Raw genomic sequence first — 72089 nt, 5'->3', positions numbered from 1 at the left:
GAAGAAATAACACACACAAAAAAATCTTGAAGTTGTAAAGCTTTGAGATGAATCCTAATTTGAAGATAAAAATACAAACGTGTTCTATATATATATATATTGTTATCCAGCTCTTTTATTTATTTAGGAAATATCTTCCTGGAAATGGTCTGTTCTGGCATTGATTCACCAAAATTCACCTTTCATATAGACACAACTGGAGTTGTGTATAGTTTATAATCCCATGTTGCTTTGTCTAATGTAAAATAAATCATGTCAAATATTTTGAGTTCTTCTGTGTGAATGTGTGTGTTTTTTTTTGAACATTGTTTACAAGACTATGGAAGTTAATCTCGGAAACGATCTGCTAACCACATAAAAGCACAAGTTAGTAACACTATTCAGCTTTACCACAGAGTGATGCTGCATTTGTGTCAAGATGGACCCCAACTCCTTTCTGCACGTATCGACTCATTTTGAAAGTGTTCTGTGGCCACATACGTTTTATTACCAGAACATGTTAGATTAAGAAAACATATGTGTGGGGAAAAAATACAGGGTTTGTGGGTTTTGTGTAGCCTAGAAATCTAGACGCACCCTAGCGGCAGCAAAATGTATTTTGCAGCCAGGCCAGTCTAGCAACTCTCCATTGACTTTCGAGCTGCAAAAACCTAAATTGGGTCAGGCCAATCACGTCGCGTATAGAGCAGGCGGGCGGGCTTAACATATGACGACAGAGTTGCGACGGTTACCTGGCTGCCACTTGAAAACAAAGAATGACGGCTGCCACTGGAGAACAGTCTTTCGAAACGGCTTTGACCGCGACTCTGGAGGACTTGGAGTTAAGTTTTTCCTTGAGAAAAGAGCAAAGAACGGCACTTAAGTCATTCTTAAAAAAAAGGAAGATGTGTTCGTCGTTTTGCCGGTCAGATATGGCAAAAGTTGAATCTATCAACTAGCTCAGCTGTTGGGAAAACGCTCTGGTTGGTTGAAGCGCTGTCCTATTGCGTGCAGAGGGAATTTGAAAGACAGCCGTTTATCCCGCCCCTCGGAGTGAGCCGTGTCTATGGTGAGTTTCCAGACCTAACATCTTGATGTAGGTCTGGCTTGCCAGGCTAGGTTTTGTGTGCATTATGGCCTACATAGTTGAGCAGAGATCTGTTTAAACTTAAGGAAATACAACAAAATATGATAACTTTCCTGTAAGTAATGTGGCAGCAAATGCACGTTCTGAAGCAACCTGTCTAATGCACCAACACCATTTTTGTAACCATCTAAGAAACAGCCAAATGAGACTGAATGACCTCTGACACCACCCTGCACAACAATAAAATTCAGTTTCAAAGATATCAGGCACCTCCCTTGATCACCTTCTTGATCCAGACTGTGTATTTTGAAATTTGAGTGTAAATATTGGGAATATTTGGGCTGTCACAGCGATCCAAAGAGACGATGCCCACCGCTTTCCCACTGCACACTAGCGGTCCACCCAAATCGCCCTGCAATAATATGTTTGATATTGATTACAATCACATTGTTGAGTTCAGAAGAATAGACGTACAAATTATGAACTTTCACCAAAATAGAGTTACCTGGCAAGCGCCACTTTTAGTCTTGGAGCCCCCAGCGCACAGGACGTTGTCTGGGAGCTTTTGCAGTTTTTTCCACAATGTCTGGCAGGTTGTGAAGTTGATAGTCGACACGTCTGTGACCAGCAGATCGTTCACATCATTATGCTGTTCGGTTTTACCCCATCCAGCAACCTAGCACTTGGATTTCGGCTTCAGTGGTTTGTCCTTGCTCTGGATTTTGATGGTTTTCACACCTTTGCTGGTTTTCAGCTTTTTGGACAGCTAGAATTCCACACAAGAAATGTGAGGTCTTCATGATGACCATTAATTGTGTGTGTATTAAAAGTATTTAATTTATAAATGTATCCATTATTATTATTATTATTATTAATAATGTTTTTGTTTATGAAATATTGTACTTTCAGAAGCATGATGTCATTGCCAGTTTTCACGTTTTTGAAAGATGGGTACTTATGTTTATTTTGCACTGTATATCTTCTCAGATTCGCCCCTTGTGGACTGATGTTGTGGGTGCCCAGGACCACAGTCATGTTGCCACTTTAACATGAACACAATTGCAGATTAGTGAACAGTTTTGTTGAACCCCAAACATATCCCAGTTTAACAGTAGACTAACTATCATATTACCTTTTATCGCAGTGTGCGGCCGTGAGCACGTAGCTCGGGTCGATCAGGAATCCTCCACATCTGTGTTTTTCATCAATCTGAACTGATGCCATGTAAAGCATGGAGCTCTTCTTGGCTTTTTTGCCATTGATGATATCTGCTCCAAATGTACCTAAACCAATCAAGATGCAAGTTTGAGTTATTATAGTTATCATTGTATTATCAGTAAAGCATGATTTTACTTACCAGTCAGTGTCAAGCTTGTCAAAGCCACTGAGAGCAACAGGCTGTACGCTGTAGTCATCTTGATAAGACGCTGCTGATGAGATCACCAGTTTCCAGACCACCATTTATATAGGTCTCCACCACATGACACAACACGCGCACGACACATCCTGACAGACAGAGATGATGCAAAATGCTGAATATGCCACCTATTGCATAGTGTGCTACAAAATAGTTTAGCTTTCTTTGAGTACAAGATCTTATCCAGCATATTTTGGTAAAACTATGGGAAAACTCAATTTATGGGTTCCTGTGATCTTCTGGTTTGATTTAAACCTGTTTTCTTTTTTAAACCCCAAGTCATGGTTTATAGTGAATGTGGAGTAGATAAATGGATAGTATCCAGTGAATTTGCCAGATTGTACACAGCAGAGAACATGCGATTTCATGTGGAATTTTTAATAGGGTACAAACTAGTGTCCCACTACTTTATTCAATGCATTAGATGTACACATCCTAGGTTGTTTTTTTGTGTGCAAATATTAGATAAGTTCGAGTTATTTCATCTAGTATAAAATATTAGCTAGTTTTAAACACATTGAATGTCTGATTTATAACCCAGCCATTAGGGAGGCACAAGCCAGTGCACTCTTAGTGCCGGTCCCAAGCCCGGATAAATGGGGAGGGTTGCGTTAGGAAGGGCATCCAGCGTAAAACATGTGCCAAATCAAATATGCGGGTCACGAATAAGAACTTCATACCGGATCGATCGAGGCCCGGGTTAACAACGACCGCCTCAGGTATCGTTAGCCAACAGGGTACCGGTGGAAATTGGGCTACTGTCGGCCGAAGGAGGAGGAGGAGAGGAGGAAGACGTCTACAGAGGCGACAGGGAAAGGAGTTGTGTAGGAGAGTGGAGGTTCGGGTTGGCACTTTAAATGTTGGCACTATGACTGGTAAAGGGAGAGAGTTAGCTGATATGATGGAGAGGAGAAGGGTAGATATGTTGTGTGTTAAGGAGACCAAGTGGAAAGGGAGCAAGGCCAGAAACATTGGAGGTGGGTTTAAACTGTTCTATCATGGTGTGGATGGAAAGAGAAATGGTGTAGGGGTGATTCTGAAGGAAGAGTATAGTAAGAGTGTAGTGGAGGTGAAGAGAGTTTCTGATAGGGTGATGATCGTGAAGGTGGAAGTTGAAGGGATGATGATAAATGTCATCAGTGCCTATGCTCCACAAGTCGGCTGTGAGATGGAGGAGAAGGAAAGATTCTGGAGTGAATTAGATGAAGTGGTAGATGGTGTACCTATAAATGAACGATTGGTGATTGGGGCAGACTTTAATGGACATGTAGGTGAGGGGAACAGAGGTGATGAGAAGGTTATGGGTAGGTATGGCCTAAAGGAGAGAAATGTGGAAGGGCAGATGGTGGTAGATTTTGCTAAAAGGATGGAAATGGCAGTGGTGAATACGTATTTTAAGAAGAAGGAGGATCATAGGGTGACCTATAAGAGTGGAGGAAGGTGCACACAGGTGGACTATGTTCTATGTAGGAGATGCAACCTGAAGGAGATTGGAGACTGTAAGGTGTTGGCAGGGGACAGTGTAGCTAGACAGCATCGGATGGTGGTCTGTAGGATGGTTTTGGAGACGAAGAAGAAGAGGAGGAGTGTAAGGACTGAAAGAAGAATAAGATGGTGGAAACTGAAGGAGGAAGACTGTAGTGTGAGGTTCAGGGAAGAGGTCAGACAGAGGCTTGGTGGTGGTGAAGAGGTGCTGGATGATTGGGAAACTACCGCAGGAGTGATGAGGGAGGCAGCTAGAAAGGTACTTGGTGTGACATCTGGAAATAGAAAGGAAGACAAGGAGACGTGGTGGTGGAATGAGGAAGTGCAGGGGAGCATAAGGGGAAAGAGGTTAGCAAAACAGAAGTGGGATCGACAGGGTGATGAGAAAAGTAGGCAGGAGTACAAGGAGATGCGGCATCAGGTAAAGAGGGATGTGGCGAAAGCCAAGGAAAAGGCATACGAGGAGCTGTATGAGAGGTTGAACACTAAGGAAGGAGAAAAGGATTTGTACCGATTGGCCAGGCAGAGAGATCGAGCTGGGAAGGATGTGTTGCAAGTTAGAGCAATAAAGGATGGAGATGGAAATGTGTTGACTAGTGAGGAGAGTTTGTTGAGAAGATGGAGGGAGTATTTTGAGCAGCTGATGAACGAGGAAAATGAGAGAAGGTTGGATGATGTGGTGTTAGTAAAGCAGGAAGTGGATAGGATTAGTAAGGAGGAAGTGAGAGCAGCGATTAAGAGGATGAAGAGTGGAAAGTCGGTTGGACCAGATGACATACCGGTAGAAGCATGGAGATGTTTAGGAGAGATGGCAGTGGAGTTTTTAACCAGATTGTTTAACAAGATTTTGGAAGGTGAGAGGATGCCTGAGGAATGGAGAAGGAGTGTGCTGGTACCGATCTTTAAGCATAAGGGAGATGTGCAGAACTGCAGTAACTACAGGGGAATTAAGTTGATCAGTCACACCATGAAGTTATGGGAAAGAGTAGTGGAAGCCAGGCTGAGAGAAGAGGTGACCATCTGTGAGCAACAGTATGGTTTCATGCCGAGGAAGAGCACCACATATGCCATATTTGCTTTGAGAACGTTGATGGAGAAGTATAGAGAAGGACAGAAGGAGCTGCATTGTGTATTTGTGGATCTAGAGAAAGCGTACGACAGAGTGCCTAGAGAGGAGTTGTGGTATTGTATGAGGAAGTCAGGTGTGTCAGAGAAGTATGTGAGGGTGGTGCAGGACATGTATGAGGACAGTGTGACTGCAGTGAAGTGTGCAGTAGGAACGACAGACTGGTTCAAGGTGAAGGTTGGACTGCATCAAGGATCGGCCCTGAGCCCTTTCCTGTTTGCAGTGGTGATGGACAGGTTGACGGACGAGGTCAGACAAGAGTCTCCCTGGACTATGATGTTTGCGGATGATATTGTGATTTGTGGTGAGAGTAGTGAGCAGGTTGAGAAGAGCCTGGAGAGGTGGAGGTACGTGCTGGAGAGGAGGGTAATGAAAGTCAGTAGGAGTAAGACAGAGTACATGTGCGTAAATGAGAGGGAGGGCAGTGGAGTGGTGCGGTTACAGGGTGAAGAGGTGAAGAAGGTGGAGGAGTTCAGGTACCTGGGGTCAAAAGTGCAAAGTAATGGAGAGTGTGTTAGGGAAGTGAAGAAAAGAGTGCAGGCAGGGTGGAGTGGGTGGAGAAGAGTGACAGGAGTGATTTGTGATAGTAGGGTATCTGCAAGAATGAAAGGAAAAGTTTATAGGACTGTGGTGAGACCTGCGATGTTATATGGATTAGAGACAGTGGCATTGAGTAAAAGGCAGGAGGCTGAGCTGGAGGTAGCAGAGCTGAAGATGTTAAGGTTTTCGTTGGGAGTGACGAGGATGGACAAGATTAGAAATGAGTTTATTAGAGGGACAGCGCATGTTGGACGTTTTGGTGATAAGGTGAGGGAGGCGAGATTGAGATGGTTTGGACATGTGCAGAGGAGGGACATGAATTATATTGGTAGGAGAATGCTGAGGATGGAGCCACCAGGAAGGAGGAAAAGAGGAAGACCAAGGAGGAGGTTCATGGATGTGGTGAGGGAAGACATGCAGGTAGTTGGTGTAAAAGAGGCAGATGTAGAGGACAGGGTGGTATGGAGACGGATGATCTGCTGTGGCGACCCCTAATGGGAGCAGCCGAAAGAAAAAGAAGAAGAAGAAGAATGTCTGATTTATGGTAACTTTGGCCTGTTCAAACTTTGAGGTGTATTCTTCCAACCCTATATATATCTTTCTAGAAAAAATCACACAAATTAGAGCTTTAAACTGTATTTATATTCCCAAATATTAGTATTGTCAAAAATGTTGACAATCAACCTTTTCTGAATGATACTGATGTCATCAGGATATTTGCATCCCTTTATGCTGAAGAAGACGATGCCCACCTCCATTGAATTGCACAGCAATGGATCTCCTGAATCTCCTTGCAAGAATTTATGCAAAGATGGGCTTAAAAGAGAAAAGCAATAGAATCCCTAATCTAAAAACCCTACAATATGGCAAATTATGTTCTGTCTGTACTTCTTCTATGCTTCCTTGTAGATGTGGATGTCAACAGTTGATACACTCAAGGCCAGAAGTTCATTAACTACTTTACGAACCCTAACTCTTAACGCCTACTTTACTCTACTCTTCGCCAAGAACAGTCATCTCTTTACTGGAATCAAATACAACACAGGAAGTCAAACACACATTTACTCATTGTAATGTCATTTGACATCCAATGGAATCAACGATCAAACATTCTGAATATTTTGTTTTTCATTAATGGTGAACATGGCTCATAAAAGACAGGACAGTAAAAGTCATTATTCACAGGAAATCTTCCCCTTCAGTGAGCTGTTGACTTGATAACCACTGCAACCAGATCAGTGAGTCAATGGGCCCTATTTTAACAATCTAAGTGCATGGTCTAAAGCGTGCGGTGCAAGTGCACTTAGGACATGATTAAATCCACTTTTGCTAGTTTAACGACGGGAAAAATGGTTGACACGCCCAGCGCATGGTCTAAAATTGTTGTCCCTATTCTCTTAATGAGTAATGGGTGTGTTTTGGGCATAACATGAAATGAACCAATCAGAGTCTCATCTCGCATTACCTTTAAAAGCCAGTTGTGCTCATGGCATGGTGGATTCGCTATTTACATGGTGGAATTTAAAGCGCATATCACTAATGTGCTCTTTAAATAAAAAAATGCTATTTAAAGGAGAACTTGGTAGCTTTTTTAACTTAATAAAACTGTCTAGAAATCATTTGGATGGTTAAACAACCTGTTCTGGTGATATTGGTGACTTTCCCCGCTCCCCCCAGCGTTCCCAGGCGGAAAACCAACCTTGCAACTTGTTCACTACCGTCCCGGCAAGATAGAAATTGGAAGTCTCGTGAGAAGCGAAAGCGAGAACGAGAACGAGCGTGAAACACAAATTGCTTTACGGCAATTCGACATAAACACACACGCATTTATGATGTATTACCAGATTACCCACCTCAGTAGACATAGCTCCACGCGATACAGTTGGCTTGCTCCGATCAAAACAAACGCACATGAGCAGCGGTAGAGAGGGGGAGGAGGCCGCCGCAAGTGAGTTTTTTACGACTGTGTTGTGAAATATACGCCCCACCACAGCTGTAGGGGGAGCTCGTGGGGAAAACATGCGACAACAAAAGGGAAAATCAGCGAAGAAGTGACTAGAGTTCGCTAGAGTTGCCGAGTTCTCCTTTAAGTTGCCTCAAAATAGCAACGTGCCAACAATGCGCCCGAACACACCTCGTTTTCAGACCTGTATGCCCATGGGCGAATAGATAGGCGGAAATGCATTTGCAATTTAAACAACGTGGCACAGGACGTGAAAATGAACTGCGTCGTGCTGAAACTAGCAAAAAACATGTGCGTCGTGCCTAGCGCCACATTGCGCCTGGTGTATATAGGGCCCAATGATTTAAACTTGGACCAGATCAGTTAATAGATGGTTCTTTTGAGCAGAGTTCTTTTTTTAATAACCGCTTGGTGTGATTCACAAATCGGACTGAACAATTTATTCACAAATTGCTTAATGATCCGGTTACAGCAGATTTCTTGAGTAAAGCTCACTGGAGGAAAGATTTTCACTGACTACGGTAATCACTTACATTTTGGCCTGTTGTTCACATAAAGCTATCTTTCCACAGAAGAAAGAAAATCATTTGAGTTTGCAACAAACTAACACATTTTTTGGGTTAATTATTTCTTTAAAAAGCTATGTTGTAAAAATTGTGCATGCAATTTTTATTTACCTTTCACAGTGTGCAGCTGTAGGCACATATTTAGGATATTAGAAACCCCCACAATCATGTTTTTTTCCGACCTGAATAATTTATTGAAGCTTTTTTCCCATCGATTATGTCATCAAAAAATAACTATACACTTAAAAAAAGTCCCTTTAATGGCACTGGTGCAATGTGTAAAGGTCAAGGATTACTAATGAAAGAACCTATCTGTGATGTGCAGTGTGAATCATAGCTGTGGCGAGCAGAATCGCAGTTTAGCGCCTCATTGTGCTTGTGGTATGTGCAAAATGTGTCACTGCCTTTTTACTACTCAAAGTACAAGGTCAGGCATCCCTTCACAACCAGAGTTCTGCATTTCTTGGATGTTTCTTCTGTTATTTATATACATATATATATATATATATATATATATATAATCAAATGTAAATAGTTATGTTAAAAAAAATTTTCCCAGTTAAAAGGGATAATTCACCCAAACTATGATTGAACCCCAACCCCATTAACATTGTTCATTGTGTGGAAAAAAGTGAGAGAGTAAATAATGACATTTTTTGGGTGAACTTTCCCTTTAATACAATAAATAACTAATTTTAGGTTGATTTCCCTGAAAAGTACAAACACTGTGGCTTTGTTAGTCAAAACATTGCTCAATTACTTTGAAAATCCTGACCAGCCTGACATAGCAACAGTTCAACCAATGGCGTGAGTTTGGGGCGGGGCTGTTTGGCCAATGGCAGATGAGGAGAATGTTCTGAGTGTGGAAACAGTTTTATTTTAAAATAATTTCCTCAGTTTTCTCAATGACAATTTAATGCTAGTAGTAGACTCATAATAGGTGTGAGCTGACATGTAATTTTTGTAGGTGCTTCCAGTAAGAATAGGCTTTTTCTAATCTATGGTGATGAGTCTCATTACTTTTGCACAGTCATCAGGTTTTCTATTTAAGATGTCTTTGCAAACTAGAGTGTTTCTCACAGGGTGTCTGACCACATCAGCCCCCCACAGGAAACCTGCTGAGACGGGTCGAGATCTTTCCACTGAAAAGTGTCACATCTGATCAACATGTCAAATCATAAAATCACCAAAAATCCACACATACAATCAACAGAGTGTGTTGTTAGAACATAAAATGTTTATTAATCAAGATTTTGCTTCACACCTCCAACAATACATTTTATCCAAGGCAGAAATTTGGAAATCTTGGTATAGACATTGGGTAATGTAGGTGAGTCACATTTCTTTTTCTGATTGAATGAAACAACACCAACTGCAACTTTGTCGCACACCAAAGGTCCTCCAGAATCACCCTGAGAAGTGGAGAAGGTTACAGCATGTGAATAAAATTGCACTGCAACACTATTTATGATGTCTCCAGAATATACTTTGTACCTGACAAAATCCTCCATGACCACCTGCACACACCATCCTTGAGGGGAAGTACGTTTTCCCCCAGTACTTCTGACATGCTTTTTTATCAATGATTTTGACATCAACCTCCAAAAGTTTAGCACTTGCCGCACCATTGGTGGTTGTTTTCCCCCATCCTGCAACACTGCATTGGGCCTTGGCCTTGATGTCCTTATCTTTCTTTGGTATGGAGATCCAGTTGACTTTTTTGGTCTTGTTGACCTTTATATGCAGCTGCATCAAGTAATTCAATCATTAATGCTGATAATTTTCAAAATGAATATAAATGACAAATTTAACCTAATTATTTAAAAAAAAAGGATAATGGGAATATTAGGTGCTAGTACTTTGTAATTGCTACATATACCAATAAGCCAAAACATTATGACCACCTGCCTAATATGCTGTTAGTCTTTCACGAGCTGCCAAAACAGCACCAAACCGCCAAGGCATGGACTCTACAAGAGTCCTGAAGGGGGTGTTCTGTGGTCTCTCGCACTAAGAAGTTAGCAGCAGATAGTCCTGGGATCGCGTAGAGCCCTTTGAAGCTGCATTGAAACTGCAATTTGGACCTTCAAACCGTTGTACCCCATTGAAGTCCACTATATGGAGAAAAAATCCTGGAATGTACTTTGTCGTCCTCGTGCATTGATGAGCCTTGGGCGCCCATTCTTGGACAACTGTTGGTAAATTCTCACCACTGTTGACCGGGAGCAACACACAAGCCTTGCCGTTTCAGTCGCCTTGCATACAAATTTGACCCTTGTCAAAATGGCTCACATCTTTATTCCAGCCAATTTCTCCTGCATCCAACACGTTGATTACGAGAAATTATTGTTCACTTAATCAACCCAGACCTTGACATGTGACCTTGTTGGCAGATGATTAACATTTTTTGCTTCTCCTGTGAGTGGTGATACTGTTTTGGCTCATCAGTGTATGTTTTTTTTTTAAATTGCATGAGGCTGCAGATTTACACCAGTTCTCCGATTATATCGCTAAGGCTTTTCTTATTTTTATTTTGTAATTTGAAAAAACAAACAAACAAAAAATCAATGTTGTTTACAATCCCAATACAAACCACATCCATATGTGTATGTGGTTTATCCTGTAAATTAGTTTTAAAACCAAATAAAATTTGTGTGCAATGAGACCAAAGCTTAAGGGTTTAGGACATTCAGTAAAGTTTTCTCTTCCTCAGAATTTTGTATAGCATATAGTTAAGGATACAATAGTTTTCTTTCAGTTTGCCCTGAAAAATCTAGCTGAGTCATTTACCTGAAGTAGCATGATGTCATTTAGCAGACCGTTAGACTCATACCCAGGGTGGATGTGGTAAAACTTGACTTTCATGCGGGTACCATGATTGTGATCATGAGCTCCAACCACGACTGTCAGCTTCACTCCTCTGTCAAGACGAGGAAGAAAACATGCGTTTTAGTTGTAAATGAGGACTGCTCAAAATTTAGTTTTGCATTTTAGGCTTGACTTGCAGTATAACAATATGAATTTAGAACCATATTGTAATAGCATACTTTGTTATGATGCTTCCATTGCAAAGCCACAAATATTTAGCTCAACTTTAGTTTGGTAACTTTGGTTTAGGTTTAAGTATAAACACATTTTGGGTTCAAACTATAATTGGCAGACTCCTTTTAAGTCGTGTACCCACTAGGTTGGGTACTATCATAGTATGTTAGTATCTTGGTATCACTATATATATAGAAAGTAGTCAAACCAAGTGAAGACCCTTTTGCAGCGGTCTGGGACTCTTTGACTCACAACGAAATTCTAACTGAACAAAAAAACTTACTCTTCAAAGCAGTGTGCAGCCGTCATGACAAACTGTTCAGACACAAAGAAGCCACCGCATATGTGTTTGTTATTTCTTTGAATGGAGACCATGTAGGGTCTTGAATGAGGTCTGGCCTCTGTGCCGTTCACTATACCTACATCCACAGATGCTGAGAGAGAAATTAGTTTAGGTTGGTTAGATGAGAAATAGATTTGACTAAATGTTCCTTCAGATTGACATAATACAATAGAAATCTCTCTTTTTCTATCAGACTTACCTTGAAGGGTCAGATATGGTAGCAGGGTGACTGGCAAAAGTGCGATCATGATGCTGTTCTGGGAAGGTTTATCTGGAGTGCTGAAGTTCTCTTCAGTGTTGATGATGGTATTTCATCTAAAGTGGTCTGCATGGTTTTGCCCCTTATAGTGCTCATACTTCCTCTTTCACACCTTCATGTGGTTCTCACTTTGCAATGAAGTGGAAAAGATAGGTGTTATGTTTGCGTTCTTGATGGGAGTTGACTAATCTGTCACATGATTCCACATGAATTGTAAATTCTGTTAGATGTGAGAAAACAGGTGTGAGCTTGAAACTAACTCACCATCTGTGGTTAGATAAGACTTACCAAACTTTTGCAGGAAGATATTACAACTCAAATCCTGGAGGCTTTTCACTGTTGTTATTTTATATTTTATTTTGACCTGTCTGAAATATATATATATATATATATATATATATATATATATATATATATATATATATATATATATATATATATATATATATATATAATTTTTTTTTTTTTTTTTTGTACATTTTAGCAACAGTTTTGGGTGTTTCAGTTTTTCCCTATCTATTGAGATATGAATGTATAGGAAAGTGGGGGTGTTGGTGAGGTGAGGTGAAAATAAGAACACTTTGACTATAACTGATTCTTGCCATGTTTAATGGGTTTATAGAAGAATTAAAGAAAAACAAATTCTTGCTTTTTTTTTTCCTGTTATTACCATTTTCCAGCAGTTTTATACAAATCACTTACATATATACAATTTGTATATGTATGAATGTAAACAGAAAAAAAAATAAAAATCCTGCACACACTTGAAGTATTAAGTAAAACTATATCAAATCAGCCATTAGGAGGGCTGTCCAATTTTACTTGTTATAATAATTGATAAAAGGTTGCCAAATTGAGTAAAATGTTTGTTCTTTCTTTCTTAAAGAATATTTAATTTTTTCCAATTGTAAATATTGCATTACGTCTCTAAGAAGGTTTTGATGAGTAGGAGGAATTTTATTTTTCCAGTTTAGTAAAATTAGACGTCTGGCTAGCAACATCACAAAACACAATACATTAATTTGTGAGCTGTTCAAATGTATATCTGTTGGTACAACACCAAATAATGACATTACTGGATCTGCTGGGAGTCTAACATTAAAAATTGCTGACAAAGTCTCAATTATTTTAGACCAATAGAGGGTGATGTGGGGACAGTCCCAATATGTATGTGACAATGAAGCAGGGGCATAGTCACAACGTTCACAAGAGGCGTCCACTCCCGGAAACATCCTGGGCCCGATTCCCCGATAACGCTCACTCTTAGCGCGCTAAGAAGACTCGAAAGATATATCTTACCAAAGTAGTTTATGTTCCTAAGTGTGTTCCCCGAAGTGTCCCTTAGGAAGCTTCTTAACACGCTGCCTCTTACGTTCGAAGTTACAAAGGCACTGTCCCAAGTGAAGCATTAGTTGGCATCGATTGCTCAGGATTCGATTTTCCACTTCACGCAAAGATCCTCAAATTATTCCAGCAACATTTAAGTTATCAGTAAAATATAGACTATTATTTAAATGATCAAATTGTCAGTAATATGTTCACACGATATGTTGTGACGGGTAGACGAACCGGGTATCCCTCGCTAATCATCCACCCTCCTTATCCCGTTGTGCCACTTGTGCGGCTTCTTGACATGGGTTTAACGACTTCTAAAAAATTATGTAATACACTTTTATATTAATGGTAAGGTACTTTACAATCAGAAATGATTGGCAAGCAGCTGCAGTTAATTCTGTTTAATGCGGTATTGATTGCCATTGGTTAATGCTTTCAATAAAAAGAAACCTATCTACAATGAACAGAGAGAGAGAGTTAGATACAGAATATGGTGGGGAAGCAACGTAAAAAAAGGGCACCAAGCTTCTCGTCAGAGGAACTTGAAGTTTTGCTGGACGAGGTGAGCTTGCACAAGGTGACACTGTTTTCCAGCTTTCGGAATAACTTTTCAACAGCAACAAAAAAGAGCTATGGAGCGACATAGCAAGGAAGATGGCTGCCTCCGGATCAGGCACACCAAGGTCCTGGCAGGACGTCAGGAAAAAATGGCATGATTTTTCAAGCCAGGTTAAGGTGAGAGGTTCTGCTGTCCGTAGAGACCGGGCGAGGACAGGTGCGGGGACCAGTTCGGTGCAACCCCTCACAGCACATGAGGAGAAGGCACTGGCGATCATGGGAGACACAGTCTCACATGGAATCCCTGGGGGGATTGACGTTAGAAGAGGTGACGCTGAACAGGCCTCATGTTCCAGGTCATCGCCACCCCCCAATGTGCCATGCTCCCCAGACACCGAGCCACCTGCAGCACTCTCCTCACCAGGCAGCACCGAGCCGGAAGGGTGCACTACGCCACCACCTCCTGTACATACGTCTTTGCCAGGACTTCGCTACACGACATCACGACGTCACTCCACAATCTCACCATGTCGGTGTAGCGAAGAGTTGGTGAACATTGAAAAAGAGAAGTTGGTCGTGTTGCAGGACATTCAGCGCCAGTTGACCGAAGCAAATGAGCTCGCTCGCCAGTCTCTGGAGCTGAAGAGAGCCAAGCTGGAACTGGCCAAGCAGCAGCATGCCCTAGCAGAGGCACAATTCAACAGGCCCTCAATCTCGGTACCAATCTTGCTGCCAGCTGAAGGTGAGCCAGTTGTTCTTGGTTTATAGATGTTCCTTTCCTCACAGTTCCTAATCTGATTTTGGTATGTGTTTGTATTTATAGATGCTGAGCAACAGTCACACCAGTAACTGTGTCTGTGTGTGTTTGTATGCGCATTTTCATTAAAAATACTTGATCATCAACAAGATTGTATGTCATTCTGTCATCCTTAATGAGTCAACAACTGATTCCTATTGCCATTGGAAACCTACTCATACAATCTTGCTCTATCTATGTGATACCTTATTTATCCACAAGGAAATTAACCCTCTGGGGTCTAAGGTGTTTTTGGGGTCCTTGAGATGTTCTGACATGCCCTGACATTTTTGCTTTTTTCAGTTGCTTATAAACAAATTAATGGCAAAAAAAATTACACACTATTTAGCACAAACAGGGCTACCATGAAATGTGAGCAACAAGAATGTACATGTCTGCATTTTTGAGAGAATAATGTTTATGCGTGGTTATTGAAAAAACTAAAAACTAAAGTTCCCTTTCGTTGTCACTCCGAGTTACGTCGGATGACGACGAATGGGGTTTCGCTTAGAAATCCTATCATCTTTGAGTATTAAAACACGAGCCAATGGCAATGAAATGCCATGGGTCTGCGGAATTTGCATAGCGTAACTCCGCCCCATGCAGGGGGTATATAAGTGTCACATGCCTGTCCTGTCTTGTGCTGCACATGGGTGTTTGTTATGTTGGGCCATGTGCTCGTGTCTATTGTCTAGCCCCTCCCAGCTTGTTATTTGATTATTGGTTAATTTATCCCACCTGTTAGTCTCATTACCCTCCTTTGTTTGTTCCCCTATTTAGCTTCCTTGTGTTTGTAGTCCTGTGCTGGTTCGTTGTCCGAGTTACCTGTCTTTGATGTTCCTGTCTGTTGATTTTCTGAGTTCTGAGTTTTCTGTATTTTTGTCTGTGTTTGTTAATTAAATCTTCTCTGCACTTGAATCCTCGTCTCTCGCTCACTCGCCCGTGACAGAACGAACCAGCCAAAATGTGGATTCAGCGGAGCGAGATTTTTTCTTCTTCAGAGGAGAAGGGAAATTCCATTTCCCTAATGGAATATTTCTCCAGATGTGTTCAGAGGACTTTGGAGGAGGAGAGCACCATGTCAGACAGTGATCAGATCGGAGGAGGTGGTCCGGTCGTCCGGAGACGGAGGAGGAGAAGGAGAAGGAAGACCTCCTCTGTGACTATTCCGGTGGTCCCAGTTCCGGTGGTCCCGAGTCCGATGGTCCCAATTCCGGTGGTCTCAAGACAAAGGAGGAGGAGAAGGGTTCCCTCCATAATTGTTCCGGTGGTCCCAGTTCCGATGGTGCCTGCCGAGCCTGTGTCTTCGGACAAGATGGCCGCCGCCGAGCCTGTTCACGTCACGTCTGCCGGGCCTGTGTCTTCAGACAAGATGGCCGCAACAGAGACTGTTCACGTCACGCCTGCCGAGCCTGTGTCTTCGGACAAGATGGCCGCCGCCGAGCCTGTTCACGTCACGCCTGCCGAGCCTGTGTCTTCGGACAAGATGGCCGCCGCCGCGAGTGTTCACGTCACGTCTGCCGAGCCTGTGTCCCCTGACAAGATGGCCGCCACCGAAAGTGTTCACGTCACGCCTGCCGAGCCTGTGTCTTCGGACAAGATGGCCGCCGCCGAGCCTGTTCACGTCCAGTCTGCCCAGTCAGAGACTGCTCACGTCACGTCTGCCGAGCCAGAGACTGTTCACGTCCCGTCTGCCCAGCCAGAGACCGTTCAGGTCACATCTGCCCAGCCAGAGATGGTTCAAGCCACGTCTGCCCAGTCGGAGATAGATCGGGAGCTGCCCATTCTCATGGCCGGGGGGGCACTGATCGGCTATTTAGAGCGTTTAGCTCGGATCCTGGAGACGCCCTTCAAACCTCCAGTGTCTGTTCCTGAGCCGGAGCCAGTGTCTGTTCCTGAGCCGGAGCCAGTGTCTGTTCCTGAGCCGGAGCCAGTGTCTGTTCCTGAGCCGGAGCCAGTGTCTGTTCCTGAGCCGGAGCCAGTGTCTGTTCCTGAGCCGGAGCCAGTGTCTGTTCCTGAGCCGGAGCCAGTGTCTGTTCCTGAGCCGGAGCCAGTGTCTGTTCCTGAGCCGGAGCCAGTGTCTGTTCCTGAGCCGGAGCCAGTGTCTGTGCCAGTGTCTGTTTCTGAGTCTGTGCCTGTGCTTGTGTCTGTTTCTGTGTCTGTTTCTGTTCCTGAGCCGGAGCCAGTGTCTGTTTCTGTGTCTGTTTCTGTTCCTGAGCCGGAGCCAGTGTCTGTTCCTGAGCCGGAGCCAGTGTCTGTTCTTGAGTCTGTGCCTGTGCTTGTGTCTGTTTCTGTGTCTGTTTCTGAGCCGCTGGTGCCTGTTCCTGAACCGGAGGTGTCTGTTCCTGAGCCCTTAGTGACCGCGACACTGGCCATTATGGCCACAGCCATGTGGTGTGTGTGGGCTACGCACACACTTGGACCGGTGGTGTCTGTTCCTGGGCCGGTGGTGTCTGTTCCTGAGCCGGTGGTGCCAGTGCCCGAGCCAGAGGGGCCAGTTCCAGTGCCCGAGCCGGTGGTGCCAGTTCCAGTTCCTGAGCCGGTGGTGCCAGTTCCAGTGCCAGTTCCAGTGGTGCCAGTTCCAGTGCCTGAGCCGGTGGTTCCAGTTCCACTGTCAGTTCCGGTGGTACCGGTTCCAGTTCCTGAGCCGGTGGTGTCGGTGCCAGTTCCTGAGCCAAGGGTGTCGGTGCCAGTTCCTGAGCCGGTGGTGCCAGTTCCAGGGCCAGTTCCAGTGGTGCCAGTTCCTGAGCTGGTGGTGTCGGTGCCAGTTCCTGAGCCGGTGTCGGTTCCTGTTCCTGAGTTGGGGTCGGTTCCTGTGCCATGGTCGCTTGAAGGGTCGTCTACTTCCTGGTCTCCCGAGGGTTCATCTCCGCCGTGGCCGCACGATGAACTGCCGTCTCCGCCCTGGCCGCCCGAGGGAAAGTCTCCGCCCTGGCCGCCCGAGGGAAAGTCTCCGCCCTGGCCGCCTGAAGGAAAGTCTCCACCCTGGCCGTTTGCACAGCCTGCCCCGTCCTGGCCTCCTGAACCCTGTGGACCACTCTGGTGTCCCAGACATTTTTTTTCCCCTGTCCCGCCCTGGTCTGTCCCTCCCGTCCCGCCCTGGTCTGTCCCTCCCGTCCCGCCCTGGTCTGTCCCTCCCGTCCCGCCCTGGTCTTATGGAGCGTCTGGTAGCCGCTGCACTTGAATCCTCGTCTCTCGCTCACTCGCCCGTGACAATAAGGAAGTGCGCGAGCAACATGCAGACTATGTTTTCGCTTCGGAGCCAAGTTCAGTACTTCACTCCACAAGCCTTTTGAGTGTCATCTCAAATCTCTTCGAGACGAGCGGCTCTTCAGTGTGTTGGTGTGACGGCGCTTCCAGCGAGATCGCATTTCCTGCTGCTGATTTGTGCAGTAATCTGCCGACAGTGAGTGTGTTTCTCCCTGGGTGCTTCAGCACTCTGCTGAGCTTTTCCACTCTCTAAAAGAGCTGCACGCGGCACGTCTTTTTCAAGACGGTTCGCCCGTGTATTTTCTGGATGTGTGTGCGTCAGTCATCTGCCTAACGGTCGCGAGCGCTGTTTTGCGTGTTGGGCTTAATCACGCTTGGCAGCGCTCGTTGATGAGTCATGTTTTCATTGCGGGAACATGACCATCGCGATGTTTATAGATCAAGACTCAATGATCTCCATGTGAGTAGAGTCCCCTCTGCCACACCCCAATTTATCTCTTCCTCGAGAAGGGATACTTTGGCTGGTGGCCAGGGTGATCTGAGGGTTTGGTGTGGCACAACAACCGACGAGTCAATTCCTCGGGCCACACCCCCCTCCACATCGCAGACCATGCACTCACAGCATCACAAGGCGGGCTTGATTCCTCTGGAAATGAAGTTTCGACTGCGTTGCCTCCCACGGGAGTGCCATCGTTGCCAGGACCGATCCAGAGCTGTCAGCCATGCTTTCCCGGGCAGCTGAAAGCATCGGCTGGAGTGGCCCCGCCCTCCCCCCGAGCGCTGTAAGCTTCTCCCGGACGTGCATCAGGACACCTGCGCTGCGCGAAACTCCACGTGACTTTCGCGGCCCGCGGGTGTCCTCCGCCTTCGCTGCTTTCGATCGCACGGCGATCATGGTCTGTATGTTCCCTGTCACTATAGTGGCACGGTCATGCAGTGCTGTGTGTCGCCTGCGCCTTCGATGCAGTGCTGTCCCGGGAGTTCTGTCGAACCGGCTGCAGTGGAACGCTAGTCCTTCCCTGGCCAACCCTGGCAGAACGCGGAAATTCTAACCACGCCCCTATGCTGGGACGCTATGCCTCCCATGCCCGGCCTGGTTGTTCCGCCACGCACACTACTGACCTCGCTCTCGGGCGACATCGGTACCTGCGTGATCCTGGGTCAGGTGATGTCCACTATGTGGTCCAGACATGGGCTTAGCCAGGTTGATGTGGCAGGGTCTGAGAATTCATTTTCTCAGCTCCCCCATGTCCCAGGCTGAGCTCTTTGGCGGTGTGGCTTCGACCACCTGAAGCAGACTCGGGTCCGGCACCGATGGTCATCCATCCGTGCGGCCTCCTCAGTCTGCTTCCCGCCAAGCCCCCATCCATGCGGCTGCTCCCCTCTGGCCTGCAAACGGACCTGAGCAGGAGGAAGCCGCAGGAGGGCGGCGCTGCCCGTCTCCGCCCCTTAGACTGCCACGCCAGCCTAAGCAGCACCTTGAGGCGGGCTGCCTGGTCGGCGGGGTGGTTGAGGACTGCGCCCAACAGTCTTCGATCAATCCACAAGCAGACTGAGGCTTCTGCACTGACGGTCATCTGTCGGTGTGGTCTGCTTAGTCTGCTTCCCGCCGACGCCGCCTCCTTGCGGCTCCTCCCCTCGAGCCTTCACTGGCCTGAGCACAAGGGGGTCGCTGGAGGCTGGCACCGCCTGTCTCTGCCCCTTAGCTGGCTAACACCTGGCTGAGCAGCACAAAACCTGAGACAGGCAGCTTGGAGTTAGGGCTCAGTTCTTCAGGAGCTGGTAGCAGGACCACTCCTTCCCCCGCTTGAGGGCTGGGTGAAGATCTCTACAAAAGAACTAATGCTCTTTCTCTGAGCCCCAAGAGGCTGTGGATGACAGCACGCGCCGCCCACGGGCCACGCTCCTCTCATCCCCCTCTGTCGCCAGACCCCTGCCAGAGCACGCCCCCGTGGGACGCTGGTCCTCCCCTGGCCTCCTCTGGCAGGACGCGGTTTATGGCCGTGCCCCCGCACCGGGCCGCTATGTCACCCACGCCTGGGCCGGTCATTCCGCCTCGCTGCACCCCCGATGGTACGTCTGTGGTTCGAATAACCCCGCTGGCGCAGTTTCTGGAGGCCTGGCTAGAGCTTTCCGGACTGTCCCGCCGGGTCGGAGAACCATCAGGCTCGGCTACGTGATTCAGTTCGCGTGGTCTCCTCCCCGCCTCAGGGGAATCCACTCACTATGGCCGGTGGCAATGCCCCTGTCATGAGAGCGGAGGTCGCTACCCTACTGGCGAAGGGTGCGATCGAGACTGTCCCTCCAGCCGAAATGAAGTCTGGGTTTTACAGCCCCTACTTTATTGTACCGAGCAATCCGGTGGGTTACGACCAATCCTGGACCTGCGCGTCTTGAACCGCTCCCTTCAAAAAAGAGGACGCCGTTCAAGTTGCTCACGGCCAAACGCATTTTCGAATGCGTGCGGCCGCAGGATTGGTTTGCAGCGATCGACCTGAAGGACGCCTACTCCCATGTCTCCATTTTTCCTCGACACAGACCGTTTCTACGGTTTGCTTTCGAGGGACAGGCATACAGTACGCGGTTCTCCCTTTCGGGCTAGCCCTGTCTCCTCGCGTCTTCACGAAGGTCGTCGAGGCAGCCCTTGTTCCCCTACGCGAACACGGGGTTCGCATCCTGAGCTATCTCGACGACTGGCTGATCCTAGCTCACTCTCGAGACCAGGTTTGCGAACACAGGGACCTTGTGCTCCGGCACCTAGCTCGTCTGGGCCTTCGGGTCAACTGGGAGAAGAGCAAACTCTGCCAGTGCAGAGGATCTCTTTCCTCGGTATGGAAATCGACTCGGTCGCCATGTGCGCGCAGCTTACGAGCGAGCGCGCGCAGTCACTGCTGACTTGTCTTCGTCAGTTCGAGGGCAAGAGTGCGGTCCCACTGAAACTTTTTCAGAGGCTCCTGGGGCATATGGCATCCACAGCCGCAGTAACGCCGCTCGGTTTGCTTCATATGAGACCGCTTCAGCTTTGGCTTCGCGATCGAGTCCCGAGGTGGGCATGGCAACACGGCAGGCTCCGAGTCCCAGTGACTCCGACCTGCCATCAGACCTTCTCCCCGTGGTCGAACCTCAATTTTCTACGGGCCAGAGTTCCCTTAGAACGAGCTTCCAGGCATGTTGTTGTATCAACAGATGCCTCCGCCACGGGTTGGGGTGCCATGTGCAATGGACATGCTGCCGCGGGCTCCTGGCCAGCGCCTTTGGCATGTCAATTGCCTCGAGTTGCTGGCTGTACGCCTTGCCCTGCACCGCTTTCGGGCGTTGCTCAGGGGTCAACACGTACTGTCCGATCAGACAATACCGCCACAGTAGCGTACATCAACCGTCAAGGTGGTCTACGCTCCCGCTGTATGTCGCAACTCGCCCGCCACCTCCTCATATGGAGTCAGAAGCCTCTGAGGTCGCTTCGAGCCATTTATATCCCGGGAGACCTGAACCAGGCGGCCGACGAGCTGTCTCGGCTTCGGCCTCTCGCTGGAAAATGGCGACTCCATCCCCAGACGGTTCAGCTGTTTTGGGATCAGTTCGGGGACGCACAGGTAGACCTGTTTGCCTCCCACGACTCGTCCCACTGCGACCTGTTTTATTCCCTGACCGAGGGCACGCTCGGCACGGATGCACTGGCGCACAGCTGGCCGCGGGGCCTCCGCAAATATGCGTTTCCCCCAGTGAGCCTTCTTGCGCAGACCTTGCGCAAGATCAGGGAGGACGAGGAGCAGGTAATTTTGGTTGCCCCATACTGGCACAACCGCACCTGGTTCCCAGAACTAGTACTCCTCGCGACAGCACCTCCCTGGCCTATTCCCCTGAGGAAGGACCTGCTTTCTCAGGGACGGGGCACCTTATGGCACCCTCGTCCCGATCTGTGGAACCTCCACGTGTGGCTCCTGGACGGGACGAGGTAGGTTTGAGTACCCTACCACCAGCGGTGGTGGCTACCATCACTTCCGCTAGAGCATCGCGAGACATGTCTATGCGTTGAAGTGGAACCTCTTCGTCAACTGGTGTTCTTCTAAAAATCTTGAACCCACGAAATGCCCCATCAGTGTCGTGCTTTCCTTCCTGCAAGAAGGGTGGAGCGAAGGCTGTCTCCCCCCACCCTGAAAGTGTATGTTGCCGCCATTGCCGCTCATCACGACGCAGTTGATGGTAAGTCCTTGAGGAAGCACGACCTGGTCGTCAGGTTCCTGAGGGGAGAGAGGAGATTGAATCCTCCTCGTCCTCCCCTCGTACCCTCTTGGGACCTCTCAGTGGTTTTAACTGCCCTGCAGAGTGCTCCCTTTGAGCCTCTGCAATCAGTGGAGCTTAAGTTCCTGTCAATGAAGAAGACAGCGCTCCTGGTTGCATTGGCCTCGATCAAGAGGGTAGGGGACCTGCAGGCATTTTCGGTTGACGAAGCGTGCCTGGAATTCGGGCCGGCTAACTCTCACGTGATCCTGAGACCCCGGCCTGGATGTGTGCCCAAGGTTCCCACCACACCTTTTCGAGATCAGGTGGTGAACCTGCAAGCGCTGCCTTTGGAGGAGGCAGACCCAGCCTTGGCACTGCTCTGTCCAGTACGCGCCCTCTGTGCTTACGTAGACAGAACGCAGTGTTTCAGGACCTCAGACCAGCTCTTTGTCTGTTATGGTGGGAAGCTGAAGGGAAAGGCTCTCTCCAAGCAAAGGTTGTCTCACTGGATAGTGGACGCCATTGCTTGGCTTACCAGCAGCAAGGTCGACCATGCCCCCTTGGTGTGACGGCCCACTCCACCCGGAGTGTGGCATCCTCTTGGGCTCTAGCGCATGGCGCCTCGCTAACAGACATCTGCAGAGCTGCAGGATGGGCGACACCTAACACATTCGCGAGATTCTACAATCTCCGAGTGGAGCCAGTTTCTTCTCATGTACTCGCCTCAACTAGCCGGTAATAGATTCTGCTCAGGTGTCTTCGCTTGCTCGCCATTCCTCTCCACGGACGGGATACGTGCGATATTTCCTCAGGTGAGCCTAATAAGCCCTGAGTCTCCTCCAGCACTGACGACGTCAACGCCAGAGTTATGCCACCGGCAGCTTTCGCGTTGGCTAGGTGCCTCCATGTGCATGGTTCCCCTCCGGGCGACCCCCACATGTGTATTCCACTGTAAGCCTCCTTGAGCATGTGTCTTTCCCTTGGCAAGCCACCTTGCCACCCCTGGGGTTGAAATATTCCACCTGCGGCTGGACACCCCAGTGATTCTCCTTATGCAGTTCCTTCGGGTCATATGTGTATTCTTAAGTCCCCCCCTTCGGGCTGGGCATGATTGCATATTTCTACTGGATATGCTTCCCAGTGTACCTTGGTATTCCTGTGTTAAGTAGGAGTCCTTCGTCCGTGCTAGTCTCACGACAGGGAGCTCAGACTTACGCAGGGCACTGGAAGACAGTCGAGAGGTGGCGTGATTACACTGGGAACCCCATTCGTCGTCATCCGACGTAACTCGGAGTGACAACGAAAGGGAACGTCTCGGTTACGTATGTAACCCTCGTTCCCTGAGTAGGGAACGGAGACGTTACGTCTCCCTGCCACTTCCGCTGTACCGCTGGAACGCCTGAGTTCAGTCTCGGCTCCTCAGCGAAGACATAGTCTGCATGTTGCTCGCGCACTTCCTTATATACCCCCTGCATGGGGCGGAGTTACGCTATGCAAATTCCGCAGACCCATGGCATTTCATTGCCATTGGCTCGTGTTTTAATACTCGAAGATGATAGGATTTCTAAGCGAAACCCCATTCGTCGTCATCCGACGTAACGTCTCCGTTCCCTACTCAGGGAACGAGGGTTACATACGTAACCGAGACGTTTCTGAAATAAGGCCATAAAACACATTCTAAATATGTGCCAATAAGACTTTTGACTAAAATATGTCATTGCCTAGTGTTTTTTCTTCAAAATGAAGTGAAAATCACCCTGCCTTATCATTCACATAACACAATACATTGATTTGAATTTTGCAAAGCACTTTCTGTTTGGAAAGGCCATATGCGGAGTGGGCGTCTACGGTCATGCATATGTAGTGTTTCACACCTGAGGAGACAATGGGGCCTGCATACTTAATTAGCCATTCATTCAGGTGAGTCACTGAGCCACAAGAATGCAAGAGCAACAGTTGGAAGCATCTGAATTCTTTTTTATTTTTCCACATATTGTGCTTGCAATTTGGCCTATAATATCCAAGGAAAACATGTCTAGTAATTGTGCAGTTAATTCTCATACTGTATTTTCAGTTTTGGAATATTTATCCTCTCCCCAAATTTGTCAATAATAAAACACAATAAAAGTTATTTAAAGAAAAGGCTTATATTTACCTTTTAATAGTTTGTTTACATCTACCTTGTAAATATATTTTTTTCTTAAAAAGGTTACAATTACAAAGAAAGTGTAATCTTTCTTTGTAAAAACTAAAGTATACATTTTATCATACATATTTCAAAGTTAAGGATTTGATAACTTTATTTTTGACAAAACATATTATATTTAACATAAGCAAATATTGGCAAACTTATTTGAAAGCTTATTTGAGGTGGCAGATATTTTACATTAAAAATGTATAATCTATCCAAAACTAATCAACGAAATGTTGTCTTTCATATGTCTGTAACATAGGTCTTTCATTTTTATTATAAGAAATATAAATGTTAATTTGCAGTTTAATACGTTGCTTATACAAATACATTTTATTTCAACATATTTTAGTCGATATTTACTGAGTGTAGCAATACAGTTTGCTAAAACCGAAACATTCATACACAAACAGAAACGCCTGACTGTAACGTTGTTTTTTATGAAATATTAGGGCATATAAATGTTAATTTTCAGTTTAAAACGTTGCTTATACAAATAGCCTACATTTTATTTCAACATATTTCTGTCGATTTTTACTCAACTCAGTACGGCAATACAGTTTGCTAAAACATCATCATTCATTCACACAGAGACGCAATTTAAATTTAAACTGTCTTTTTGCGAGCTGTGGTAAACAGCGCGCATCTCTGCCGTTCATTCATTCATAAACAGAAACCCGATTCATGTGAGAAGAAAAAAAAACTTACAGTATTCCTCAGCTCGCTCCTCGATATACCCGCACTTCTGAGGTACTTTTTTCATTATTGTTATTCCTCGCAACGCTACGAGACGGTGTTAAAGTAATGATCTGAATAAACTTGTGTTTCTCGAGCTGATATGGGGGCGTTCACAGGATTGCGCGGATTGCCTCATTCATTTGTGTTTGAATAGCACGCGCTCTCCGTAGGCGGAGTCACATTACATTTGAATTAGTTGTAATGAGGTCGACTGGAATCGCTCTCTTTTAATACAGATTTCACAAGATGAGAATATTTGTTTTTTATATAAATTACTTCATTTGAGAGAAGAGAATTCAAGCTTCATGCCTGTATGTCTGTTTGCCTGTTTGACTGAGTATTCGCTGAGTTATTGTTCATTTTCGGACGCGTTTCAGAATGGTCTTCACTGACAGATAGAAGGCAGAACTCGCATCACGTTTATTTTTCTTTATTTGGCAAAAAGCACAACACTTTGTTTTTATTGTGAGAATACACAAAAATAATACACATTTAACAGAATCGATTGATGTATGAAACTTGCTTGTGTAACCCCTCTCACCCGGGTCCTTCACACCCCGCTCCGTGCGGGCCTCGAACCCGGGTCTCCGGCATGAGAGTCAGGCGCTCTAACAAGGAGGCTAAAGACTGCAGCCTCTAGCGTCTGTCGCTAGAGCGTCTATTGAGATCAGAGGAGTGAGGTTTACTCGCACAGCAACTACCAGCTGGCTTCCGTTACACTTGTAATATCAAAGTCCACAGAGCAAAATTAATTTCTTTTGAACTGAACTGAAAAAAAGCGAGCTGGTATCGCCAGCGATACCGTCGACCTCAGGGGGTTAAGCAGTGTAAATCTAAGTGCACATTCAGATATAAAGGCTTGTTTGAATGTACATTATCTGTGTGTTTGACGACGCGTAAGCCTATGCATGAGGCAAAGCAGCGGAAAGGGAATCCTCTGACAACCATGTGACCTGCGTTCAATGCCCAATAAATTAATGAAGATGAATCAGCAATGAGACGTGGTAATTTGGGCATATGTCAACTTTTGACTCTGAAATTCTAACGTGTAGGCTCCTTCGCCAACCTTAAGAGAAGCTTATATGTTTCATATGTTATGTTTTGTCAATGATTGGCGTTGCATAGAGCACTTATGGAATGGACAAAATGGCATGATAGAGAAAAGGTTTAAAGGATTAGAATCACACACAGGACATTTAATGGATGCAAGGTTTGAAACTCCCGTTTATTTTTCAGAAAACTAAAAATTCCATCATAATACGAATCAAAAGAAAAGTCCATTCAATCATGGATGATGGCTAATGATAGCTCAGCAAGTTAATCCAAAAAGAAAATATAAATCAACCAAAAACATTTGCAATCAAAAGCTGCCTTGCCTCAACCCCGGCAGCGTGCAGGGCAGCCCTCTGTGGAGGATAGAGGACGGCAGCCACAGAACAACGGCGCCAGTGAGCTCACCACACACCAGCTCTAGGTGGAGAGAGGAGAGAGTGATAGAGCCAATTCAATGTAAGGGGATTATTAGGAGGCCATGATTGGTAAGGGCCAATGTGTGGAATGTGGCCAGGACACCGGGGTTACACCCTTACTCTTTACGAGAAATGCCATGGGATTTTTAATGACCACAGAGAGTCAGGACCTCGGTTTTACATCTCATCCGAAGGACGGTGCTCTTTGACAGTATAGTGTCCCCGTCACTACACTGGGGCGTTAGGACCCACACTCACTAACACCTCTTCCAGCAGCAACCTGGTTTTTCTCAGGAGGTCTCCCATCCAGGTACTAACCAGGCTCAGCCCTGCTTAGCTTCAGTGGGCAACCAGTCTTGGGGTACAGGGTGATATGGCTGCTGGATTTAATACAAGGACACGTTGGATCGCTGCCATAGTTGGTTGCTTACTGGACACCACCATGCTTACCCATTTATAGATTTTAGCCATTTTGAGCCAAATTGTTTGGCAGATTTTAATTATCAAAAGTGATTGCCAATTTAAACGCTTTAATGACATTACAAAATAGCCTAGGCTAATTACCACAATATTAGTTCTAATACCAAATAAAGTCAACTTCATAAATAGGCCTGTATCCATTGCGAACATATTTTATTATTAGTCTTAAAATGTCCATAACATAAAATCATTGTTGAGCCACAACATTGTCAACATACCAGTTTGACTTGTACTGCGCTGCTGCACAGTGGCGGCGACTAGCGTCTTGAGCTCAAACAACGCTGAGAGCTACGAATGGTCCAGACCAACCTTACGAAAGTGTGACTTACAAAAGATATACTTAGCGTACGAACGTTTCGGGAACCGTCCCATAAGGTTAAGAGAGAGGTTAAGGAATAGGTTAAGAACTACTTAGAGATAAGAACGCTTTGGGAAACCGGGCCCTGGACAGTCTTTGTTTGGAAAGGTGTAATTGGTGCAGGATTGCACCAACTGCAGCAGTGTCTGATACAAACTGAAGAGGAGTGGACCCACTCTTGAGCTTCGATCCATTGGTCGTCTGTGATGTTTATTCCTAAGTCTTCACTCCAAGCATCTTTTATATGGTCAAGAGTAGTTGTACTATCTATCTGTGAAAGGTAATTATATATCCTAGAAATAGATCATTTTTTTAAGTGGGTTGTTCAATAATACATTGTTCATAGGACATACTTTGTTATCATAAGTCTTTGTTATCAATATTAAATGTATGTATTAATTGTTCAAATGTTGGAAATATTTTATCAATGAAGAGGTCTTTAATTGTGTGCACTCCTTTAAGGTCCCATTGTTGAAATGTTTGACCTGAAAAGAGCTTATGTGCTTGATTATCAGTTATTGGTGTAAGGACTGAACATTGATTCCACTGAAAATGTCTTCTAATCTGAGACCAAATTTTTAGTGCGTGGGACACAACAGGATTCTGAGCCTTAAATTTAGAAAGATAAGAAGTATAATGTATCAATGATCTCAGTGTATTAGGAGAAAAAGCTTGATTTTCCATCTGTTCCCAATCAGGTTTGAGAGATCCATTCCAAAATGACATACATCGAATATTACAGGACCAATAATAGAGCCGGAAGCTGGGCAATCCCTATGGGTTTGGGTAAAAAGGATTTTTTAATTCTTGGTATCTTTTTATTCCAAATAAAGGACACAACTAAAGAATCTATTTTGGTAAAAAATTTCTTATTAATCAAAATTGGAACACACTGAAATAAAAATAAATATTTCGGTAAAACATTCATTCTGATAATATTAATTCGGCCAGCGAGAGAGATCGGGAGATTAGACCACCTCTCGATCTGTTGCTCCGTTTGTTTATATAGGTTCACAAAGTTTTTGCTGAAGAGGCCAGATATTTCCTGCGTGATATTTATTACGAGATATTTAAAACAGTCTGAAACAGCGAAGGGAAAAGGGGTGAGTGTATGTACTTGATCTTTTGCCCTAGAGCTGATCGGAAACAATATGCTTTTTGACAGGTTAATTTTATATCCTGATACTTTACCGAAGTCCGATAGCATGGTCATAATTTTTGGTAGAGACAGAGATGGATCTGAAATATATAGAAGCAGATTGTCCGCATATAAGGACACCTTATGCTCCTTGTCTCCTCTTACAATCCCCTTATAATCCCCCGTAGAGCGTAGCAAAATAGCAAGAGGTTCTATGACCAGCGCGAACAACAAGGGAGATAAAGGGCAGCCTTGTCGTGTTGAACGGTGAAGAGGAAAAGAGCAAGAGTCCATGTTATTTGTGTAAACACATGCTTTAGGCTGAGCGTAAAGTAGCTGAATAAAAGAAATGTAGTAGGGGCCGAGTAGATAAAATCCCACTCGACCCCGTCGAAGGCCTTTTCAGCATCTAGTGAGACCAATATTTCGGATACTTTTTTATTTGGATTTTGAGTCTAGATAATGTTGAACAGTCGCCTGATGTTAAAAAACAACTGCCAGTCTTTAACAAATCCAGTTTGGTCTGGTGACACAACAGTTGGAAGGACCTTTTCCAAACGCATGGCTAAGATCTTTGCCAAAATTTTATTATCTACATTCAAAAGGCTTATGAACATGGTTCTAGAGGGTCTTTGCCAGATTTATGGATTAAAGAGATGCATGCATCGTATAACATTGGAGGTAGAGAACCTGTAGTCAATGCTTCATTATAGACAAGAAGTGTTGAAATTTGATCTATAAAAGCCTTGTAAAATTCAACACTGTAACCATCAGGGCCAGGGCACTTAGAGTTTTGCATACACTGTATAGCTTGTTTTATTTCTAAGTTTGAAATAGGTTGTTCCAATAATTTTTTGTTTTCTAGATTTATAGTAGGTATCTGGAGGTTATCAAAAAAATGTTCTATTAAGTTTGAATCATTTTTGGATTCTGAAGAGTAAAATTTAAAATAGAAATTCTTGAATGTGTCATTTATTATTTTGGGATCGGTTGTTGTCTGACCGGAATCTGTCTGTGTCTCTGCAATTAACCTTGACGCTGCTTCTTCTTTAATTTGCTGGGCTAATAATTTACCTGTTTTTTCCCCATATTCATAATTTTTGTGTCTTAATTGTGTCAAGAATTTAGTCGTTTCTGCAGTGTATAGTAAATTGAGTTCAGTCTGCAATGACTGCTTTCTTTTATAAAGGTCTGGTGTGAGGGAGTTAGCATGAACTCAATTTCTTTAAGTTCTTGGGTCATTTTCAACTCCTTTTCCCTTCGCTGTTTATTTTTCAAGCTATTCAAGCAAATAATCTGGCCCCTCATGTATGCTTTAAATGTTTCCCACAAGGTGGATCTTTTGATCTCTGGATCATCATTTATATGCAAAAATATATCAATTTGTTTTTGCAGTTCTTCTATTACTTTATCATCCGATAAAAGAGCATTATTAAACCGCCATTTTTTGGTTGTCAGGTCATGTCCCATTCTCTATGTGGAATGATACTGGACTATGATCAGATAACACAATTGCTTCGTAATCACAGTGTTTGATGTTTGTTAAATATACATAATCAATTAAGAAGAAATCTATTCTAGAAAACGAATAATGAACCGGAGAGAAATAAGAATATTTCCTTGTGTTGGGAGATAAAACTCTAAATGGATCAAATAATTTATAGGTATTCAAAAGTGCATGAATGGCTTTAGCAGACTTTGATATGTTGGATAGTTTTTGTGATGACCTATCAATTATTGGGTCTAACACCAGATTAAAATCCCCTCCAATAATCAATTTATGAGAGTCCATATTAGGTAATGCTGTAAAGAAAGAGGTAATAAAAGCCTCATCATCAATATTGGGGGCATATACACTAGCTAGAGTAACTGTTTTATTGTACAATTTTCCTGTAACAATAACATATCGTCCTCGAGGATCAGATATTATTTTTGATGCTAAGAAGGGAATTGTCTTTCTAATAATTATAGCTGCGCCTCTGTTTTTTACTGGAAATTTAGAATGAAATAACCGTCCAATCCATTTAGTTCGTAACCGTTTATGATCCTGATCTCTCAAGTGTGTTTCTTGTAAAAACCCGATATCCATCTCTAATTTTTGTAAGGAGGGTCAATACATTTCCTCGTTTAATAGGTCCATTGAGTCCTTTACAATTCCAGGAAATAATTTTGATCAAGTTTTTGTGACTAGATGGGTCTAAAATTATAGTTTTTAGCCATTACTGTTTAGTTGAAAAAATAAAAAATTACTCAGTTTTGTTTTTTTGGATGGTCTCCAATAAAAATCAAAGTTATATTCAATTGCAGTGCAGGTAAAAACACAGAACAAACCAAAATCCCTAAATACAACAAACCCTGCTCCCTCCCTGAACTCCCCTGAACTAGCTGCTCTGTCAGAACTACAGAGGAAGCGCGTATTCACAAAAGAAAGGATATTTATACACTCAGAGAGGTATGTGATCATTTGACTTACCACTAAGCTCCTAAAAAAAGAAAGTTAAACCAATTTCGTTTTCCAGGCCTTCTTAACCATATTTTGGTCAGTACGTATGTCTAATTTAACCCAGAGTTCCCTAAATCTGAAGCAAATAAATGTAACAAAAATAATAATAATAATTAAATAAATAAAAATAACAGTATAGTAATCTATAGTAAATAAATGTAAGAACAAATAAGTAAAAATAAAATAAATAAATAGTAAAAGGATTCACATTCTTTGGGTACCTGGTTGAGAGTCCGTTCCTCAGTTTGTGTAGGCCACAGCATTACCACACACAAGTGTCCAAATTAGTGCTCTTACGTTCAATGTTCATGATGATTGCTGTCAATAAACCTCTCCACTGCCTGTGGGTCGGTGAAAGACATTTTGGAACCATCGGCTGTAATCTCCAGCTTGGCAGGGAAAAACATTCTGTACTGGATTCCAGCATCACGCAGTTTGGCTTTCACTTGATTAAAGGCTGCTTGTTGTCGTCCTACCTCTGGGCTCATACCGGGGAAGATATGAACCTGTGCTCCCTGGAAGGACAGCTTGCCTTTGGTCCGGGACAACGACATGATCTTTTCTTTATCCGAGCAGTAGTGAAGGCGGGCGATTATGGGTCGGGCCGTTCACCATTACGTGGTTTTGGGGCAAGGCTTCTGTGGGCACGATCAACAAGAATGGGGCCGTCAAAGTTTTCTTCCCCAAGCACTTTAGACAGAAACTTGGCCACAAACGCGGTTGGTGTGTTGTTTTCAGACCCCTCTGGGATGTTTAGTATCCTGATGTTTTGGTGGCGGCTCCTGTTCTCCAAATCGACGCATTTTTCCTGAAGTTTCTTATGATCAGCAGCAAGAGATTGGCAAGAATTCTCTAGAGCAGAAGTGTCGCTGAGGGACTGCTCCATGCCCGTCTGTATGTTAGCTGCTTCTGCCTGCATTGAAAACAGTCTCTCAACTTTTTCCGTTAGCTCGTCACGAATAGTTTTCATGTCCGCTTTGGTTGTCTCCCGCAAGGATGAGATCTCGTTGCGTATTTCTTTGCCAAGGCCCTCTATTTCTGTTTTAAGAAATTATCACATGGTGTCTCCGTACGAGTTGAATTCTGATCTCAGTTCGGCACGCAGACTGAGTGAGATTGGGCCTTCTTCTGTTAGCCCCGTGACTCTGCTAGCTTTAGCACCTTCACTTTTTTCTGCGGTGGCGGCGTGAGACTCAACCTCCAGAGTCGTCTGCGTGTATTGTCTGCCCTTCCTTTGAGACATTTTAATATCACGGAAATTGTGGCTCAGTTTGTTTGAAATTAGTTGGTCTGGAAAATAAAATTTAATACAATTTACAAGGAGCTGGTCCCTTGCTCTGCTCACGCCATGCGACCGGAAGCGGAAGTCCCCAATTCTTGCTTTTTTAGTTTCAATGAAGTCACTTAATATTTTCAATTTCTCTGCGGATCCATGGAAGATATGCTGAAATCTTGGTATAAACTTCAGGATGCTTTACAGGTGAATTACAGCGATCAGGGTCACCAAAAGATGTGACACCAACTGCAGTGTTTCCACAAACCAAAGGACCTCCTGAATCCCCCTGTTAAGAAACACAGATCAACACGTCACTAGTGAAACCAGTTCGTACATTACCATAAGTCTGTGAATAATATTTTGAACATACAAGGCAGGATCCACCATGACCATGTGTGCACATCATCTTTGAGACTGAGAAGAACTTTCCCCATTTATAGCTACATTCTGTGTTATTCATTAAAAACACGTTTGCCTCCATTAGACGATCACTCAGTCTTCCCCAGCCGGCAACACTACAGAGAGTATCTGTTCCTACGTCTTCTCCATTCTTTGGTAATGATATCAGTCTAACTTTGTTGTTTAGTTTGACTTTTTTCTCTAGCTGTAAAAAAAAATACAACCATTTTTAATAAACAATCTTTTATAAGACTGAAGTTCTTTGGATTATACTGTTTTTGTACAGAAGCCCTGAAGGCTATGTTTATTTAAATTTAATTTTTTTTTTTAGGTATTACAGGATGTTACCTTCAAAAGCATGATGTCATTCTGCATAGGCCAGGATATATATTTTAGATGTGGAATGTAGGACTTCACTCCGATGTGTTCTGAACGATGTGTACCCAAGTCATGAGCACCAACTACAACCGTCAGAATCATTTGTCTGTTTAAAAGGCATATTGGAAATGCGCATATGTCATACGATATATTGTATATGGTTGCACTGCAGTAACAGTAAAAGGAGATTTTAACTCATAAAGACTTACTTTTCCCAGCAATGTGCAGCAGTCAAGACAAACTGATCAGAAATGAGGAATCCACCGCAGTTATGTTGCCCATTTGTCTGTAGAGAAACCATGTAAGGTCTGGAGTGGGGTTTGGCTTCGTTGCCGTCCCGAGTCCCGAAATTCACATGAGCTGAGAGAGAGAGAGGGAGTGCTGTCAGTCAACTTAATCAGCACATACAAATTAAATAGGCTACTCTTTAAAATACATCATCATAATATGCTGTTATCTAATAAATCTCACCAGTGAAGGTCAGGTGTGGCAGCAGAGATGCCAGCAGGAGCAGAGAGATGATGATGATGGTCATGATGAAGAAGACAATCACTGAGCTCTCACTGGCTAAACACAGTATAAATATACTTTATTGGTGGGTGGAGTCACTAAGGGTGACCGTTACTCCACCTCCTTTTAAAAAGAAATAATGTAGTGTGAGCAAGACAATGATGAGAAAGTAGTGTTGTTGTAAATCCTTGCAGTCTCATATTCAAGCCAAAGATGGTTTGGGCGAGAAGAATTAATCATGTAAGCATACATTTTGGTACTTGAATATTTTGGTATGGAGACAAAACTGGCAGTAGGGGTCTGTGCAGAGGACTTGTCTGGTTCTTGTGGTCTTTGCCCGGGGCGGCTTACAATAACCAGAGACCCCTGGGCTACAGCATTACGGAAAAGAGGACAGAGCCTGCCAACGCCCCGGAAGTGGAGCCCCAGCGTGGATCTGACCAGGGGAGTGAGCCTGTGACACTAGCGGCTGAGGGAACGAAGACTGAGGACTGGCTGAGGGACTTTAATGGGGACTTGTCGACTTCCACACTATCCCACCTGGTCTCTAAATCTTTATTGCAAAATGAGAAATGTTTGGACTATGATCTCTCAGTTGGTTCAGAATTACAGCTGTTTATGGACTAAGAATTATTCTTTTCATTAACCTGCATTGACTGTGTTATTCAGACTGTGGCCTTGACAAGCCTCATGTTACCACCATCACAAAGCTCAGCCAGTCCTTAAGCCCTGTCGCTACCAGATGATTGCAGCCCTGCGCTGTCTCTAAAAAACTTTGCCACTGAGATCTCGTCGCCATCCACCTGTCCCCAGTGCTTGTTGACATGGAGAATGTGCTATTTTCAGCGTCCCGAATCTACTTTGCATGTACTTCAAAAGGATGAGGGCTCGAATTGATTAGATAAAACAGGCACATTAATGTTCGTACCACTGTGCTGAGGAATCCTCAAGATTTGAAATTGAAATATGGTTATAGGTGCTTTGTTTCTGACATGTGCTGTTAGCAGTAAACCAATCATAACAGACTGGGCCAACTGACCAATTAGAGCAGAGTAGGCTCTTAGAAAGGCGGGGACTAGAGAGACTGAATCTTCAAACAAACCATTTCAGACACTTGGCACATTAAAAAAAGCCTATTTCCTACACTATTTAAGGTATGGTAAGCAATTTCGGAGCAGCTAGCAATAGCAAGCTAGCTTTGAAAGCATGAAATCCCACCCTCGCTTCAGAGCGCTCTCCAAAGCCACACCTCCTTCAAAAACATGAAAGTTTGCAAAGCATCATGAGACGAGAGTACTCAAAGTACATAACATTATAATAATAATAAATGCAAACAACTTACAGAGCTCTTACTTGTACCACCTGACTGCTGTTCGGCGTTGATAGTGTTGACATAGAAACGCATAAATCCAAGTCTGAGGATGTGAGGATGGCGGGAACACAGCAAAAGCTCATTGTTTTGGTTCAGGAGGAACTGCAAAAGGCGGCTGCTGTTTGTTTTTGACGCTTGGTAACTGTAGCTTGGTGACTACAACGCGCTGATGACGTGTGATGTCTGCGCGATCAGGGTGAGGTATGGATATACATATGTTGATAGGCAGGTAGGACATCGGACCGAATGCAATAATTGGACGAACATTTTTGATCCTGAGATTTTTACAGAAGATATGTACATGTTTTAATAAGACCACTTCTATTATTGATTATTAGGAGGATGTGAAGAGAGTTTCAAAAGTGTTTATAAAATAAATGGCCTACCCTACCTCTAAATGTTTGCTGTGAATTACCAATGATTTTTCAGATTTTCTGCATTTTTCATTTCCCCCCATTTTAGAAATTAATTTAATCCCTTCCGTTATTTCTTACAGCAAGAAATTGCAATAGAATTTCAAACATAGTGTGTGTCAGTTTTGTGCCACTGTTTCCTGATCAGATTCTATTAGAACAACTAAAAGTATTACAGTTTGTTACCCTCAAAAGCATGATGTCATTCCAATTATAATTGAATGTATAGTTTGGATGCTGGATGTACATTAGGATGTCACTTCAATGTGATCTGAACTCTTGCTGTACCTGAACAACGACCGTCAGAATCTCATATCTGTTGAAAGAGGAAGTTATGATAGTCATTTATGTCATATGAAACACTGTGTGGTTGTACTGCATTCCTTCATTCAGTCAAAAGTTCTTTCTAAACAAACCCTTACCGGTTCCTGCAATGTGCAGCAGTCAAGACAAACTCATCAGAAATGAGGAATCCACCACAGATATGTTCCCTGATCTTCTGAAGAGTAAGCATGTAATGTCTGGAGTGGGGTTTGGCTTCTGTGCCATTCACTATGCCCACATTCACATGAGCTGAGAGAGAGAGAGAGAGAGAGAGAGAGAGCTGTCAGTCAACTTATTCAGCACATATACAAATCAAAAATTCTTAAAAATCATCATAATATACTGTAATATAATCAATCTCACCAGTGAAGGTCAGGTGTGGCAGCAGAGAGGCCAGCAGGAGCAGAGAGATGATGATGATGGTCATGATGAAGATGACATTGAGTTCTCATGGCAAAACACTGTATAAATATACTGTAAAAGTGGGTGGAGTCACTGAGTTGCCCCCAATTCTTTTTTTCTTTTCTTCTTGCAGTATGAGCAACACAGTGATGAAAAGAACAGTATTCTTGTTATTCAGACTAAAGATGGATTAGACAATAAAAATTAAGCATGCATAAATGCATTTTGGTACTTGAATATTTTACACTTCATTATACATGGTATGCAGATTGTTACCCTTAAAAAAGCCTAATATCATTCCAAAAAGGCTAAGATTTATAGGCAGGATATACAAGAACAATCCGATGCAGAGTTGCAGACAGATTTCGCCTTTGGTAATGTCACAATGACTGATTCCTGATGTTAGGGGTTAACAGTTTAGGACCCATGGACCAGATGTTTGAAAGAAGATCCGGAGTCAGAATTATAAAAAATTGAAGAAAAGTTTTACTGAAGATAGTTTGCAGTTTCATCAGCAGAAGTCAGCTTCAAGACTCACACAGGAGTTCGTAGGCCGCCCCGCTGACAGTTACAAAGATCACAGCAGTTATACCATTTCCAAGGTCTAAGCTACGTCATTGTTTACAGGTTGAATGATTCTCATTGGCTAAAAAACAGATAAACATAGTAATTTTCCACACATATACAGATAAACAGAAGCATATCTCCATCGATTATGCAGCTGACACTCGGACCCTAAAGTTAGGCACGTCGTGACCTTCCAGTTCGCAGATTTGGGTGGCTGGGTGCCAGCATGTCTCGAACAACAACTCAGTCAATCTCCAATAATGCTAGTGGTTCCTTAACCTGTAAGCAAGAAGACTAACACACACACACCAACACACATCTTTTCCAAGGTTGGATTTGGCTAGGCTCTAACTATAAACAGGAGTCTCGTCTCAAAACATCAAGATAAGTTCTTTCTCTCAGGATAGGACACTTTAGTCTAAATGGAAAGTATAGGATTTAAATGACAAATGGACCCTTAAACTATAGTCTTCAATGACCCCTTTGTGTTTTAACATGTTAAAGACCTTTCTCAAACACAAAACATGTCCCCATTTCATTTCTGGAAGCTGGGATAAATAGGCAAGCACTGTTACTGCATTCAGATATCAAAAACTGACATTAAAGAATACATGAAAAGAACATTTCAGTAATCACACTGGTAACTTCTATAACAAAGTAAAATCTCCAGAGAAGTCATTCAACTCATTTGATATTTAGAAGGAAAAATATTGATTAATACCTTGATTATAATTACTCATTACATATACATTGAAGCAGCAGTGGATTCCAATCCAAAGTGCTTAGGACTAGAAGCGTGGAGAAGGGGTGGTGGAGGGATGCTGCAAAACTATCAATGGAATGAGGTGAGACTGCTGAGTGTATATACACCTCTTGATTGCTGAGTGCTCTCCACTTGTGTTAATTATCTGAACGTGCTCCTCCCGAACTTTGTTGATAAAACATCATTAAGTCAAGCAGTTAGTCAGGAATCTAGAATCCCACCAGATGTGCCCTGCGCTTCATCTAAACTGGGATCTAGTATGTACTTAACCCTGAACGCAGATTTGCAGAAACATAAGACTTCACTTAATCTACCAGAAAAAATAATTTCAGAGTAATTTAGAATAAAATCAAATGTAACAATTTATTATGTCAGGTAAATGTATCATGCCAATTTCGTAAAAAGTTCAAAGATAATCAATACAATAACATCAAATGCTCAGAGATAAAGAGTAAAAAAAAAAAAAAGTAATCTGTGTGCAAATTTTTGACCAGTAGTACTGTACTATTATACTATTATGCGGGAAAACGTAGTGGGCGTGGTCAACTTCAATCCAGGGTGACCAATAGAAAAGGGCCTTCCATCCTGGTTGGTAGAGACCGCCCACTGAGACACAGTTTCATTCGCAAGCAAAACTGTTCAACTCGCAAGCAAAATATTTAGACCCGCAAAAAAGATAGCAGAAAAGAGAGTAAAATTAACCCTTTCATGCATGAATTATTATAACCTCAGTCAGGATTTTTTTTCCTATGTGTTTTTATTGCTCTTAGGGCATGAAAAACAAGAATTGATTTTTATTTTTATTTTTTTGCAAATTTTTCAAAGAGATCTTCAGCATGCGGTTATGGTTTAAACTGAAGATATACTGTATTAAATATAACAGATAAAGTATGTGAATTTAACAAACTAATCAATACAATTATATCAAATCATGTGAAAACTATAAAATATATACAAAAAATATAAATATAAATGCAAAATATTGCAAAGGCTTCATACAATTTGCATACAAGATTCCATCAGAATTTTCTATAGCCTGTCAAGGTACAACTGTGGAAACCACTCAGATGCTCCCTCCAGTGCACCAGAGTATGGAGATTTACCCTTATTAGCTGATAATTCTGATTATGTTCAAGATGGACATGCACATTTCTATCATAGCCCTCCTCTGAGAAAACCTAGTGATACGTTTTTTTCAATCTCATCTGAAATGATCAGTGTTAGGGGTAACGCATTACAAGTAACATGCATAACGCATTCAGATTACTTTTTTGATGTTACAAGTAAAGTAATGTGTTACAAGTAACATGCATTAACTAATCAGATTACTTTTTGATGTTATGAGTAAGGAAACGCATTACAAGTAACATGCATTACGTAATCAGATTACTTTTGATGTTATGAGTAAAAAAACGCATTACAATAACATGCATTACGAAATCAGATTACTTTTTGATCTAACAAGTAAAGTAATGCATTACAAGTAACATACATTATGTAATCACATGACTTTTTTCGATGTCAATGAAAATTACATTCTAATAATACAAATAATATAATAATACAAAGAACTAATAGTCGAAGTTTATTCAGAATTTTAATGTGTAATCAAAACGCCAGGGAACACCTCAAAGTCTGCAAAAGCCAGGAGAGAGGGCAAAAAGTAGCAGACAATTTAAATCCGTTAGAAGTGGCCATGTTAGATGTTTTTATCACTTATTAGTCTATATTTTTGTATTTTAATAATTGCATAGGCCTAATTACTTTGTTTATTGTAATGTCAGAGTAACCGCACTAGAACATGGGAACAAATAAAAGTGAAGTACAAAAATATTCTACATAATGGTCATTTTTAGTTATATTACAGTCTCTTTTATAAAAGGCACTGTTAAATAAATGGTTGTCTGTTTATAAAAGCAACCAAGAGAAAAAAAGAAATGATCTTAGTATCCTACACTGTAAAATCATTTTTGCTGCATTAAATTAAGGCCGTATAGTCATTTCAACTGTTAAATCTTGAGTAATGATGAATTGCTTTGACTTGTGAAAGTGAAAACTGATAAACTTATGTTAATGTAAAAATATTTTGCCATGAGTTATTGATCACATTTTTCCCGAGTGTAGTTCATTGTAATGACATTGTGTTTTCCTCTTTTGTGCACTTATACGTAATACACCAACACTTGTATCTGTTCCCAGGAAACTGGTGACTGAAATATGTGCAGTAAGTGGACATTTTCTAACTTTCCAATGGAAAGAAAGTATAAGACTTTGTAATGTCCATTTGTTTCCATTGCACTGGGCAGTGAATAAACCCTCTCAGATAACTGTCATATGGAGGAACTAGCCTACCTGCAAATGCATAAATAACTTTATTTAATTTATACTTGTATGCTTTATGGCTGCAATATAAGTTGCAGGATTCTACATCTACAGAAAGGCCTACAGAAGAGTCTGCACAGACAGAGGAGACATAGGCCTACAGGTGGGCAGTGTATAGACAACTTCTCCTTTTTATTTGTTGCATGAGGCATGTGTCTAATATCTCTTGTTGCAGGCACTTGACCACTGGCTTTTCTTTACAAAGAACAATTGAAATAAAACTCAAGGAACTAAGCATATTTGTCTTTTATTAAAAATTTAATGAAAAGTGTTTTTTTTTTGGCAATGTTGTGTAATATGGCACATGCAGCAATGTCACAGGCCCTGTCAGGTGTGCAACCCCTCAGACTTTTCAGACACTGAAATCTTCCCTTTAGTTAGCCAAAGTCATGCACAGATCCTGGCCATTTTGCTTTCACATTTGTGATATGGAAGATTTTAGTCAACTGCCTTTTTTTATTTGATATAATATTACTAATCTGGAATATTAAGAATATTTCCCTTTCTGTTCACATTTAAAACTAGATTAAAGACGCATCTCTTCAGCCAGGCATTCATATAATACTTTTAATCTTACAGTTAAATCCGACCTCTAGTTTATAATCGCCAGAGGAGAACTGGCCCCCGACTGAGCCTGGGTTCTCCCAAGTTTTTTTTTTTTTCTCCATTAGGTCACCTGATGGAGTTATTCGGTTCCTTGCCACTGTTGCCTTTGGCTTGCTCAGTTGGGGACATTTGGGGATATTTAATTTAATTAATCAATCAACAATACTATTGATCAGCATTACCAAACGTGGACGTTTTCCACTAGAAACAAACATTGATGTATTATTTTAATTTAATACTGTGAAGCTGCTTTGATACAATCTGTATTGTGAAAAGCGCTATATAAATAAACTTGACTTGACTTGACAATCCCCTTCATTGAGGCCTTGATGGCAGTCTATGGTCTAGCCTATAGTCTATGGTACCAATCACGTTAGTGAAGCCTGAGTGACATATACTGTAATCGGCATGGTCATGATTGCATGATCTTCATAAAAAATTGATGATAGCCTAAAAAAGAAAAACTGATTTAAAAAACTGCTTTACAACATTGGGTCTTAAGTGGCTTGAAAATGTAACAATAAAACCTAAAACTGTTTTTTAAACCTAAAAGCACCAGGTAAACCCGAATGACACGACAGACAGCACTTTCCATCAAGTTCTCCGCATCTCCAATAGTGTAAAGGAAAGAGCCACTCGTAAATAATCTTAGGGCAATGCAAACAGTTTGTGCTGTAGTTAAAGCCAGACTCCGACAAGTCGAAAATAAATGTGCGTTTCCAACAAATTAATAATGTAAACAACAATCTCACGAGTCACGAGAAAAAAATATATATCTCAGAAAGTGGACTATCACGCTGCACTGGACTTCCCGTATCAGCTCCGCTTATGAAGCCGCAGTCTAATCCTGTTAACATGAAATAAGCCTGCTCCCGAGCAGCTTTAAGCTTGCGCACCTGTTGCTATGACAGCAAGTCCAGGATGAGCGTCGAAGAACCAAACAATCCAAGATCATGCCAAATCGACCAACAATCAAATCCAGCTAACTGAGTTAGTGACGTACGAAGAATGGGCCCCGGACCAGCCTGACATAGCAACAGCTCAACCAATGGCGTGAGTTTGGGGCGGGGCTGTTTGGCCAATGGCAGATGAGGAGAATGTTCTGAGAAATGTGTGGAAACAGTTTTATTTTTAAATAATTTCCTCAGTTTTCTCAATGACAATTTAATGCTAGTAGTAGACTCATAATAGGTGTGAGCTGACATGTCATTTTTTTGGTGCTTCCAGTAAGAATAGACCTTTTCTAATCTATGGTGATGAGTCTCATTACTTTTGCACAGTCATCAGGTTTTCTATTTAAGATGTCTTTGCAAACTAGAGTGTTTCTCACAGGGTGTCCGACCACATCAGCCCCCCACAGGAAACCTGCTGAGAAGGTATCAAGATCTTTCTACTGAAAAGTGTCACATCTGATCAACATGTCAAATCATAAAATCACCAAAAAGCCACACATACAATCAACAGAGTGTGTTGTTAGAAAATAAAATGTTTATTAATCAAGATTTTGCTTCACACCTCCAACAATACATTTTATCCAAGGCAGAAATTTGGAAATCTTGGTATAAACATTGGGTAATGTAGGTGAGTCACAGTTCTTTCGCTGATTGAATGAAACAACACCAACTGCAACTTTGTCGCACACCAAAGGTCCTCCAGAATCACCCTGAGAAGTGGAGAAGGTTACAGCATGTGAATAAAATTGCACTGCAACACTATTTATGATGTCTCCAGAATATACTTTGTACCTGACAAAATCCTCCATGACCACCTGCACACACCATCCTTGAGGGGAAGTACGTTTTCCCCCAGTACTTCTGACATGCTTTTTTATCAATGATTTTGACATCAACCTCCAAAAGTTTAGCGCTTGCCGCACCATTGGTGGTTGTTTTCCCCCATCCTGCAACACTGCATTGGGCCTTGGCCTTGATGTCCTTATCTTTCTTTGGTATGGAGATCCAGTTGACTTGTTTGCTCTTGTTGACCTTTATATGCAGCTGCATCAAGTAATTCAATCATTAATGTTGATAATTTTCAAAATGAATAAAAATGACAAATTTAACCTAATTATTTTAAAAAAGCATAATGGGAATACTAGGTGCTAGTACTTTGTAATTGCTACATATACCAATAAGCCAAAACATTATGACCACCTGCCTAATATGCTATTAGTCTTCCACGAGCTGCCAAAACAGCGAGATGGTCCTCAATGCAGAGCATAAAATCCAGGGGGAGGAGTTGGATAAAATCCAACTCCTCCCACCTTACATATACCTAAACCTACCCGTCTCCACCCCCTGATCCCTAAACCCACCCCTAAACCTACCCATCTCCACCCCTAAACCTACCAATCTCCACCCCTTATATAAGATCCGACTCCTCCCCTCGGATCTTGTGTACTGCATTGAGGTGCTACTGAAAACAGCACCAAACCGCCAAGGCATGGACTCAACAAGAGTCCTGAAGGGGGTGTTCTGTGGTCTCTGGCACTAAGAAGTTAGCAGCAGATAGTCCTGAGATCGCGTAGAGCCCTTTGAAGCTGCATTGAAACTGTAATTTGGACCTTCAAACTGTTGTACCCCATTGAAGTCCACTATATGGAGAAAAATCCTGGAATGTACTTTGTCGTCCTCGTGCATTGATGAGCCTTGGGCGCCCATTCTTGGACAACTGTTGGTAAATTCTCACCACTGTTGACCGGGAGCAACACACAAGCCTTGCCGTTTCAGTTGCCTTGCATACAAATTTGACCCTTGTCAAAATGGCTCACATCTTTATTCCTGCCAATTTCTCCTGCATCCAACACGTTGATTAAGAGAAATTATTGTTCACTTAATCAACCCAGACCTTGACATGTGACCTTGTTGGCAGATGATCAACATTTTTTGCTTCACCTGTGAGTGGTGATACTGTTGTGGCTCATCAGTGTATGTTTTTTTTTTTAAATTGTATAAAAAAAATACAAGTACTAAATAATTCATAGTACTTAATTATTATTCATTTTGCAGCCTATGTATAATTGCATGAGGCTTCAGTTTTACACCAGTTCTCAGATTATATATCTAAGGCTTTTCTTATTTTTATTTTGTAATTTGAAAAAACTAGCAAACATAAAATCAATGTTGTTTACAATCCCAATACAAACCATAACCATATGCGTATGTGGTTTGTCCTGTAAATTAGTTTTGAATTAGTTTTGAAATTAGTGTGCAATGTGAAATTTGTACAATTTGTGTGCAATGTGAACAAAGTCTAAAGGGTTTAGGACATTCAGTATAGTTTTCTCTTCCTCAGAATTTTGCATAGCATATAGTTTACACATTTACACATTTGGCAGACACTTTTATCCAAAGTGACTTACATTGCATTTCAAGGTACACATTTACATTCTTATCAGTTCTTGCTTTCCCCGGGGAATCAAACCCATGACCTTGGCGTTGCAAGCGCGAACGCTCTACTGTTTGAGCTACGAGTAAAGCAATATATTCTTTTAGTTAAGGATAAAATAGTTTTCTTGCAGTTTGCCGTGAAAATTCTAGCTGAGTCATTTACCTGAAGTAGCATGATGTCATTTAGCAGACCCTTAGACTCATACCCAGGGTGGATGTGGTAGAACTTGACTTGCATGCGGCTAGTACCACGCTTGAGATCATGAGCTCCAACCACGACTGTCAGCTTCACTCCTCTGTCAAGACGAGGAAGAAAACATGCATTTTAGTAGTAAACGAGGACTGCTCAAAATTGAGTTTTGCATTTTAGGCTTGACTTGCAGTATAACAATATGAATTTAGAACCATATTGTAATAGCATACTTTGTTATGATGCTTCCATTGCAAAGCCACAAATATTTAGCTCAACTTTAGTTTGGTAACTTTGGTTTAGGTTTAAGTATAAACACATTTTGGGTTCAAACTATAATTGGCAGACTCCCTTTAAGTCGTGTACCCACTAGGTTGGGTACTATCATAGTATGTTTGTATCTTTGTATCACTATATAGAAAGTAGTCACACCAAGTGAAGACCCTTTTGCAGTGGTCTGGGACTCTTTGACTCACAACGAAATTCTAACTGAACAAAAAAACTTACTGTGTAAAGCAGTGTGCAGCCGTCATGACAAACTGTTCAGACACAAGGAAGCCACCGCATGTGTGTGTGTTATTTCTTTGAATGGAGACCATGTAGGGTCTTGAATGAGGTCTGGCCTCTGTGCCGTTCACTATACCTACATCCACAGATGCTGAGAGAGAAATTAGTTTAGGTTGGTTAGATTAGAAATAGATCTGACTAAACGTTCCTTTAGATTGACATAATGCAATAGAGATCTATCTTTTCTATCAGACTTACCTTGAAGCGTCAGATATGGTAGCAGGGTGACTAGCAAAAGCGTGGAGACTATCATGATGCTGTTCTGGGAAGCTTTATCTGGAGTGCTGAAGTTCTCTTCAGTGTTGATGATGGCATTTCATCTAAACTGGTCTGCATGGTTTTGCCCCTTATAGTGCTCATACTTCCTCTTTCACAGCTTCATGTGGTTCTCACTTTGCAATGAAGTGGAAAAGATAGGTGTTATGTTTGCGTTCTTGATGGGAGTTGACTAATCTGCCACATGATGTATGATCTATGCCTAATATCATATATGCAATATAATTCATGATACCATTCCTGTGTTGAAATACATTTTTTTTTTCCTGTAATTTTTAGCAACAGTTTTGGTGTTTGAGTTTTTTCTCATTTAATGAGATATGAGTCTACAGGCATGACTGGAAAATGAGGGTGTGGTTGTGACAATGAGAACACTTTGACTATAAATGATGCTTGCCATGTGATATTTTAATAGGTTTATAGAAGAATTAAAGAAAAAACAAATTCTTGCTTTTTTAATTTCAATGAAGTCACTTAATATTTTCAATTTCTCTGCGGATCCATGGAAGATATGCTGAAATCTTGGTATAAACTTCAGGATGCTTAGGTGAATTACAGCGATCAGGGTCACCGAAAGATGTGACACCAACTGCAGTGTTTCCACAAACCAAAGGACCTCCTGAATCCCCCTGTTAAGAAACACAGATCAACACGTCACTAGTGAAACCAGTTCGCACATTACCATAAGTCTGTGAATAATTTTTTGTACATACAAGGCAGGATCCACCATGACCATGTGCGCACATCATCTTTGAGACTGAGAATAACTTTCCCCATTTATAGCTACATTCTTTGTTATTCATTAAAAACACGTTTGCCTCCATTAGACGCTCACTCAGTTGGCCATTAGTCTTCAGTCTTCCCCAGCCGGCAACACTACAGAGAGTATCTGTTCCCACGTCTTCTCCATTCTTTGGTAATGATATCAGTCTAACGTTGTTGTTTAGTTTGACTTTTTTCTCTAGCTGTAATTAAAAAATACAACCATTTTTAATAAGCAATCTTTTATAAGCCTGAAGTTTGTTGGATTATACTTTTTTTGTACAGAAGCCCTTAAGGCTAAGAAGGCTAAGTTTATTTAAATGTTTTCATTTTTTAGGTATTACAGAATGTTACCTTCAAAAGCATGATGTCATTCTGCATAGGCCAGGATATATATTTTAGATGCGGAATGTAGGACTTCACTCCGATGTGTTCTGAACGATGTGTACCCAAGTCATGAGCACCAACCACAACCGTCAGAATCATTTGTCTGTTTAAAAGGCATATTGGAAATGCGCATATGTCATACGATATATTGTATATGGTTGCACTGCAGTAACAGTAAAAGGAGATTTTAACTCATAAAGACTTACTTTTCCCAGCAATGTGCAGCAGTCAAGACAAACTGATCAGTAATGAGGAATCCACCGCAGTTATGTTGCCCATTTGTCTGTAGAGAAACCATGTAGGGTCTGGAGTGGGGTTTGGCTTCTGTGCCGTTCACTATACCCACATTCACATGAGCTGAGAGAGAGAGAGGGAGTGCTGTCAGTCAACTTAATCAGCACATACAAATTAAATAGGCTACTCTTTAAAATACATCATCATAATATGCTGTTATCTAATCAATCTCACCAGTGAAGGTCAGGTGTGGCAGCAGAGATGCCAGCAGGAGAAGAGAGATGATGATGATGGTCATGATGAAGAAGACAATCACTGAGCTCTCACTGGCTAAACACGGTATAAATATACTTTAATGGTGGGTGGAGTCACTAAGGGTGACCGTTACTCCACCTCCTTTTAAAAAGAAATAATGTAGTGTGAGCAACACAATAATGAGAAAGTAGTGTTGTTGTAAATCCTTGCAGTCTCATATTCAAGCCAAAGATGGTTTGGGCGAGAAGAATTAATCATGTAAGCATACATTTTGGTACTTGAATATTTTGGTATGGAGATGAAACTGGCAGTAGGGGTCTGTGCAGAGGACTTGTCTAGTTCTTGTGGTCTTTGCCCGGGGCGGCTTACAATAACCAAAGCATTACAGACAAGAGGACAGAGCTTGCCAACGCCCCGGAAGTGGAGCCCCAGCGTGGATCTGACCAGGGGATTGAGCCTATGACACTAGCGGCTAAGGGAATGAAGACTGAGGACTGGCTGAGGGACTTTAATGGGGACTTGTCGACTTCCACCCTATCCCACCCGGTCTCTAAATCTTTACTGCAAAATGAGAAATGTTTGGACTATGATCTGTTAGTTGGTTCAGAATTACAGCTGTTTATGGACTAAGAATTATTCTTTTCATTAACCTGCATTGACTGTGTCATTCAGACTGTGGCCTTGACAAGCCTCATGTTACAACCATCACAAAGCTCAGCCAGTCCTCAAGCCTTGATGCTTGAGCTTACCAGATGCTTGCAGCTTTGCGCTGTCTCTAAAAAAACTTTGCCACCAGGACCTGTACCCAGTGCTCGTTGACATGTGGAGAATGTGCTGTTTTCAGAGTCCTGAATCTACTTTGCATGTACTTCAAAAGGATGAGGGCTCGAATTGATTAGATAAAACATGCACATTAATGTTCGTACCACTGTGCTGAGGAATCCTCAAGATTTGAAATTGAAATATGGTTATAGGTGCTTTGTTTCCGACATGTGCTGTTAGCAGTAAACCAATCACAACAGACTGGGCCAACTGACCAATTAGAGCAGAGAAGGCGGGGACTAGAGAGACTGAATCTTCAAACAAACCATTTCAGACACTTGGCACATAAAAAAAAGCCTATTTCCTACACTATTTAAGGTATGGTAAGCAATTTTGAAGCAGCTTGCAATAGCAGGCTATCTTTCAAAGCATGAAATCCCACCCTCGCTTCAGAGCAGGGCTTTGAACCGGTTCAAGGAACGAAAACGAAAACCGGAAACGAACGAAATTTTGACAGGATCAAAAACGAAAACGAAAACAAAATCTATTTTAATCGTTCTGAACAAAAACGTTTATTTGAAATGACCATTAACCGGTTAATAACGTTATTTTATCGTTCTTTTTAATATTTGTTTTTAATTTAGCAGTGACCAATCATGAATTGAGTAGTTCAGCATGTGACATTGACGTATCGTGAGTGAATTTCAGTCAATGCCCGCGCAGCAGTCATCAGCAGACAATCTCTCCGGCACGAAAATATTTGTCTTAAATAACCCCAAAGCAGGCTACCCATACCCAACCAATGCTCAGAGGTTTGTTTAAAACATGCTTAGAAACGTAAAGATTAGCCATACAAAGTAATGCAAACTATTGTTTTGATTTGTTATGTGAGTGAGCTAATTTGTAGAACGTAAAAATCCTGGCGTATAGCCTAGCTTATACCACTGTCAATAATTTTTTTTAGATGGGTCGCCACCAAGAAAATCGCCACCAAGAAAATTATTTCTCATATGACAAGTCGTTAAACAAGTTTATCTGCAATATTGAAGGATGCGGGGCAGAAGTAACCGGTAATCACGGAGGTAACTTGCAGAGGCATATTCAACGTAAACATCCAGCGGAGTATGCGGCTTCAACCTGCAATAAAAGACCAGCATCTACAGCAGATGGACAAACAACTCTGGATTCGATGATAGTTAAAAAGCCAAAGACAACAGGCCTACATATTCAACTGAATCCTGATGTTCTAAAAGATGCGTGCATAGAGCTAGTAACTGTCAACGGGAGACCATTTACATTAATGGAAGACTCTGGCTTCAGAAAAATTATCGACCCATTACAACAGGCTATAGGAAATGATTTTACTATCAACTCCTCAAATATCCGTGATATGGTGTCAAGTGTTGCTCAGGAGAGAAGGGAAAAACTCAAGAATGAGTTAAAGGGAAGGCTACTAATGCTTAAAATTGATTCAGCCACATGCAGAGACCGATCTGTACTTGGCATAAATGTACAGTACACTGACGGAGAAAAAATTGTGTTGCGCACTTTGGCCGTAAGGGAGCTAGCTGAACGACACACAGCCGAATACATTTCATCCGTTGTGACAGATGTCTTGCACGAATATAATGTTGAATTACAGCAAGTTTACTCCGTAACGTCAGATAACGGCGCTAACATGTTAAAGGCAGTGTCTTTACTATCCGATATGCAAGAGGGCACCCTATCTGATGAAGCGAATGAAACTGATCCCTTGGGCGTAGGAATGGATGAGGATGAGCCAGATACAACCCAAGGCGAACCAGATGTGGTAATTGAACTTGACTCTGTGATGTCAGGAGGACATGTGTTGCGCAGTGTCAGGTGCTCGGCTCATACCCTGCAGTTGGCAGTTGACGACGCATTAAAAGACCAACGGTCATCCAATTTGATTTCTAAAGCAAGACGTGTTGCAAAAAAAGTTGCGCACCCAGAACGTTGTCACTATTCTAAAAAGAATGGGACACAAAAGGGCCATTGTTGACTGTCCTACGCGCTGGCATTCAACACATGATATGCTGGAGCGCCTTTTAGAGCTCCAGAATTTTTGCAAGGACATGTCGCCAAATATTACAGAGCTACATTTAAGTGAGAGTGATTGGGATACAATATCCAACTTGGTGAGTGCACTGAAACCAGCGAAAATTGCTACGAAAAGCCTCCAGTCGGACCAGCTCACAGCAGGTGACTTCTATGGTGTTTGGCTTCAATGTGTGCTGTGCACAGACAGAATCGACAATCCTTTTGCAAAACGCCTAGTTCAGTGTCTAAAAACACGTCAAACAGCTCTCTTTGACAATGATGCCTTTGTGGCTGCTTTATTTCTCGATCCTAGATACAGACTTTTTCTCAGCGAACTTCAATCCGAACGCGCAAAAATGCATTTATGTCGTGCCTGGGAAGCCATTCAGACTTTATCCGGCAGCAGAGCAACTACACAGCGACAGCACACTCCATCACAATCATCCGACGATGACGACGAGATAGAACAGATGTTGATTACAAAAGAAAGAGAAAGCACAACAGTAAAACAAACTTGTGTTTCCATCTCATCTGTTTTGGATAATTATTCAAGAGAAGCAGAGAAGAGAAGAGAGGAGTGAGTGTATTTTTAAGTACTGGGCAAGTGTTGCTCCCTTTAACCCAGATTTGCACAAACTTGCTATGCATGTAATTGCACTACCGGTAACGCAAGTCAGTGTAGAGCGCGCATTTTCATGCCTGAAGTACATTCTCTCCCCACTGAGGTCTTCAATAAATGCTCAGGTACTGGAGGACATTCTCTTCGTTCGTTTAAATAAGCAGTACGGACTTTAAGCTTAAATAGACTGATATAGTCTGTCCATTTTGATAGCCTAGGCTATCGCACTTTTTTAAATAGTCTTTCAGGTATAGCCAAAGCAGCAGGTCAATGTTTTAACAGTTTTTTATAACTGTTAAATTTTTTACAATGTTATATTGTCATATAATAATTGAGATTTATTAGCAGACTGAATTTGATTAGCCTATGTGATGCAAGGACGTGTTGCGCAGTCTCTTCGTACAAACAAGCAGTATGGACGTTAAGCTAATTGTTAATGCTTAGTTTGTATAAATTTTTTTTTTTTTTTAAGTTTTACAATGTAATATTGTTATATTATATTTGAGATTTATTAGCAGACTGAATTTGATTAGCCTATGTGATGCAAGGTTGTGTTGCGCAGTGTTTTCGTTCACACAAGCAGTAGCCTACGTTAAGCTAATGCTTAGTTTGTATTTTTTTGTTTGTTTGTTTGTTTGTTTGTTTTGTTTTGTTTTACAATGTTATATTGTTATATAATAATTGAGATTTATTAGCAGACTGAATTTGATTAGCCTATGTGATGCAAAGACGTGTTGCGCAGTCTTTTCGTACAAAGCAGTAGGCCTACGGACTTAAAGCTCATAGACGTCTAGTTTGTCCATTTTGTTTAAGCCTATCCAAGTAGGCCTACTACTAACTGTCACACATTTTATTATAGTCTTTCAGGTTGCGCAGTGTTTGCTTTGAAAGCAGTTGACGGTGTATTAAAAGAGCAATTATCCTGTTTACTTGAATTATTTTTTTAGTAATGTAATCCAGCTGTTTATGCTTTGTAAAAAACACAACAGAATTACCTATGAATTAAAATGTTATGAATGTTACGTTGGGGTTGAATGATAGGAGAAAGTAGGATCCATGTGCAGCAAACTTTAATAAATAAATCCAAAACTAAACAAGACTCAGACTTGGGAAACAGAACACAGGAACAAAACAGCCAACATACAATAACAATCAAACAAGAACCCACAAACACTGAAACAAGATACAGGGTTTAAATACAGAGACTAACAAGCTAAACAAGATAACAAGGGGGCGTGGTTAATCTGAAACACCTGGGGAGACTAATAAACAAGAAAGACTACAAAGGACTACAAAACATGGCACAGAACAGGAAATAACAAAAATGCACACCAGACAAGGGAAACACAGGACAGGAATCATGACATAGCCCCCCACTTAAGGAGCAGATTCCAGATGCTCCTCAGGAAATAGTTCAGGAGGGTGGTGGAGCGGAGGCGGACCCGGGGGCGGGATGGAGCACCAGGCCCGTGGAACGGCAGAGGACCTGGAGACTGTGGTAGAACGGGAGACCAGGGCGGATCAGGCTGTGCAGGCGACCAGGGCGGAGCAGGCTGTGCAGGCGGCCAGGGCAGTGCTGGCAGCCAGGGCAGTGCTGGCTGAGGAGACGGCCACGGCGGTGACGACCCTTCTGGCGGCCACGGCGGAGACGACCCTTCGGGCGGCCACGGCGGAGACGACCCCTCGGGCGGCCACGGCGGAGACGACCCCTCGGGCGGCCACGGCGGAGACGACCCTTCGGGCGGCCAGGGCGGAACAGGAGACCACCCCTCTGGCGGTCCTGGCGGAATGGGCTGGTCCGGAGGTGTATTGCCCCCCCCAAAATTTTCATGGGGAGGCTCCCCGGTAAAGAGTCCTGGACCAGCGATGAAGAGGGCTTTGAGCTGGGCAGGACCAGCGGCGAAGAGGGCACTGAGCTGGGCAGGACCAGCGGCGAAGAGGGCACTGAGCTGGGCAGGACCAGCGGCAAAGAGGGCACTGAGCTGGGCAGGACCAGCGGCGTAGAGGGCTCTGAGCTGGTCAGGACCAGCGGCGAAGAGGGCTCTGAACTGGGCAGGACCAGCGGCGAAGGCTTTGTGCTGGGCAGGACCAGCGGTGAAGGCTTTGTGCTGGGCAGGACCAGCGGTGAAGGCTTTGTGCTGGGCAGGACCAGCGGTGAAGGCTTTGTGCTGGGCAGGACCAGCGGTGAAGGCTTTGTGCTGGGCAGGACCAGCGGTGAAGGCTTTGTGCTGGGCAGGACCAGCGGTGAAGGCTTTGTGCTGGGCAGGACCAGCGGTGAAGGCTTTGTGCTGGGCAGGACCAGCGGTGAAGGCCTTGTGCTGGGCAGGACCAGCGGTGAAGGCTTTGTGCTGGGCAGGACCAGCGGTGAAGGCTTTGTGCTGGGCAGGACCAGCGGTGAAGGCCTTGTGCTGGGCAGGACCAGCGGTGAAGGCTTTGTGCTGGGCAGGACCAGCGGTGAAGGAGACTCTGGGATGGCGTGAAGCTCTGGATCGGCAGAAGTGACGTGAACAGTCTCTGGATCAGCAGAAGCGACGTGAACAGTCTCTGGATCAGCAGAAGTGACGTGAACAGTCTCTGGATCAGCAGAAGCGACGTGAACAGTCTCTGGATCAGCAGAAGCGACGTGAACAGTCTCTGGATCAGCAGAAGCGACGTGAACATTCTCTGGATCAGCAGAAGCGACGTGAACAGTCTCTGGATCAGCAGAAGCGACGTGAACAGTCTCTGGATCAGCAGAAGCGACGTGAAGAAGCTCAGGTTCAGGAACAGGCTCAGACTCAGGAACAGATGCGGTCTCAGGAACAGACAGAGGCTCAGGAAGCGTGGCGGCGGCCATTCTTGGAACCAGAATCAGGCGTGGCCGCCTTCTTGGCTGGAGATTCTCAGACAACGTGGCGGCGGCCATCCTGGGAACCAGAATCAGACGTGGCCGCCATCTTGGCTGGAGACTCCCCAAAGCTGCTGCTGGATCCATTAAGTGGTGGGTTCTTCTGTTACGTTGGGGTTGAATGATAGGAGAAAGTAGGATCCATGTGCAGCAAACTTTAATAAATAAATCCAAAACTAAACAAGACTCAGACTTGGGAAACAGAACACAGGAACAAAACAGCCAACATACAATAACAATCAAACAAGAACCCACAAACACTGAAACAAGATACAGGGTTTAAATACAGAGACTAACAAGCTAAACAAGATAACAAGGGGGCGTGGTTAATCTGAAACACCTGGGGAGACTAATAAACAAGAAAGACTACAAAGGACTACAAAACATGGCACAGAACAGGAAATAACTAAAATGCACACCAGACAAGGGAAACACAGGACAGGAATCATGACAATGAAATACATTTTCAAATTTAATTATCATGTGTTATTTTTGAGTGAAAATTTGTCTTTATTTATAAATATTTGTTTAAAGTATAGGCTAAATTAAAATAACGTTATCAACCGGTAATTTTTCGAATCGAAACGTTTTCGGAACGGTGATATTTAAGGAGGAACGCAAAAACGGAACGTTAAAATACCGATTCTGCTCGGAGTGAACCGATTGATATTTTTTTCCGTTTTTAAGCCCTGCTTCAGAGCGCTCTCCAAAGCCTCACTTCCTTCAAAAACATGAAAGTTTGCAAAGCATCACGAGACGAGAGTTCTCAAATTATATAACATTACAATAATAATAAACATAAACAACTTACAGAGCTCTTATTGTACCACCTGACTGCTGTTCGGTGTTGATAGTGTTGACATAGAAACGTATAAATCCAAGTCTGAGGATGTGAACAGCTCCGGGTAGAACGTCACTGGTTGCCATCGCGTAATTATGGTTAAGACATGGCGGGAACACAGCAAAAGCTCCTTGTTTTGGTTCAGGAGGAACTGCAAAAGGCGGCTGCTGTTTGTTTTTGACGCTCTGTGACTGTGGCCCCATCCACACTACTGCATTTTAGTTTAGAAACGGAGAATTAAAACGAATACGATCTCCGTCCACACCAGCGTTTTAGCTGCGTATTAGAATTGATCTCTGGCCACATTAAAACGACTGAAAACGCGGATCACGTGACCATTCACCAACACTGGGTATGCGCGTGCCGGAGTAAACCTAGAGACTTTCAAACATCAAAATGTCATTTATTAATATGTATTTGTGTCAAAATTACATATAAACATCTTTTCCTATTCTATTTGGCCTGGAAACGCTTCCAACATGCTTGCGTGTCGCATGAAAAATAGGCGTCGGTTCTATTTCTAGCATGCATGCGTTTACCACGCGAGCCACGCCTGAGACGCGGCAGTTTCTTACTGTAAGAAACTGTTCCAGCGGGTGAAGTTTACTGGTACTGTATATTACCTGTGTACTCCATGACTGATGACACCCAATCATAGAGCCGAGCGTGAGCCTCTGCATCATCGTTTCTACACTGTAAAAACTAAAGGAGCCTCAAATATCCTGTCGGATACTCAAGGAACTTCAAAATGTAATTTTGAATTTTTCTCCTATAGTAGGGTTACTGGAGGATCATTGACACTCTTTGAGGTTCTTGATGGAACTTATGGGATCCTTTAAGCACTTTATATTAAGTTCAGAGGTTCTGGAGTCATCTTTTCATTACCATGAGACCTTGAAGTAGCCTGGCAAGCCAGACCTACATCAAGATGTTAGGTCTGGAAACTCACCATAGACACGGCTCAATCCGAGGGGCGGGATAAACGGCTGTCTTTCAAATTCGCACGCAATAGGACAGCGCTTCAAATTCGCACGCAATAGGACAGCGCTTCAACCAACCAGAGCGTTTTCCCAACAGCGGAGCTTAGTTGATAGATTCAACTTTTGCCATATCTGGCCGGCAAAACGACGAACACATCTTTCTTTTTTAAAGAATGACTTAAGTGCCGTTCTTTGCTCTTTTCTCAAAGAAAAACTTAACTCCAAGTCCTCCAGAGTTGCGGCCAAAGCCGATTCGAAAGACCGTTGTTCTCCATCAGCAGCCGCCATTCTTTGTTTTCAAGTAGCAGCAGCCAGGTAACCGTCGCAACTCTGTCGTGTATGTTAAGCCCGCCCCCGCCTACTCTATACACAACGTGATTGGCCTGACCCAATCTGGGTTTTTGCAGCGAGAAGGTTTATTGAGAGTTGCTAGACTACCCTGGCTGCGAAATACATTTTGCTGCCGCTAGGGTGCGTCTAGATTTCTAGGCTAACCTTGAAGTGCTTTGGGGGAAAATAAAGTAACTTGAATGCGATAAAAGGGTTATTGGAAGATCTTTTAACATTTAAGTGGTTCCTGGAAGATCTCTTATGTTAAAGCCAGCATCTGGAGAAACCCAATGGTTCAGTGAGGCCAGAATGAGATTATTATTATCCTATTATTATTATTATAGGCTACTTAAGTTTGATTCAGTATACATACCCAGGTGAAAAAGACATACTATTAAAAATGTACTTGAGTGTTTTCTAGTAGGCCTACAATACAAATATAACCTACTTTAATGCATTTTTAATACATTTAACAGTGGCCTACGTCTTTTTCACCTAGGTAGCTTACATTTATTTAGTATAGGCCTATTTTATTGATTAATTTAAACCTTAAAAAACAACACTAAATGATAATAATATTAATAAGAAGAATTCATTAATTATTATTGAATAAATAATAGTAATAAAAGAATAATTTTTACCTACTTCGTCATAAATTATTATTTGAAGAAGAAGAACCCGGAGGAGAAAGGTTTTATTCTGTCACGAAACTGCTGCTATTCCTCTGCTGTCGTCGCTTCAGTGATGCTCGCGCGCAACAAAGCTCAGCTGATCGACGTCATCGGGTTTGAAAGTAACGGCTCCCCTCATCAAAGCCTGCCGCAGCTTTGTTCGGCTCTTCGTTAGGTTTGTAAACTCGCCAAATAAATATAAATACAGAGTCTACTTACTATATATTCAAACACACGCACATATATAAGCTAAATTTATTATACATTACTACCTTTTTACAGTGTTTAACACTAGTTTATTGCACAGTATCTGGTATGAAGGTTTTAGCCGCGATGCTAACTACGTTGATCTAATGAACAAATGCAAATCATTGACTTAATGTGTTAGATTGATTTAGTCATTCAATTCAACATATTCTGTACAAAAGTGTCTCCAAATTGCTGATATAGCCTAACTAATTTAGCATTGGCGTTTGTTACGTATAACAAAAGCAAGTTAATATAGTTTGGTCTGTTTTTGTTTAGCCTAACTTTACTTACTACATGTGCACTCATTCTCTTACATACCATTTTAAAGCCATTTACTGGTCAATAAATATTATGTTGTGAATAATCAGCTTTGTTCTTTTGTTTCCCCAGAACAACCATTACATTTCTAAAATAATCTGAACATTTCAGTAGCAACATTGAATTACAGTAAGTTACCTGCACCACATGCAAGTACTTTTATTACTATGAACTTTCTCTGTGTGAAATTGTATTGTTTGACTGTGTACTTGTATTTTTTAATCAGTTATTCTCTGAAAATCTTCCCTTATGCTCTCAAATCTCATTCATGTTACTCAGAAAAATAATATCACAGGTTTGGAGCAAATAATGCTATGCATTTTTTATAGGCTATACCTTAATCATATTAATTTGAATATAAGACATTTGAACCCTGAATTATAACTTCAAGTTTGGTCTTTTTCTAAAAAAAAAAAAAAAAAGAAAAAAAAGGAAAAGCTATTAGGCCTATATGGCTTAATAAGACTTACAACACAACCCATAACACATGAGTTGTGAGCTCATTAATTATTTTTAGGATCTTTTCTGGGACATTTTTGGAGCTTAACCATTTTTACATAATTTGTTGCATTGAATTGAACTAGATAAGTGTACATAAGAATGGTTTCATGGTTGAATTACACATTTTTTTTCTGCTTGTTTCATGCAGTGAAAAGCGAACATTGGCCGGGGTTGCATTATGCCTGAGATCTGCTTTTGGGTTCCACAGACAGAAAGTTAAACAGGTTTGGAACGTCACAAGGCTGGGGAAATTATTTAAATTTCACAACTATCACTTTAATAACCTTACTAACAGTAAATTTTGTACTTTGCAGGGATCTCGGTAAACTGTAAGTTTGATCAAGAATAAAAATCCTCCTGTAGACCTGAAAATCACTGAAGTGCCTGGACCATCCACGAGAAAAGAGGAAAAACAAACGGAAAATGAACCTGATGCACCTTTTCACTTTTCTAACTCTTCAAGTACCTCACATTATAATTGATTGCATTTTATGTTGCAGCGAGTAAAGGTGCGTCACATTTGTGAATTTCGTGAAATACACAGGCAAAAAGGTCCATTGACCATTGTCAGCAGTGTAGCGATGTAATGTATGAAGCACCACACAAAATTGCTGATCGTGTGGATTCTTATTGAAATGACTGAATTCACCAGTGAACATTCACAGAACAACAGATCATTTTACTGCACCTTAACTCTGTTAAAATGGAAAATGTTTTCTGCTTGTTGTGACATAAGGAATACTATTTCTGGGTCGAAGCCTCTACTTCCTCTATCTTGTTACTAGATATTGAGAATATTCAATACACTCAATTTATGGGAACTGTTGATTGAAGTCACACATTTAAGCTTTTCAAAAGCCATAGTGTACATTATAGTCTCCAGTCTCACGTCATCCCAGACTTCAACATTTTATGATTCAAAATAGCTGAATAACTAACTATCTGAGATTTCGAGGTTAGGATCATAATTTTCAGGAATATTACAGCACAATGAGTGTATATTAGCACTGTTTGTTGTTTGTTTTTGGCATCTGAGAGCTTTTGGACTTGGAAACAGTGGCGTCAGACTTAAGCGGACTGAAACACGTTTTAAAATTATACATTTTTAATTAGTCAAAATATGAGTTTTTTTTACATTGATTTATTACATGGAACATGTGTTTTCCATGCATTTTGTTGAGATGTCTTTTCTTTGTGTAACCTATTGTTTACACATGGTTGATTATTCATGTTACTTATGTATTATACAATTTTTTTTGTGTGTATTTATTGATTAATCTTTTACTAGCTTTTTTTTCCCAAGCACATTGAAGTGTGTGTATTATAATGGATCTAAAATATGTAATAAGCAATTCTTATTTTGTATTTGGTTCAGTTTGTTTATTATAATAGAAGTTAATGGTAACCATAGTAACAACATGAAATTAATTTAATACAAACAAAATAAAATTGAAATTTGGTTCCTGGAGGCACCCACAGTGGTTCCACACAGTGCTTCATATAAGAGTTCCTCATGAAACCTGTGTGGTTCCTCAGAGAACCACCCCTTTTTAAAGGGTGCCTAGAGGATCTACAGACGGTTCCGCCGGTGTGGCAAAGTGAAGAACCCCAAAAGGTTCCTCCAGGCACCTTTTATTTTTACAGTGTAAAGTCCTCCGTTTTGACCCGTCTTCACTAAAACTCCCTCCGGAGATTCAAAACACAAAACGGGGTCGGCAGCGTTTCTAAACTTCTCCGTTTCTAAACACAGTAGTGTGGATGGGGCCTGTAGCTTGGTGACTACAACGCGCTGATGACGTGTGATGTCTGCGCGATCAGGGTGAGGTATGGATATACATATGTTGATAGGCAGGTAGGACATCGGACCGAATGCAATAATTGGACGAACATTTTTGATCCTGAGATTTTTACAGAAGATATGTACATGTTTTAATAAGACCACTTATATTATTGATTATTAGGAGGATGTGAAGAGAGTTTCAACAGTTTAACAAAAGTGTTTATAAATTAAATGGCCTATTCTACTTTTAAATGTTTGCTGTGAATTACCAATGATTTTTCAGATTTTCTGCATTTTTCATTTCCCCTCATTTTAGAAATTAATTTAATCCCTTCCTTTATTTCTTACAGCAAGAAATTGCAATAGAATTTCAAACAGTTTTGTGCCACTGTTTCCTGATCAGATTCAATTAGAACAACTAAAAGTATTACAGTTTGTTACCCTCAAAAGCATGATGTCATTCCAATTATAACTGAATGTATAGTTTGGATGCTGGATGTAGGATGTCACTTCAATGTGATCTGAACTCTTGCTGTACCTGAACAACGACCGTCAGAATCTCATATCTGTTGAAAGAGGAAGTCATGATAGTCATTTATGTCATATGAAACACTGTGTGGTTGGACTGCATTCCTTTTGTCAGTCAAAAGTTCTTTCTAAACAAACTCTTACCGGTTCCTGCACTGTGCAGCAGTCAAGACAAACTCATCAGAAATGAGGAATCCACCGCAGATATGCTGCCCATACATCTGAAGAGAAACCATGTAAGGTCTGGAGTGGGGTTTGGCTTCTGTGCCATTCAATATACCCACATTCACATGAGCTAAAAGAGAGAGACAGAGCTGTCAGTCAACTTATTCAACGCATATACAAATCAAACATTCTTAAAAATCATCATAATATATTGTAATATAATCAATCTCACCAGTGAAGGTCAGGTGTGGCAGCAGAGAGGCCAGCAGGAGCAGAGAGATGATGATGATGGTTATGATGAAGAAGACATTGAGTTCTCATGGCAAAACACTGTATAAATATACTGTAAAAGTGGGTGGAGTCACTGAGTTGTCCCCAATTCTTTTTTTCTTCTTGCAGTATGAGCAACACAGTGATGAAAAGATACTGTTCTTGTTATTCAGACTAAAGATGGTTTAGACGATAAGAATTAAGCATGCATGCATTTTGGTACTTGAATATTTTACACTTCATTATACATGGTATGCAAATTGTTACCCTTAAAAAAGCATAATATCATTCCAAAAAGGCTAAGATTTATAGGCAGGATATACAAAAACAATCTAATGCAGAGTTGCACAGATTTCTCCTTTGGTAATGTCACAATGACTGATTCCTGAAAGATGTAGGCCTAAGTCTTAATCAGCACATACAAATTAATATTCTTTAAAAAACTGCTTAACAACATGGCTCTCTAAAATGCTTGATTCTGATTGGCCGACACAATTCTAAGCTGCTGATTATTTTTTCTATAACTGCATGACTAAAGTAGTTCCAGGCAAGGCCTTGCGGCATTATAGTTCCATATCAGTTCAGAAAATTATTTCAGTTATTTCCAAGAGCTTTGCAAGCTACTACAGCAAAAGAATCAGAAGCTGCAAAATTCACTGATCAAGCAAACAAACATGATAAACAACAGGATAAAATGACAAGCTATTTAATTTTTTTAATGAAATGACCTTTTATTATATAAACAGCACAATATGTCATTTTCTGTCTCACTTCAGGAGTGCAAGTGGACAAAGTGAGTGTGGGTGGATTTCTGTGAGTAAATCCTTTCTCTCTTCTCTTGCTGTGCTTTCTGCTTTGGTTTATTTTTTTCTCTTTTTGTTTTTGGACTGCGTGCTCAACATGAACTCCCTCCCCTTGGTGTCGTTTTAATGCACAGGTTACCTCTTTAGAATCTTTTTTCAACATGCAGAGAGTACTCTTGTGTGTTCAGTTCTGTGCCAACACTTTCACCAACACAAGGATCAATTGGGGTCCATCTGAATTTAAAAGGAAATAATGTGCTTGGACACAAAAATATGCATGGCATGTCATTGACCCTTGAGCTAATGAATCTCGATGTATTATACTAGTTATTCCAGTTTTTGATAAGAGACAGATATGAGTCATACTCAGAGATGGACAAAGTAAACAACTTCCTTACTTGAGTAAAAGTACAGATACTACTGGTCAAATATTACTCTGTTATAAGTAAAAGACCAATTTTTACTTAAGTAAAAGTACAGAAGTACTCATTTTTAAAAGTACTTAAGTATCAAAAGTAAAAAGTAAATGTCAGTGCATTGTTTTATTATTGTTGCATTGTTGTATGTAATACTTACAGTACCTTATCGGATGCAACCTAGTGAATACACCTACCAGTTATTAGTAGGCTATCTGTGGAATTAAGAGCTTTTAGAATGTTATAAAACCTATAGAAATTAAACAACTGAATAATAAAAAAAAAAAAAAAAGAAACATGTTTTTTTTTTTTTTTTAACACTCCTACCACCCCAACAAAAGAAGTACACATCTATGTAGTGCAGTAGAAAGTACAATATTTGTCTTTCAAATGTAGTGAAATTAAAGTAAAAAGTTTCCAGAAAAAACAATACTCTAGTAAAGTAGGGATACACAAAAAGTGTACTTAAGTACTCTAAAGCCTGCCCAATCGGTCCAATGACAGTTTAAGCAGGTGAAGGTTTGCTACGTGTTACTGTCTTTTCCACGTGGCAAAGTAATTTAATTCCAATTCAACTTTTATCTGACTCCATTTTATCACAACCTTGAATTTAGGTTAGATTGCCAATTGCTTATTGGTCATTTATATAATAGTTTAGCAATACATTTGATTATTCCATTTAACTCTTTACTTCCTATTTTACTCGTTCATTAGAATCTATGTGCTCATAGAGTCTCACGCTGGCCGTTCTTTTACGTGGATCTCACAATCACAAACTCGCCAGTCTGGGGTGCGTTTCCCGAAAGCATCGTTGGCCAACTATGGTCGCAAGTTCCGTCGTTACCAATAGAGTTCAATGGACATTGCGATGAACTTGCGACCATAGTTGGCTAACGATGCTTTCGGGAAACGCACCCCAGATCGATATCGGTATGGCTAAAGCAGTTTAACTATGCCGCACATGCTTGCTATTGTTAAAAAGTACCCATGTAGCCCCATACAATTGCCCATATAACAACTTAGTTAAAGCCCAAACAATAACCAGAAGTTACGGCTAGTACATTAAGGTAATGCTGCTCCAAACCCTGCTATTACCTCAATAGTATTCTTATCTAGCCCCCTATTTGCGACTACATAACAACTTAGTTAAAGTCAAGCAGTTAGTCAGGAATCTAGAATCCCACCAGACATGCCCCACGCTTCATCTAAACTGGGATCTAGTATGTACTTAACCCTGAACGCAGATTTGCGGAAACATAAGACTCCATTTAATCTACCTGAGAAAATAATTTCAGAGTATTTTAGAATAAAATCAAATTTAACAATTTCTTATGTCAGGTAAATGTATCATGCCAATTTCGTAATAAGTTCATCAACATCAAATGCTCAGAGATAAAGAGTAAAAGATGTACCTGACTCTAGAATAACATAATGCTGAGTGTCTGAAAGACACCGATCAAATCACCCTGAGCCTCGTTTCATTTCTTTAAACGTGGCACAACGGCCTTCATCATTCACAGTTTGCTAATTTTAATGCAAATTTTTGACCAGTAGTACTGTACTTTTATACTATTGCTGTATTTAAATGTATTTAAAAGTATTTAAAATGGGAGAGCATAATAAGAGAATAATTCAGTTCACTTGTCCCTGAGTTTATGATATTAAATCAGTGAAGGACCTGTTGCTCGCCATATTACAAGTTCACTCTTCTCTCAGACACACTGCTCAACAGCAGCAGGAAAACGTAGTGGGCGTGGTCAACTTCAATCCAGGGTGACCAATAGAAAAGGGCCTTCCATCCTGGTTGGTAGAGACCGCCCACTGAGACACAGTTTCATTCGCAAGCAAAACTGTTCAACTCGCAAGCAAAACATTTAGACCCGCAAAAAAGATAGCAGAAAAGAGAGTAAAATTAAAAAGTAAAAGTAAAAGTGTTCGAAATGCACAAAGAAAAATAAAGCTTTTCTAAGATTTACATGCACTTCAAATCATTTTATCAACTTTATTTTTTAGCCTTAAGAAGACTTTTTTGCAATCTTTTATTTTTTTTTTTTAATTACAAAATAAATAGTTTAACTCTTTACACAGTATGTTTGATTGAGTAATAAAGACACAAAGGAAACTCCATACAAAATTATCAAAAATGTTAAAATAATAAAGTCACCATTTCGCATGTTGTTGTCAGCCTACACTTCACATAACAGGCCTGTAGGCCTGGGGCCCGTTCTTCGTACGTTGCTTAAAACATCCGAGATCAAATTACACATCCAAGATGATATCATTGTGCTAATCATGATCCGGCTAATTAGGTTCTTCGAACACACTTGCCGGATATGATTAGTATCACTGGATTGAGTTATCTGAGATAACTGCGCGTTCATGCGCTGCATGGTTTAAAAGGGGATATGTATCGATAGTAGAAACATTGATCAGCAACGCTGCTATTGGCTGCTCAGCGTGGCCGAAGAGCGCGCTCAGTTTTTCTCCTCAGCAGAGCAAGAACTAATAGTTTATTCGGAATTTTAATGTTTAATCAAAACGCCAGGGAACACCTCAAAGCCTGCAAAAGCCAGGAGAGAGGGCAAAAAGTAGCAGACAATTTAAATCTGTTAGAAGTGGCCATGTTAGATGTTTTTATCACTTATTAGCCTATATTTTTGTATTTTAATAATTGCATAATTACTTTGTTTATTGTAATGTCAGAGTCACCACACTAGAACATGGGAACAAATAAAAGTGAAGTACAAAAATATTCTACATAATGGTAATTTTTTGTTATATTATAGTTCTCTTTTATAAAAGGCACTGTTAAATAAATGGTTGTCTGTTTATAAAAGCAACCAAGAGAAAAAAAAGAAAAGATCTTAGTATCCTACACTGTAAAATAATTTTGCTGCATTAAATTAAGGCCGTATAGTCATTTCAGCTGTTAAATCTTGAGTAATGATGAACTGCTTTGACATGTGAAAGTGAAAACTGATAAACTTACGTTAATGTAAAAATATTTTGCCATGAGTTATTGAGCACATTTTTCCCCAGTGTAGTTCATTTTAATGACATTGTGTTTTCCTCTTTTGTGCACTTATACATAATACACCAACACTTGTATCTGTTCCCAAGAAAGTGGTGGCTGAAATATGTGCAGTAAGTGGACATTTTCTAACTTTCCAAAGGAAAGAATGTATAAGACTTTGTAATGTCCATTTGTTTCCATTGCACTGGACAGTGAATAAACCCTCTCAGATAACTGTCATATGGAGGAACTAGCCTACCTGCAAATGCATAAATAACTTTACTTAATTTATACTTGTATGCTTTATGGCTGCAATATAAGTTGCAGGATTCCACATCTAGAAGGGCCAACAGAAGAGTCTGCACAGACAGAGGAGACATAGGCCTACAGGTGGGCAGTGTATAGACAACTTCTCCTTTTTATTTGTTGCATGAGGCATGTGTCTAATATCTCTTGTTGCAGGCACTTGGCCACTGGCTTTTCTTTACAAAGAACAATTGAAATAAAACTCAAGGAACTAAGCATATTTGTCTTTTATTAAACATTTAATGAAAAGAGTTTTTTTGTGGCAATGTTGTGTAAATGCAACAATGTCACAGGCCCTGTCAGGTGTGCAACCCTCATACTTTTCAGCCACTGAAATCTTCCCTTTAGCTAGCCAAAGTCATGCACAGATCCTGGCCATTTTGCTTTCACATTTGTGATATGGAAGATTTTAGTCAACTGCCTTTTTTAATTTGATATAATATTACTAATCTGGAATATTAAGAATCCCAATAGTAACTGGGCTGCACATTTACATTGTGAACCCCCTTTCTGTTCACATAATCCCCTTCATTGACGCCTTGATGGCAGCCTATGGTCTAGCCTATAGTCTATGGTACCAATCACGTTAGTGAAGCCTGAGTGACATATACTGTAATCGGCATGGTCATGATTGCATGATCTTCATAAAAAATTATGACAGCCTAAAAAAAAAAACACTGATTTAAAAAAACTGCTTTACAACATTGGGTCTTAAGTGGCTTGGAAATGCCACAAAAAACCTAAAACTGTTTTTTAAACCTAAAAGCACCAGGTAAACCCGAATGGCACGACAGACAGCACTTTCCATCAAGTTCTCCGCATCTCCAGTAGTGTAAAGGAAAGAGCTACTCGCAAATAATCTTAGGGCAATGCAAACAGTTTGTGCTGTAGTTAAAGCCAGACTCCGACAAGTTGAAAATAAATGTGCGTTTCCAACAAATTAATAATGTAAACGACAATCTCACGAGTCACGAGAAAAAATATACATCTCAGAAAGTGGACTATCGCGCTGCGCTGGACTTCCCGTATCAGCTCCGCTTATGAAGCCGCAGTCTAATCCTGTTAACATGAAATAAGCGGCTCCCGAGCAGCTTTAAGCTTGCGCACCTGTTGCTATGACAGCAAGTCCAGGATGAGCGTCGAAGAACCAAACAATCCAAGATCATGCCAAATCGCCAACAATCAAATCCAGCTAACTGAGTTAGCGATGTACGAAGAACGGCCCCGGACCAGCCTGACATAGCAACAGTTCAACCAATGGCGTGAGTTTGGGGCGGGGCTGTTTGGCCAATGGCAGATGAGGAGAATGTTCTGAGAAATGTGTGGAAACAGTTTTATTTTTAAATAATTTCCTCAGTTTTCTCAATGACACTTTAATGCTAGTAGTAGACTCATAATAGGTGTGAGCTGACATGTAATTTTTGTAGGTGCTTCCAGTAAGAATAGACATTCTCTAATCTATGGTGATGAGTCTCATTACTTTTGCACAGTCATCAGATTTTCTATTTAAGATGTCTTTGCAAACTAGAGTGTTTCTCACAGGGTGTCCGACCACATCAGCCCCCCACAGGAAACCTGCTGAGAAGGTATCAAGATCTTTCTACTGAAAAGTGTCACATCTGATCAACATGTCAAATCATAAAATCTCCAAAAATACACACATACAATCAAGAGAGTGTGTTGTTAGAACATAAAATGTTTATTAATCAAGATTTTGCTTCACACCTCCAACAATACATTTTATCCAAGGCAGAAATTTGGAAATCTTGGTATAGACATTGGGTAATGTAGGTGAGTCACAGTTCTTTAGCTGAGTGAATGAAACAACACCAACTGCAACATTGTTGCACACCAAAGGTCCTCCAGAATCACCCTGAGAAGTGGAGAAAGTTAGAGCATTTGAATAAAATTGAACTGCAACACTATTTATGATGTCTCCAGAATATACTTTGTACCTGACAAAATCCTCCATGACCACCTGCACACACCATCCTTGAGGGGAAGTACGTTTTCCCCCAGTACTTCTGACATGCTTTTTTATCAATGATTTTGACATCAACCTCCAAAAGTTTATCACTTGCCGCACCATTGGTGGTTGTTTTCCCCCATCCTGCAACACTGCATTGGGCCTTGGCCTTGATGTCCTTATCTTTCTTTGGTATGGAGATCCAGTTGACTTTTTTGCTCTTGTTGACCTTTATATGCAGCTGCGTCAAGTAATTCAATCATTAATGTTGATAATTTTCAAAATGAATATAAATGACAAATTTAATCTAATTATTTAAAAAAAGGATAATGGGAATACTAGGTGCTAGTACTTTGTAATTGCTACATATACCAATAAGCCAAAACATTATGACCACCTGCCTAATATGCTGTTAGTCTTTCACGAGCTGCCAAAACAGCACCAAACCGCCAAGGCATGGACTCTACAAGAGTCCTGAAGGGGGTGTTCTGTGGTCTCTGGCACTAAGAAGTTAGCAGCAGATAGTCCTGGGATTGCGTAGAGCCCTTTGAAGCTGCATTGAAACTGCAATTTGGACCTTCAAACCGTTGTACCCCATTGAAGTCCACTATATGGAGAAAAATCCTGGAATGTACTTTGTCGTCCTCGTGCATTGATGAGGTTTGGGGGCCCATTCTTGGACAACTGTTGGTAAATTCTCACCACTGTTGACCGGGAGCAACACACAAGCCTTGCCGTTTCAGTCGCCTTGCACACAAATTTGACCCTTGTCAAAATGGCTCACATCTTTATTCCTGCCAATTTCTCCTGCATCCAACACCTTGATTACGAGAAATTACTGTTCACTTAATCAACCCAGACCTTGACATATGACCTTGTTGGCAGATGATCAACATTTTTTGCTTCACCTGTGAGTGGTGATAATGTTTTGGCTCAGTGTATGTTTTTTTTTTTAAATTGTATAAAAAAAATACAAGTACTAAATGATTCATAGTAATTAATTATTATTCATTTTGCAGCCTATGTATAATTGCATGAGGCTTCAGTTTTACACCAGTTCTCAGATTATATATCTAAGGCTTTTCTTATTTTTATTTTGTAATTTGAAAAAAAAAAAAAACAACTAGCAAACATAAAATCAGTGTTGTTTACAATCCCAATACAAACCATAACCATATGCGTATGTGGTTTGTCCTGTAAATTAGGTTTGAATTAGTTTTGAAATTAGTTTTGAAACCAAATAAAATTTGTGTGCAATGTGAACAAAGCCTAAAGGGTTTAGGACATTCAGTATGGTTTTCTCTTCCTCAGAATTTTGTATAGCATATAGTTAAGGATAAAATAGTTTTCTTGCAGTTTCCCTGAAAATTCTAACTGAGTCATTTACCTGAAGTAGCATGATGTCATTTAGCAGACCGTTAGACTCATACCCAGGGTGGATGTGGTAGAACTTGACTTCCATGCGGGTACCATGATTGTGATCATGAGCTCCAACCACGACTGTCAGCTTCTCTCCTCTGTCAAGACGAGAAAGAAAACATGCATTTTAGTTGTAAATGTGGACTGCTCAAAATTGAGTTTTGCATTTTAGGCTTGACTTGCAGTATAACAATATGAATTTAGAACCATATTGTAATAGCATACTTTGTTATGATGCTTCCATGGCAAAGCCACAAATATTTAGCTCAACTTTAGTTTGGTAACTTTGGTTTAGGTTTAAGTATAAACACATTTTGGGTTCAAACTATAATTGGCAGACTCCCTTTAAGTCGTGTACCCACTAGGTTGGGTACTATCATAGTATGTTAGTATCTTGGTATCACTATATATATAGTAAGTAGTCACACCAAGTGAAGACCCTTTTGCAGCGGTCTGGGACTCTTTGACTCACAATGAAATTCTAACTGAACAAAAAAACTTACTGTGTAAAGCAGTGTGCAGCCGTCATGACAAACTGTTCAGACACAAGGAAGCCACCGCATATGTGTTTGTTATTTCTTTGAATGGAGACCATGTAGGGTCTTGAATGAGGTCTGGCCTCTGTGCCGTTCACTATACCTACATCCACAGATGCTGAGAGAGAAATTAGTTTAGGTTGGTTAGATTAGAAATAGATTTGACTAAATGTTCCTTCAGATTGACATAATACAATAGAAATCTCTCTTTTTCTATCAGACTTACCTTGAAGCGTCAGATATGGTAGCAGGGTGACTAGCAAAAGCGCTGAGACGATCATGATGCTGTTCTGAGAAGGTTTATCTGGAGTGCTGAAGTTCTCTTCAGTGTTGATGATGGTATTTCATGTAAAGTGGTCTGCATGGTTTTGCCCCTTATAGTGCTCATACTTCCTCTTTCACACCTTCATGTGGTTCTCACTTTGCAATGAAGTGGAAAAGATAGGAGTTATGTTTGCGTTCTTGATTGGAGTTGACTAATTTGCCACATGATGTAATCCATGCCTAATATTTCCTGTAAATTCTAGATAGATGTGAGAAAAAAGGTGTGAGCTTGAAATTAACTCACCATCTGCGGTTAGATCTCTAAGACTTGCCAAACTTTTGCAGGAAGATATTACAACTCAAATCCTGGATTCTTTTCACTGTTTTTATTTTATATTTTATTTTGACCTGTCTGAAAAAATAATTATTCATAAAATAAAATAAAACATTATTTAATTTATTATTATTATTATGTTTTAGTTGAAGCAGAAAAGTTCATGATACCATTCCTGTGTTGAAATAAAAAAAAATTCTGTAATTTTTAGCAGCAGTTTTGGTGTTTCAGTTTTTCCCATTCAATGAGATATGAGTCTACAGGCATGACTGGAAAATGAGGGTGTGGTTGTGACAATGAGAACACTTTGACTATAACTGATGCTTGCCATGTGATATTTTAATAGGTTTATAGAAGAATTAAAGAAAAACAAATTCTTGCTTTTTTTTGTTTCAATGAAGTCACTTAATATTTTCAATTTCTCTGCGGATCCATGGAAGATATGCTGAAATCTTGGTATAAACTTCAGGATGCTTAGGTGAATTACAGCGATCAGGGTCACCGAAAGATGTGACACCAACAGCAGTGTTTCCACAAACCAAAGGACCTCCTGAATCCCCCTGTTAAGAAACACAGATCAACACGTCACTAGTGAAACCAGTTCGTACATTACCATAAGTCTGTGAATAATTTTTTGAACATACAAGGCAGGATCCACCATGACCATGTGCGCACATCATCTTTGAGACTGAGAAGAACTTTGCCCATTTATAGCTACATTATTTGTTATTCATTAAATACACGTTTGCCTCCATTAGACGATCACTCAGTTGGCCTTTAGTCTTCAGTCTTCCCCAGCCAGCAACACTACAGAGAGTATCTTCTTCTCCTTTCTTTGGTAATGATATCAGTCTAACTTTGTTGTTTAATTTGACTTTTTTCTATAACTGTAATTAAAAAATACCACCATTTTTAATAAACAATCTTTTATAAGACTGAAGTTCGTTGTACAGAAGCCCTGAATGCTAAGAAGGCTATAAGTTTATTGAATTTTTGAACTGAACCTTCAAAAGCATGATGTCATTCTGCATAGGCCTGGATATATATTATAGATGCGGAATGTAGGACTTCACTCCGATGTGTTCTGAACGATGTGTAGCCAAGTCATGAGCACCAACCACAACCATCAGAATCATTTGTCTAACTCATAAAGACTTACTTTTCCCAGCAATGTGCAGCAGTCAAGACAAACTGATCAGAAATAAGGAATCCAGCACAGTTTTGTTGCCCATTTGTCTGTAGAGAAACCATGTAGGGTCTGGAGTGGGGTTTGGCTTCATTGCCATTCACTATACCCACATTCACATGAGCTGAGAAAGAGAGAGAGAGAGCTGTCAGTCAACTTATTAAGCACATATATACAAATCAAACATTCTTTATGCAATACATCATCATAACATGCTGTTATATAGTCAATCTCACCAGTGAAGGTCAGGTGTGGCAGCAGAGAGGCCAGCAGGAGCAGAGAGATGATGATGATGGTCATGATGAAGAAGACAATCACTGAGCTCTCACTGGCTAAACACGGTATAAATATATATTAATGGTGGGTGGAGTCACTAAGGGTGACCGTTACTCCACCTCCTTTTAAAAAGAAATAATGTAGTGTGAGCAACACAATAATAATAATGTATTGTTCTTGTTAATACTTGCAGTCTCATATTGAAGCCAAAGATTGTTTGGGCGAGAAGAATTAATGATGTAAGCATGTATTTTGGTACTTGAATATTTTGGTATGGAGACGAAACTGGCCATAGGGGTCTGTGCAGAGGACTTGTCTGGTTCTTGTGGTTTTTGCCAGGGGCGGCTTACAATAACCAAAGACCCCTGGGCTACAGCATTACAGACAAGAGGACAGAGCTTGCCATCACCCCGGAAGTGGTGCCCCAGCGTAAATCTGACCAGGGAAGTGAGCCTGTGACACTAGCGACCGAAGACTTGGTGAGGGACTTTAATGGTGACTTGTCGATTTCCACCCTATCCCACTCAGTATCTAAGTCTTTATTGCACAATGAGAAATGTTTGGACTATGATCTGTCAGCTGCTTCAGAATTACAGCTGTTTATGGACTAATAATTGTTCTTTTCATTAACCTGCATTGACTCTGTCATTCTGACGGTGGCCTTGACAAGTCTCGTGTTACCCCCCTCGCTAGATGCTTGCAGCCCTGCGCTGTCTCTAAAAAAAATATTTTACATCTTTGCTGCTGGGATCTCGTCGCCGTCCACCTGTCCCCAGTACTTGGAGAATGTGTTGTTTTCAGCGTTGCGAATCTACTTTGTACTTCAAAAGGTTGAGGGCTCGAATTGATTAGATAAAACAGACACATTAATGTTCGTACCACTGTTAGATGTTAGATGTTAGATTAGCCTTTATTGTCTCCTGACGGAGAAATTCATCTTGGGCATTCGAGATAACAGATGCAACACAATATACATAACACATAACATGATATACCTACACATAATTTACCATAATTTACCTACACACCACATTCCCCCTGTTTCCTCACCGCCTCCTCAAAAAGCTCATTAAGAGTAGTCGGTGGCACTTGTCCAATTATTTTTCCCGCCCTTTTAATCAATATTTGGAGCTGTGTTTTTAGTTTAACTGACAGGTTACCAAACCAAGCTACAATACCATATCGGACAATAGACTCAATAGCTGCCTTATAAAACAATAGCATAATATCTTTGTCAACGGCATGAACTCTTAGTCTTCTTAAAAAATTTAGACGCTGACATATTTTTGAGGAAACATACTCTACTTAGGGGTGTGCCGGTTTCAGAATTGGTGATGACGGTTATGACGTGAGTCAAATGTGACGGTTCGTAACATAAGCGTCGGGGGGGGGGGGGGGGGGGGCTTGGTTGCAACGTTCATCTGTTATTATAGGACATCTTAGTTTGAATTAAATTAATATTTGTGTAGTGTTCAATGTTGTTATCAATAGAGATACATGGATGGGGTATTAGTTCATCTGCAACCGCATCACATAACTCATCATCCGCACCAACGTTTTTTTACCAGATTTCAAAGCTGCACCCGCCCGCCATCCGCTGATTATTTTGCAGTCTATGGACGATGCAATGTTCTGCCGAAAGCGAGCCGCAAGAAAGCCCTTGTCTGTTCTATAAAGGATGCAGCAAAGATATTTAATGCTAATGTATGAGGCATAGGCCTACGCTGAGTTTTATTCATTTACGATGAGATGCGTTCTAGTTCAACTTCACAATGCAATGCAAGTGAACGCGGCGCATCGGAGCCTACATGTCACGGTTATTATCCTATATTTGCTTTTTTATTTATTAAATACATCCAATTGTTGATGAAACATTTATTAAAATTAAGATACAATTTGTACAAAACAAAATTCGCTTTAAAGAAAGTCTTTCTACAAAGCAAAACTTAATGAAGTGGTAAAAATCATGTCTGACGATTTACAAAACAAAACTTCATTAAGTGGTAAAAACCATGTCTCCCGATTGCAAATATGCATTGCTAATGTTTATTATTGCAAATGTTTTTCATTTGTTTAATAAATCTCATAATGACGGCACATCAATAGGCTATATCATAGTTTTTATTTCTATCTCAAATGATTAAGCGGTCGGTCAGGGGGTACTTGGCAAAGAATCAAATACAGTTGGAAACGACGTAAACCATTAATAACACAGACTGTTAACATTTGTTTTTAATTAGTATTTAAACATTGTCTATGATAAAAATGTTTGTAAAAAAATATTTTAATAACACGGTTTTGGCGGTTATAGAGTTGTAATGACGGTGTTCAACTATAACCGTCGGTCTC

General features: G+C 41.6%; 5 protein-coding genes and 1 pseudogene across 6 annotated transcripts; all 6 read right to left on the bottom strand.

Annotated features, from left to right (window-relative positions):
* Positions 1-1259: 1259 nt before the first annotated feature.
* LOC308702112 (granzyme B-like) lies at positions 1260-2482 on the bottom strand (annotated as a pseudogene). The gene is made up of 5 exons (XR_014032264.1): positions 2424-2482; positions 2199-2349; positions 1970-2108; positions 1572-1832; positions 1260-1478 (listed from the first exon to the last, which is right to left on the bottom strand). The product of XR_014032264.1 is annotated as a granzyme B-like (transcript).
* Positions 2483-9259: 6777 nt separating this feature from the next.
* LOC308702181 (granzyme-like protein 1) lies at positions 9260-11796 on the bottom strand (the record flags this gene model as incomplete). Its single annotated transcript, XM_081384848.1, has 6 exons — positions 9260-9321; positions 9428-9575; positions 9658-9909; positions 10954-11083; positions 11489-11639; positions 11748-11796. 6 exons carry the CDS (start codon positions 11794-11796, stop codon positions 9260-9262), a joined length of 792 nt encoding a protein of 263 aa, XP_081240974.1.
* A 20065-nt stretch (positions 11797-31861) lies between these two features.
* On the bottom strand, positions 31862-33395 carry LOC308702180 (cathepsin G-like; the record flags this gene model as incomplete). Its single annotated transcript, XM_081384847.1, has 6 exons — positions 31862-32097; positions 32297-32369; positions 32559-32687; positions 32831-32966; positions 33070-33220; positions 33332-33395. 6 exons carry the CDS (start codon positions 33393-33395, stop codon positions 31862-31864), a joined length of 789 nt encoding a protein of 262 aa, XP_081240973.1.
* Positions 33396-41525: 8130 nt separating this feature from the next.
* LOC308702179 (mast cell protease 1A-like) lies at positions 41526-44598 on the bottom strand (the record flags this gene model as incomplete). The annotated part of the gene is made up of 6 exons (XM_081384846.1): positions 41526-41608; positions 41715-41862; positions 41945-42196; positions 43752-43884; positions 44286-44436; positions 44544-44598. The coding sequence occupies 6 exons, from the start codon at positions 44596-44598 to the stop codon at positions 41526-41528; spliced, it is 822 nt and encodes a 273-aa protein (XP_081240972.1).
* Positions 44599-45091: 493 nt separating this feature from the next.
* Positions 45092-46302, bottom strand: LOC308702177 (cathepsin G-like; the record flags this gene model as incomplete). Its single annotated transcript, XM_081384844.1, has 4 exons — positions 45092-45250; positions 45738-45873; positions 45977-46127; positions 46239-46302. 4 exons carry the CDS (start codon positions 46300-46302, stop codon positions 45092-45094), a joined length of 510 nt encoding a protein of 169 aa, XP_081240970.1.
* A 12467-nt stretch (positions 46303-58769) lies between these two features.
* LOC308702176 (mast cell protease 1A-like) lies at positions 58770-67961 on the bottom strand (the record flags this gene model as incomplete). Its single annotated transcript, XM_081384843.1, has 8 exons — positions 58770-58824; positions 58931-59081; positions 59184-59267; positions 65485-65632; positions 65715-65966; positions 67113-67242; positions 67648-67798; positions 67907-67961. 8 exons carry the CDS (start codon positions 67959-67961, stop codon positions 58770-58772), a joined length of 1026 nt encoding a protein of 341 aa, XP_081240969.1.
* Positions 67962-72089: the final 4128 nt, after the last annotated feature.

The sequence above is a fragment of the Scardinius erythrophthalmus genome (assembly GCF_964197995.2).
Source record: "Scardinius erythrophthalmus genome assembly, chromosome: 14".
Classification (NCBI taxonomy): domain Eukaryota; kingdom Metazoa; phylum Chordata; class Actinopteri; order Cypriniformes; family Leuciscidae; genus Scardinius; species Scardinius erythrophthalmus.
This window is presented reverse-complemented; position numbering and strand designations above follow the sequence as displayed.